This window comes from Cydia splendana, chromosome 11, assembly GCF_910591565.1.
Source record: "Cydia splendana chromosome 11, ilCydSple1.2, whole genome shotgun sequence".
Classification (NCBI taxonomy): domain Eukaryota; kingdom Metazoa; phylum Arthropoda; class Insecta; order Lepidoptera; family Tortricidae; genus Cydia; species Cydia splendana.
Window position 1 is genome coordinate 2190433 of NC_085970.1, and position 72089 is coordinate 2262521.

At 39.5% G+C, this 72089-nt stretch overlaps 3 protein-coding genes and 1 long non-coding RNA gene across 8 annotated transcripts in view; 1 reads left to right on the forward strand and 3 right to left on the reverse strand.

Annotated features, from left to right (window-relative positions):
* The window catches only part of LOC134794692 (uncharacterized), a 4453-nt gene extending 2477 nt beyond the window's left edge, over window positions 1-1976 (reverse strand). Inside the window, exon 1 of the mRNA XM_063766461.1 lies at window positions 422-1976. Within this exon, the coding sequence (XP_063622531.1) occupies window positions 422-1730 (1309 nt within the window). The 5' untranslated portion in view covers window positions 1731-1976. The remainder of the gene's footprint in view (window positions 1-421) is intronic.
* The window catches only part of LOC134794705 (protein Fe65 homolog), a 70278-nt gene extending 57202 nt beyond the window's left edge, over window positions 1-13076 (forward strand). The window contains exons 7-14 of the mRNA XM_063766485.1: window positions 3189-3307; window positions 4476-4671; window positions 5353-5480; window positions 6369-6562; window positions 7171-7373; window positions 7874-8050; window positions 8567-8728; window positions 9233-13076. Of these exons, the coding sequence (XP_063622555.1) occupies window positions 3189-3307; window positions 4476-4671; window positions 5353-5480; window positions 6369-6562; window positions 7171-7373; window positions 7874-8050; window positions 8567-8707 (1158 nt within the window). The 3' untranslated portion in view covers window positions 8708-8728; window positions 9233-13076. The remainder of the gene's footprint in view (window positions 1-3188; window positions 3308-4475; window positions 4672-5352; window positions 5481-6368; window positions 6563-7170; window positions 7374-7873; window positions 8051-8566; window positions 8729-9232) is intronic.
* A 3905-nt stretch (window positions 13077-16981) lies between these two features.
* On the reverse strand, window positions 16982-18490 carry LOC134794997 (uncharacterized). Its single transcript, XR_010144750.1, has 2 exons — window positions 17774-18490; window positions 16982-17730 (listed from the first exon to the last, which is right to left on the reverse strand). It is a non-coding gene; the product is annotated as an uncharacterized LOC134794997 (long non-coding RNA).
* A 1085-nt stretch (window positions 18491-19575) lies between these two features.
* On the reverse strand, window positions 19576-47038 carry LOC134794701 (yemanuclein). 5 transcript variants are annotated; one of them, XM_063766474.1, is made up of 17 exons: window positions 46771-47038; window positions 42272-42373; window positions 37625-37732; window positions 35376-35504; window positions 34723-34848; window positions 33990-34080; window positions 33667-33778; window positions 31881-32030; window positions 31093-31244; window positions 30457-30613; window positions 28832-28916; window positions 28099-28307; window positions 26683-27628; window positions 25087-25141; window positions 24278-24350; window positions 21958-22007; window positions 19576-20015 (listed from the first exon to the last, which is right to left on the reverse strand). In XM_063766474.1, the coding sequence occupies exons 1-17, from the start codon at window positions 46927-46929 to the stop codon at window positions 20011-20013; spliced, it is 2709 nt and encodes a 902-aa protein (XP_063622544.1). In that variant the 5' UTR covers window positions 46930-47038; the 3' UTR covers window positions 19576-20010. The 5 variants fall into 5 exon arrangements, with proteins under 5 accessions (XP_063622544.1, XP_063622546.1, XP_063622545.1 ...); XM_063766476.1 differs by lacking the exon at window positions 24278-24350 and having other exon boundaries at window positions 19578-20015; window positions 21958-22002; window positions 46771-47037; XM_063766475.1 differs by lacking the exon at window positions 21958-22007 and having other exon boundaries at window positions 19578-20015; window positions 46771-47037.
* Between the last annotated feature and the right edge of the window lie 25051 nt (window positions 47039-72089).

Here is a 72089-nt window from a genome sequence, read left to right on the forward strand (position 1 = left end):
CCACCTAGGTTAGCTGTAATTTCGTCCAAAGTAGGCAGTTTAAAATGCTCGCGCTTGATTGCTAAATTTAAATCACGTGGATCCAAACAAATCCTAATGTCCCCGTTGGCCTTTCTAGCGACTGTCATGCTGTTGACCCAGTCTGTCGGGCCCTCAACCTTTGCAATAATTCCGTCTTTAATCATTTCGTCTAATTTACACTTTACCGAATCTTTCAAGGCCACTGGAAGCTTCCTAGGTGCATGCACCACTGGCCTGACGTTTTCGTTGAGCTCAATTTTATAATGGCCTGGCATGCAACCTACCCCCTCAAAAACGTCTCTGTACTCCGTAAAAATACTATGATTTAAATTACTTTTCTCATCACCTTTCACCTCCAATACTAATTTTACTAAATTTAACTCGCGACAAGAGTCACGACCTAAAACAGGTGGCGAATCTACATCGGCTATTATAAAATCTACAATATAGCTACGATCTTTATGCTGCACCTTTAAATGACACTGACCTACAATTTTTATGCCCGTACCAGAATAACCCTTTAATCGGACTAAAGACATTCCTAACTCTCGCTCAGCTATGCCTAAATCTCGCAAACAGGTACGCGGGATGATGTTCACGTCGGCCCCAGTGTCCAATTTAAACTTCAACTTACTATCATTAATCGTCAAATCGACAGACCAATCATTTTGAGAATCAGAAAGATAATATATTACTCGTACCTGATCGGTTGAGTCATCCGCTTGAATCTCGTAAACTGTGCACATCCGGGAAAAGTGATCAAATCTGTTGCAGTTCAAACACCTCTTTCCTGCAGCAGGACATCTAGAGTTCCCATGTTCATACCCACACATTGAACACCATGCACTACGCTCACTACCACGACCATGTTTGTGCGTCAGCTGATTTCGTTGCATCGGTGGACCCCAGCGCTGCACTGGCGCGGGCGCGGGCGGGTGAGCGGGGGGCGCACGAGGACGCGATAGCTGCCTGCTACCGCGGGGCCACGCGCGCGTTGCTCCTCGATGCGCGGACGCTCCTCGCCGAGATACCCACATTACCCGATTTACATCACTAATATCACTATTGTCTTCACAAGCCGTTTCCCGCACTACTCCGTGATGCCCAAAATAATCTCGTTGTACCGCATAGGCGTGATGCTCCACAGATTCTTTTTTTATGGCTCCGGCTTGTACCTTCGAAATTTGCGCAACATTACAAATATCTAATGATTTTTTCAAAGTTAAATCTGGTTCCCGTAGTAGTCTTTCTCGAATCGCTTGGTCCTTTATTCCACAAATAAGTCTGTCCCGAATTAAAGTCTCCATTAGGTCTTTAAATTCACACGAACTTGCCAATTTTTTTAACTCGAACGAGTATTGTTCGATAGACTCGCCTTCCTTTTGATCGCGAGTAAAAAATCTGTGCCGTTCAATAGTTAGATTCTTTTTAGGCAGGAAAAATGAGTCAAACTTAGCCAATAATTCCGTTGATGTCGTTATTGTTGATTTATCAAATTGCTCGTACACTTCTCGGCACTGCTCGCCGATGACATGTAAAAGGATGCTTAATTGCACTTTCTTGTCTTTCTTCGTCAGCTCACACGCTTCATAATAAATGAGAAATGCGTTCTTCCATTTTTCCCACTCTTTTGACAAATTTCCCGTAGTAACATTTTCTAAACTATTGACGAACGAAAATGGCGGCGGCGGTGGCAAAATCGAGTCCATAATGAAAGTTCACACAAGTATGTATTTTCACAAATTGTCACCAAATCGTACCTATCTTCTACAGCACGTATACGTAAAGTTAACTACGTAAACCGTAAAACACAATTACTTTAAACACTTTTCTATTTAGGTTCTTTTATTTCGACTGCGCCATGTTAAAGATGTAAATCAAACACCAAGTTCGGGCTGAGACTGACTCGTACTTTATTTACTCTTACCCACATGCGTATATTACAAATATCAGATCTACCCACACCCCATACATTGCGTGAAAATGAACTATGTTCTAAAATGACAAAATATAATGAACTGATACTAAAATCGAATGAGAAAACTGAATTTTGCGTCTAAAACACGAAAAAAGCACTTTTCCTTTAGAAACAGGTGGAAAAACTGAAAAATCTTAATTAGAACATTTATCGAGTAACCAAAATCCAAGTTTATTACTAATTTTAAAATTTATTTATATGTAGAAGGTTCAGTATCACACTACTCTCCGCTTTGATGGTAGCCGCTTAAACCATTTTCTACCCTCCGATGTAGAGTCGTTGGTTATTTGAAAAATCTTTGTTGATGTTGTGCAACCTCTAAATGTTGACCGATTTTAATTTCTTTTAACGTATAATATTTTTTTATCAGTTAGAACAAGAATTCGAGCAAAGTCAGATGAAAATCGAAAATTCGGAAAAATGAAACACCCTACAGTACAGGAACGTCTTAGCGGCAGCTTAAGGGCTAGGTAATTTCGTCATTAGATATAACGAAATCGTCTAGATCCAGAAAAGTCGGCCAAGTTACTGTTTATTTAATATAACGCACGCATATTCTTGCTCAAATACTAAACGATTCGTTTTTTTTTATAAAAAATACTAAAATTGAATATTTGACGTTTTTTAAGTACCTATTCTTGACATCCGCATCCGCTGATGTGAGCCTTTAAATATCCGCATCCGCATCCGTGGGTGTCAAAAAATCTGCATCCGCAACATCCCTGATTCGTACCCCTTCCCCTTTTCCCTTTTCTCTATATTACTTTACTCATGTTTGACAAATAAATTATCTTTATCTTTATATTTTTTCCCCTTTTTTCGTAGCCCTTTGGACGCCAAACGCCCTTAAAGACGTCTTAAAAAGTCGAGCCCGTGGCGCCAAGAACGTTTATATTTGGTAGCTGCTAGCTTATGCCAGAGATATATTGGCGTATGCATGACGTTTTTGGGTTTGACAGATGGCGTTCAACGGGTTAAATAACACCACATAAATCAAACTATTATGACATACTTTTTAATGTTGCATATTTTATTACATTTCTGACTGAGCTCAAATATAAATTATACAACAACTCAGACAACTATAATATTCATAATGCAATACTTCCTCACTGTACAGAACAAAGGACATCAACGCGTTTCTAACCCAACAGACCCGCACTTCATTAAAACAGTTTTTTAACAACAGGTGAACAAGTACGATGGAGTCATGACCTCCTCCGTGACCAGAAGTACTACCAGTGGGGCGCTGGCGGATCATACGGACCAGGAGGCTGAGAGGAAACGGAAGGAGGAGATGTCATATAAGTAAGTTGGTGTTATTGTCCATACAAAATACATTTACTGTACTAAGCACAGATGGAATGAATAGCCAAAATTTTCCTTTCATTTTTTTGCATTTTTCTTTCTGTTAGATTTTGTTACCATATGATCAAAAACTAGATTAACCCTTTCCCTGGCATAGTATGATTTATCGACCACATACGCGCCAATATAATTTCAACTTTAGCCTTCCGATTTAAGGTCCAAATTAGATTGGAGTTTCGGGAAATGTGTGACTTGTCTTCAAATGAATCATCAAAGCTGGATTAATTAGAATATATATGGATATTTTGGGTAAATCTTGTAGATTGGTGCGGCCTGGAAAAGAGTTAAGATTGAGACTACCATCCAATGAAAATATTCCAATAGTAAGTAAGGTTTACTCGGCTAATTCCGAAATTCGGGATATTCCGAAAATTACTAATATCTACCAAACGCGGCTACATTTAGCGTCCCGAGCCAACTGACGCGGGGAGGGAGATACTTGAACGTCATAAGGGAGTGTTGCCAGAGCAAATAATGTAGCCGCGTTTGGTAGATGTTAGTAATTTTCGGAATATCCCGAATTTCGGAATTAGCCGAGTGGCTTACGGAGTTTACATAATTAGGAGAATTTTTACGATGATATAATGCCGCTCGAATTTGTGAAAATTTTGCGCCGCTCTTCACAGCCATTCAACCCTGGCCCCTTTGGCTTAAGGGGAAATACTTGCTACTTATGTAAATGGCGTTAACGCTTATAACGACCACTAAAATCTGCAAAAAATAAATGACGATCTGTGGCGTCAACATCAACTAAGAGTGATATTGCTCATGACTAGTCATGACGTGTTTCGTCGCCAAATTATAAATCTCTCTCTGTGGTCGCTCCCTCATGACTGAGGATCGTGGTCATATGTGAATGTGGATTCTCCACACCTTGTCTTTATGATCTGCCTCCAACGGTGCCTGTTCATCGCGTCTCTGACAACCGAGCAAAAGTTGGTTGAGGCTGGGGGTGGGCCCCTTTTAATTGATCGCGCCATCTCGTTGAAGATAGTCCTCGGCTTCGTTTGCCCTCCGTGTCTCCAACAATGATCAGCTTTTCAAGGCATTCATCTCCCCTCCTCATTATGTGTAAATTATAAGTAAAGTTCCCGTTTTTCTTCCACAGACGGCGCAGTTTCCCCGCTCGTCCCGAGCCCGACAGCGCGCGTGCCGTGCGCTTCTTCGTACGGTCCCTGGGCTGGGTGGAGATATCCGAGGCAGATCTGACCCCAGAACGTTCCAGTCGCGCCGTCAACAAGTGCATCGTCGATCTCAGCCTGGGCCGGAACGATCTGCTCGACCAAGTCGGTCGCTGGGGTGATGTAAGTAGCCTTATGTCATGTAGTACCTACCTGGGTGAAAATATTCGAGGCAGATCTGACTCCAGAACATTCCAGCTGCACTGTGAATAAGTGCATCGTCGATCTGAGTCTGGACCGGAACGAACTACTCGACCAAGTCGGTCGCTGGGGTGATGTAAGTAGCCTGAAGTCCTAGATTCTTTGTTGGGCTGGATCGAGATTTCTGAGGCAGATCTGACTCCAGAACCATCCAGCCGCGCCGTCAACAAGTGCATCGTCGATCTCAGCCTGGGCCGGAACGATCTGCTCGACCAAGTCGGTCGCTGGGGTGGTGTAAGTAGCCTGAAGTCCTAGATTCTTCGTTGGGCTGGATCGAGATCTCCGAGACAGATCTGACCCCAGAACGTTCCGTAATAGTAACCTACTTCTCCGAGATACGTTAGTCCAGGCCTCCTTTCCCTCAATAATTTTCAAAAAGAAGTCCTGGCTGCAATCCAGCTTCTGTTGAGTACCTATTGTTAATAACAAACATCTTTTCTTTCCTATATATCATATTCAAAATACCTTAATTCCGTATCATTGTTCCGTCATTTCCAAATCTGTTCCATCCTCCGCCAGTACCTTATTGCAAGTTTTAAGTAAGTACGTACCTATTTTCTTTTCCATGGTCAAATAAATACTTTATAACATTTTTCATTTCAGGGTAAAGATCTGTTCATGGACCTGGACGATGGGGCCCTGAAGCTCATCGACCCTGAGAGCCTGAACACTCTGCACACACAACCTATACACACCATACGCGTGTGGGGTGTGGGCAGAGATAACGGACGGTAAGTATTACCTGTACCTACTGAAGGAAAAATATAAAATCTATACTTAATGGGCGCGTTGCGTATTATCCTAATCTCTATCCACTTACTCTTAACCCATTAGATTTCCAGGATTTATCAGTTCATTTAATGGAGGATTCCACTTCCACCAGATTTTAAGGTTACCTTTTGAAGAAGATTATGTATGCGCCTCGAGGCCCATTAATTTGGTTGCAATTAAATTTACTCTTCAAACTAAATGATGTTCCATGTTTTATATTAACAAATCGTGTGTTGAAGGATAATGTTTTATTGTGACTCAATATTTCCTTTTTGTTTTGCTACCCTGGAACAGTGAAAGGTAAATAATTAAACATGACCGTCTTCAGATAGTATTTAAAATTATTGTTAAATTGTATAACACAACTTTATGTTAACGTTTTATTTTAGGATAATAATATTGTACTAGTATGCATTCCAAAGTGCCTTGAAAGTAAAAAAAGAAAGAAGTATCTAGAAGTATCGAGGAAGTAGAAAGTATTTAGTGTTGCAAAGTGCTGTGTAATCTGTTTGAAAAAATACCTAGGTAATTAAAAAAAAATTACAAAGAAATCTACACATATCTTCAAGTTTTCCGACTGGGTATCATTTCTGGGACAGTCCGTAAGTCACGGCGGTACATAGTGGTTAAACCCTGGATGGCGCAAGTGGCCTAATAAAGGTCTGTGCACACCGGTTTGCGTGTGCGTGACGTGCACGTGCGCGTGCGCTAAAACGTTGGAGCCGCACACGCACACGTCACGCAAGCGGTGTGCCGTCTCTCATAAAGATCTGTATACTACAACGCTGCACGCGCACGTCACGCACACGCAGCCGGTGTGCACAGGCCTTAAGAGTATCTCATTACAGGGACTTCGCGTACGTGGCCCGCGACCGCGCGACGCGGCGCCACATGTGCCACGTGTTCCGCTGCGAGGCGCCGGCGCGCAGCATCGCCAACGCGCTGCGCGACATCTGCAAGCGCATCATGATCGAGCGCTCCCTGCAGCCGCCGCCGCGCCCCACCGACCTGCCCGCGGCCAGGCGTCCCCGCCCGCTCTCCGGTACATACTGTTCGCATTCTTCTTTTCAGATCATATAGCACAATGCTTGTCTGAGTCCCAGCCTGAGTTTCACAGACTTATTCCAGAGGTTTCGCTATTCATTAGGTCGGTGCAAGATGTACGGAGTCGTTTCACAAAACAAGGTTAGGAAAGGCTATTCAACCGCATGGGCAGTGGAATTTCAGGAATAAAGTTCAGAAGAAAGGACACAAAAGACTTCATTTCGGCCTATTTCTTTGAGATAACTAATTTTTTTAACCATATCCTAAAAATATAAAGGCTTCTGTAATGTCTTAGAAGCAGACACTGATGAGCGCCCCAAATAACTTTGTAAATGTGAAGCGAATTTCTGCATAACGTGAACTTATTTGTCGTCGGGCTGAGTCTGCCTCTGAAGTGAACTTCTGAAGAAGTGAAATTTTTAGGCCTGTTGAAACAGGCGTAAAAGCACAACCTACAAGTATAGGTACATGTAATCTTCTAGATATTATCATTTCTTGCGTTCTTCCCGGCTTTCTTGCTACAAGGCTTTGTTCGCCAACAGCAACAGTTGAGATACTCTTGACAACGCAAATTTTCAGAAATTAAACAGTTTTATTTTATTCCAGGGGCTTCATTCCCGACGCCCATGGAGGAGCCGCGCAAGACCGTGCGCGCGCGCTACCTCGGCAGCGCGGAGGTGCCCCGCGCCACCGGCATGGACGTGCTCAACGACGCCCTGGAGCGTCTGGCGGCGGCTAGGGCGCCTTCGGCGTGGCGACCGGTCGCTGTGGCTGTCGCGCCGTCTATGATCACTATTACTGAAGAAGGGGTGAGTGTTTTGGGCTTGGATGTGCGATGCATTGGGGTGAGGCAAAGCTTAAATCTGTGATATACCGTAACGGGCATAGGTAACCTAGACGTCTTTAACGACGCACTGAAGCTACCTCGTTACCGCTCGCCACCTGCATGGTCGTGCTGAACGATGCGTTGGAACGTTTAGCGGCTGCTAACGCACCGTCTGTGTGGCGACCGCTATTACTAATAATGTAGCGAGTTCTCATTGATTACACTTCCTATTAAGAACCCTCTGTTGAACAACAACTCGGTAGTTCATTCAACGAAGTAACCAAACGAACGAATGGTATGGAATGGTGGAATGGTAGTGGTACGAAAGAATGGTATTCGCAAACCGCGAAAATAATTTAGATTACAACCTGTGAGACGGCTCTGCCTACCGCGCTTTCTGTCCTTTGGCAACTCCAACCAGATGCGCTAGCCAGTCGGTGAGAACGATAAGAAACCTAACTGACATAATATTTCTGTCCCCAGGAATCGAGCCCCATAGTGGAATGCCGCGTCCGCTACCTGTCGTTCCTCGGCATCGGTCGCGACGTTCGGCGCTGCGCGTTCATCGTGCACACGGCTCAAGACATGTACGTGGCGCACTGCTTCCACGCTGAACCCTCGTCCGGGGCCCTCTGCAAGACTATCGAGGCTGCCTGCAAGGTAATATATCCTACTTGACTGCATTAGGGTCGGTTGCATCTAACCGTCTGTCACCGTTAAAGCGTTCGCCAAATTTTAATGGGAAGTTTCTTAGATCTCTGCTGGGTGACGTTGATCAGTCTGTTAACTGTGGTTGGTGCAACTGGCCCTAACATGATTCGACGATCCTAGATAGATCCCTAAAATGAAACAAAAAGGTAATAGCTGTTAAACATGGGCCGTCGTCTTGTATTTTTTGGTCCAATTTCGTGTTGAAAATCAGATCCCTAAGTAGGTATTAGGATTCAAAATCATTCATACGTAAGTTAAAAATATAAAGTGTTCACCACTATAGGTATTGATAGTATTGTAGCATTTTATAGTTATTCTGTACCGTCACCCAGGCGACAATAGTAACGTGAAACCATAAAACAATGCTTTTAAAAGTGACCCAGGCGACCGTAGGTACCCGCGGCAACGAGTGGCAAGAGAAAGTTGATTTTCCCAACTAATCAGTGACGCTTTTTTTTTTTGCAGCTCCGCTATCAAAAATGTCTGGACGCCCACGGCGGAGCGCCACCACGTTCACCTGGCGCAGGGTCGGGTGACTCCCGAGGGTCGCTCGGCCAGACCCTGAAGTCTATCGTGGGCTCAGTCATTGGCCGTCGGCCTTCTTGAACACAGGAGGAGTCGAAAGAGGTTAGAATCTAGCCTTGCCTTACCTGCTACTTCTAAGAGTCCTTGGCATTTTGCAACACATTTAGGTAGAGAGTCTGAGGTCCGTTCGATCCTACGAATTGACAGAGGAACTAGTTTTCTGGGGTAAACTAGACCTCATTGGGATTTATCAGCGTCTTGATGTCTCCTTTTATTGATCTTTCGTAAAGATAAACTCACTTATGCGGACCGGGCAGAGCAAAAACAAGTTTTGTGTTTTGTATGAAAAACATAAATTCACTGATTTTTTTTTTAACTAATATGCTATCTGAAGCTAAAAACTAATTACAGGACTAGACACTTATACCTTATCTTATTGTAAGTACAAAGTTTTAGAACAATCTAGCTAGTCGTATTAAAATGAGAGCGTAACTACGTTTGTATGGAGAACGGAGCTTGCTTGAGGACTCTTCATACTTAGGTACCTAGTTTAAATATTAAGATCACAATCGTTATAGAAATTGACGTATTTTTCTCTATTTCCAGATAGAGGTCGCTACTCCCCACGAGGCGGACGCAGGCGCAGCGTAGCTTGCGCATTCCGGGTGCAGTTGCTTGGGTTCATTTATTACTTCTAGTCATATTTCTGCCTTCTATTACCCATTTTTTTTCAACCCAGGTGACGAAATATAATTTGCACAGATTCCCCATACAAGCTGCTTGAAAGATAGGTGAAAATTATGTTTCATCAACTTTACCTACCTACACATACATACAATCTACATATACGAAGGCTATGAGCGAACAGGGCCACCGTAAACCACTTCGTACTTCCTTCATCTATTTGCCTCACTATCGCACTTATTCAAGTGACAGGGAGACAAGAAAACGAAACTTCGACCTAACCTTGTACACCACCACCCTTTCGTGCTCGGCGCTTAATGGACTAATGGTAAAAAATTAAAAATGGAATGCATGAAAGTTGACATTGGGCTGTATAGTAGCCGCGCGCGTCAGTTGCCTATTTAAGCCTGACACACAACTTTTGTCGGTGGAGTCCGTTTGCGATTTTATGGAACGTAAGTATATGGAAAATCGCAACGATTACAAAATAATCTAACGTAATACGTTCGACGAAACTGCACAGTAAAACCGTTAAGGTGTGGTGGCGGGATACTATGGAAAAGGCCACTACTTCATCAGAACACAAGACAGACAAGAGACAGAGAGGCTGGTACAGAAGAGATCAAAAACACGAGCAGTTGAAACAGGCCACATTGTAGGTAATAAACTAATCGGTCTTCTTTCTCTTAAGAATAGAAGCAAGGAAGTTTTACCACACGATTTTCTTGAATTCCCTACTTAATCTACGTTTCCCGCCTTTTGTCCTACAACTGTAGGTATTTCTAAAGAGTTTAGCTTCCTAAGCCCAAGCAACTGCAAACCGCACTATAATATCCAGCTTTACATATTTAGGAGGGATTCAATATTGTTTAAAACTTGTTTTTTAAGAAATTGAAACGTATTGTCATCACAGTAAGGTTCAACTGACATTGCAGGCAAGCTTCACATGGCTTTCGTCATGACTGCATCAATATACATATCTATTAGTTTTTGTATACGGTCTGTCATTTAGAGGGTTATTTAATTATGCACATCTGATGTTAAAAGACAAGAACAACGATTTACGAAAATTTACCACCATTTTTCAGTTGCCTAAGTACTTATTCTTTTTAGTGGTATTTAAAGCAATAGTGTTTTTTTCTCCGTTTCGGCTTGGGCAAAAATGCCTTTGTGTGTCCTCTGTTTACTCTATAGGACGCATTTTTCGACCGTCCGATTCCCGTGAAATTTTCTGAGCAGGTTCGAATTTTTTGTCAATTCACTTTTTGAAAATATTTCAAAATGGCGGTGCTATGGTGATTCACGAACTCTATAGCTCACAGAGCGACTAGTTAACTAAGAATTTACTTGACAACATTTTTATCTCTTCACATTAGAGTCCATTTCTGATTGGTTTTCATTGGTTTAGTTAGACTGTTCAGTAATGAAATTGGCCTAGAATTATTCGACAAATTAAGGTATTTTTAACAGAAGGGAGATTAAATTATTTCTTTTTGTTATTTTGTCCCGTTAGCCAGGAGACAACTAACACACTCTGAGATGATGCTTGGTAGATGGCCCAAAATTTTATGAGGGGGGAATTCAAATCCTATAAAACCTTGTATTTAAATAGTGACCCAGGAGACTTATCCTCAACAACCAAAACAGTTAATACACTCGCCAAATGAGTAAGTTCAACGCCCTTAACGCCATCTAGTGTTATTATTTTGTGTCTAAATGATCGATTAACGTCAGATGTGCATTAAAACAGCTTGTAGGTCATTATAACATAGTGCAGTAAACAAATAAGTGTTCATATACCTATATACTTTTTAATTATGTTAAACTACAGTCAGAAGGTCAGAACACAAGTGTTACAATCTTAATAATATACATGTGTTCAAATTGTTGTATAAAGTCAGTCTGACCTAACTCTGTATCGGTTTGGCAAGCGACATAGTGTAGCAGAAACACCACAGATGTCAAATTTCCACGAAAATAAGACGTCTATATAAAATTATATTATTATATTATTGGCTAAAATGCCAATAGGCATTTTAACATTTTGTCACTGCAAAGTGGGTGCAGAGTTAGCTTAGATGGGTTCTAGAACTATTTGAACATATAGGTACGTGTGTTTTTGACTGTGTCGCCGTCAGATATATCGGAACAACCAGTGTGTTCACAATTATCTGATCAAAGCCTTACCAAGACGTTACAGTGCATGTTCAGATATTTTTGACCACCTATGCCGCTCCGATATATCTGATAGCGACTGCACTACCTTAATTTAGTCCTTATTAATTTTAGATATTAAACACTTACATTCACATTGTTTTGAGGCCGGGTATCACAATATTTAATGTTAGTAACAAGGACTATAACAAATTAACGATTTAAGAGGGTATTTAAATGTTTTTCACGTTGATCTCAAGTTGTTTGAATTTTCGTATTTTATTACATATTTTGGGTTCACAATTTTTAAATTTATTAAAGTATATTTTAATTTTTTATTTATTGTTCGCCTATACCTACAGTTAATAGAATATTTTTTGAGCGTTTGCTCAAATTTTACTGGCGTTGATTGTATATAGGTACAGTCGCCATCGGATATGTATTGGAGCGGCCAAGGCGTTCAAAAATATCTGAACAAGCACCCAAGTTCCTTGACAATAGATGCGTTTTCGGATATTTGTGAAGTCTTTGGCCGCACATATGTATCTGATGATGATTGTACATACCTGTTTTTTTTTTATACTTACACTGAGATTTAAGTATCTCTCTTTTTTCATCAAAAAAAAAGAAAAAAATATGCTTACTTCTCTCAGTGTAGTGTTTAACCCAGGTATTTTTGTTAACTACTTTTATAATACCTCAAACTACGTCTACATAACCGCTAAGCTACGCCTCTGCTTAAACTACCAACGATTATTAGACTGGTGGTCACATTTTCAACGCTGAGGTTTGGTACGCAAAAGTAAACCGTACGAGTTACGCTTAAAGCACATTTTTCTTTGAAATTGGACTGCCAGGCTTGATAGGCAAGCGGTTTGAGGTAAGTTTGTATATGCTTTAGCTCCTAATTATTATAAAATCCTAGTCCATAGTTCATTATTGCTTCTGTACATTCGACGCCATTTATAATTTATAAAAAATTCCTCTGTGACAACTGTCACAAGCTTTTTTAGTTAATGTAATTTAAGGTGTAAGAATAAAGTATTAATAATGACCCTGTGGAGTTTGTAAATAATTGTAAACAATGGAATTCGTTTAGTTGTAGGGTAGATAATATTGGAGTGTTAAATGGTGTGAGTTTAATGTGACAGACTTGAGATTTTAGATACACAAAACGGACGGTATGCAATGCAATAAAAATATATTGTTAGTTGCGGACACCTTTACAAAGTCACATCGTTCAGCTCTTAAAGCGCGCTCTCTGTCAATCGCTATGCGATTCTCGCGCGAGACGGAGGGACATAGCGATGTTTTCTCGCGACAGTGACTTTGAGAGGGAGTCGATTGACGATTTCAGTCTGTCGAGCACGGTATGAACTAGTGATAAGATTCGTTTAACTATACTTTGTCCCAACGCTGGACGTAGCATAGTCTAAATTGACCCTATTTGTATAGTAAAAGATATTATTTTTGCTTAGGCTTGTACAAGTTTCTAAATTGAGTGAATTTAATTGCAAAGATAAGTAAATATTTTTGGTATGACACCGCAATGGATGTTTGTAAATTATCGTGTAAGCTTATAAAGGGTCTTTTATGTTGTAAACTTTTAAACTGGGCACTACAAAATACAATCTGTAACCTCATAATAACAAGGGTGTTGAAAACACATTGAGCTTTTTACAATTATATTTCTACACGATATTTAGCGTTCATAATAAAAATTGTAGTAAAAATAAATAGCGAACGCACTCTAATAGTATTCAAATGGAGCTGCCATCTTGATTGAACTTAACTTCAAGATGGCGGCTCGAGCAATGTTAGCTTTGGGCGACTAAAATGACTAGTTTATTTTGTTTTTGATAGTGAATATGGAGATGAATGTTTATCGTATTGAGCGTACTGGGACCCACAAGTTTTCGAATTAACTCCCAAACGAGTTCCAAAGTTAAGGTGACATGAAGGGTAAAATAATAAAGTAATAATAATAATAGTGTTTTTGTGTCTGTAACACTACAACAAATAAGATACTCTATATAACGCAGGGTAGAAAATGGCCTTTAGGTATGCCGCAGTTATAAATAAGTCGATCAACTAGTTTTGTTCTTCTGCACTGTTATCTGTGAGCCAGGAGACACTACAGAGAAAAAAATCTTAAAACATTGACATGTAGATGACTCGCAACGGAATGGGCTTATATGCCTGAACTACAAGTTGCTATGAAACCATGTTTTAGAAGAGTGACCCAGGAGACGCGATCATAATTTATCCATCGAAACAAAAATACAAGTTAATATTTTGTCTCTTCCAAAAATTATTACTGGCAGCTAAAAAGTTAATTCAAATCAATATGCCCTTTCATTTTATAACAGTATACTAGTTTTATGTTTATAATTATATTATAATGACAGATTCCAGGGATTGACTTACTTGCCGAGAGGCTCTGTGACGATAATGTGAACTTTCGTTGTGCAGTCGCCATCATATATATCGTAGCGGCCAAGGTGCTCACAAATATCTGAACACACCTCTTGCCGAGGCGCTACAGAGTGCTTGTTCAGATATTTTTAAGCATTTCGGCCTCACCGAACCGATATATCTGACTGATAGCGACTGTGCCACAGTTTCATAATAATTCCACATTCCATCTTTCGCCTGATAGTTGACTAGTCAATATTTTAATTATGTATGTATGTATGTATGTATTTACTTTATTGTACATAGAAATATAAACACGATAAACACAGTTACAGAGTCAATTAAATACAACAAAGGCGAACTCATCCCTGAATGGGATCTCTTCCAGTTAACCTTTGAGGAAATGAGTAGGACAGAAGTAACGATGAATGACAAACAAAAGCAAAAGTGTACAATCCCTAAAATAAATAAAATGCACGTTTTGAATACACATTACTCCTCTCTGTGGTCGCTCCCTCATGACTGAGGATCGTGGTCATCGGTGGATGTGGATGCTCCACACCTGGTCTTTATGATCTGCCTCCAACGGTGCCTGTTCATCGCGTCTCTGACAACCGAGCAAAAGTTGGTTGAGGATGGAGCCCCTTTTAATTGATCGCTCCATCTTGTTGGAGATCGTCCTCGGCTTCGTTTGCCCTCCTCATTATGTGGCCGAAGTAGGACAGTATGCGCTGCTGGCAGACTGTGGATAGGCGAGTCCGGACACGAAGCTGTGAAAGGATCGATACATTGGTGCGCATGGCGGTCCAAGGTATCCTCAACATACGCCTCCAGCACCACATCTCGAATGCATCGATCCTTTGCCTTTCTCGGGCTCGTATCGTCCACGTTTCCACGCCATACAGAAATATGGGGAATACTAGAGCGCGTACTAGCCGGGTCTTGGTGGTGATGGTTATACCTCTCTTCTTCCAGATGACATTCAGTCTGGTCATCGCGTCCTTAGCTATACCAATACGCCTCTTTATCTCAGGTACGCAGTCGCCATCATCGTAGATCAGTGCGCCCAAATAGACATAGTGGTCCACGATATCAACCCCTGGGATGATGTTATTTATTACACATTACTCCAAATATACATAAATAGAAATATAACAATACAAGAATACATATACATATTTGGTTTTGATTCTTAAGATGTTAAAACATTTTAAGTAACATCTGAAAGGCCATTTTCCACCCCCAAATTAGAATAAGACGTTCGGGTTAGAAATCACAAACTAGCTTCAAAATATATTTCAAATATTAGGATCAGTGTCGCTTTTCACTTTATATAACATACGTCAGTACACACTGAGCTGTTCTTACTATACGTAATATAGTGTTAATCACACTTTAAAATAAGTAATTAAAATTATTTATACAGAATATAAATCGATATTTAAGTCCGAGTCTCTTCGCTCGGTTGTTTAGATGCAATAGATGTGAAAAATGCAAGCTTCGACTGCCTTTTACCAGATGAAGTATATGTCAATATTTTCTATAAATTGTAAACGTTTATATGTAGTTATTTAGATAGCTTCAGAATCCCGTTTAGCTCACCGTTGGATAAGATGGGAATAATGTTATATACTGTCATCGCTTCAACAGCTTAAAAGCCTTCAAACTGTGGCTTTTAATGAATACTTTTGTGAAATTAATAAAAAAATATTAATAAACACATGCCTTGTCTTTTATTACCATAAACCTTTCGTTTGCTTAAAGAAAATTAATTCTCAGTTTTGTAAAAGAAAACAAGAAGTCGTTCATTCTGGGGACCTAATATTAAAATATTAACCCCACCACGCATAATAGCCGACGCTCATTGTAAAAGGTTTGATTGGATCAACTTTTTGTTTTGTTGTTGTTATTCTTTCCCGTCAGCCAGGCGACTACATTCGCAAAGGTATTGTAACTGTCATAAAAAAAGACATTAAATTGTTATAAAATGAATACAAAACTAAAATTAACTACAATTAAGATAACTAAAGCTAAAAAATTAAAAATACCAATACAAATTTTGCGCCCTTGGTAGGGTGCCCATCACGCAGGCAGCGTTCCAGCGCTGGATTGCTATGGCCAATCTTTGCGCGCGAAAGCTGCCTGCGCGAGGGTCACCTAAAAATATATGTTCGGTCATTTTAAATATCATAAAACTTGGTTTTAAGAGTGACCCAGGAGACCTTGATTATGGCAAGTGACAAGAAAATGTTGATTCGCCCAAAAACATTTTTGCACGAGTTTTCTTACGACATTTTACGGCTGTCTTCCGACTGTAAAGCCTGACCATTAATATATGATCATTGTAAAGAGGGGGCGCTGTCATTCTTATTCATATTGTGACAGTTGTATGAAATAATTAGTTCGAATGAAATTCCGCAACATGGCGCGTGTCCGCGTGATCGTATATTACTGGTCAGGCTTTACTTCCTTAGGTCGAATAGAGTATAGAGTGAACTTACTTAATGATGTAGGTACCTACATCATAATTTTTAGGGTTCCGTACCCAAAGGGTAAAACGGGACCCTATTACTAAGACTTCGCTGTCCGTCCGTCCGTCTGTCACCAGGCTGTATCTCACGAACCGTGATAGCTAGACAGTTGAAATTTTCACAGATGATGTATTTCTGTTGCCGCTATAACAAGAAATACTAAAAACAGAATAAAATAAAGATTTAAATGGGGCTCCCATACAACAAACGTGATTTTTGACCAAAGTTAAGCAACGTCGGGAGTGGTCAGTACTTGGATGGGTGACCGTTTTTTTTTTGCTTTTTTTTTGTTTTTTTTTTATATGGTACGGAACCCTTCGTGCGCGAGTCCGACTCGCACTTGCCCGATTTTTATTTTCGAACCCTTCACTTGGCATACATCATTTCCGAGTTGTGGGAATTAAACTTTCTATCAATTAATTAAATTTCATGGACATATCGCGCTGCAGGAATTTGCGACGCAAAGAGTTAAAAGGACTATATGGACCGTAGGTGGACTTTCCTATAAAAATACGAGACAAAAGCTAATACTTTTCCCTACACTGGGGTATTAAAAAAAGCTGAATCTCTATTCATTATAAATATTTATTCATAATTATTACATTTGGGCATGCCGGCCCGATTACACTTGCAACTAAACCAAACTAAAATAACTCAAGTGTAAACGAGGCTTAATTTCAAGTATACAATCATAATTTACAGTAAAAACGAATTTTGTTATTTCTATTGCTATTGTTATTGTGTATACTCAAGAACAAAGAAAATGGACCAATTTGCATATAATCTTTTTACAAAGTGATCTGTTTTAATTACTCTTGAGTGTAGTTACTGCTCCACTTATAGTAAGGTCATAAATGTAAAATAAAGTTTTACTTCGCTTCTTACTGCAACAATGAGACTTGAATATAAATTATGAGTTTTTTTTAAAGAATAATAGTTTTTTTTTGTAAATTGTAGCTATGTTAATTCTGTAAAACGAATTGCATCCAAAATTGCGATCAACGCATGTTTATTATATAAAATAACTTATTGTTCCAAGATGGTTTGCAATTGATGTTTTCATAATATTATATTACTTATATCAAAGAGAATAAAGTCTATAGAGAAGGATTGTCAAAGTAAATTATGTAGCCACTGTAAATTTACTGCCATCTTTCGACAGAACATAAAACTGTTAGAACGCCATTTGACTTTGATCCTTATTCTTTCAGTGATATGTTTTAACTTATTAAATATTAATATTCACGCCATCTACTCGACTATAGGCCAAAGGTATGGTTCCATGTTTTCGAGCGATGGCGCCACAACCTTCAGCCTATGCTCGAGTAGATGGCCTGAATATTAATATTTAAAAAGTTAACACATATCAGTTTAAGAATAAGGATCAAAGTCAAATGGCGTTCAAACAGGTTTAATCTTCTGTCAAAAGATGGCAGTAAATGAGGTAGCTACATAATTTACCATGACAGTAACTCTCTTCTTCAAATCCTCTTTGCTTATATAAAATGTTTTATACACATACACGTTCTTAGTTATAGGTAAACTAGCTATATCTATCTTTAAGTAAAACATTTGGAACGTTATACCCTATGAGTATGTAACTACACATTTTTTGGAGGTTGGTTGGTGGTGGGACGGTTGAACACAGGACACAAAATACCAACCGCACAAACATACTGCTGCTGCAACTGCTGTTAAAATCATTGTTTGTTTCTAAAAATTTCGTTAGTTATTGCTTCCCGGGATGTAACTCGTAAAGTAGTTAATGTCTAAGAATGTTTGTACGTCTTTCAACCTCAACGGCTACCAACGGAGTGGCAGCTGACATTCACGAGGCTTAATTATATACAACTCCCTTAACTTTAAGAGTTATCGCCCGGTAAAGACTTAAGGCTCATTTAGACGGTGCGAGAACTCGCATGCGAGTTTCATTAAATTGCGGTATTTGGTATCGTCCTTGGGTCGTCCCATTCGTTTTTCGTCAAGTTCTTAAATAAGTCCTATTCTGCTTTCGTCACGCATTCTACATTAAAAGCCACCGACGATTGTGACGAATTAAGAATGGGTGACGAATTCAGAATAGTACTAATTTAAGAACTTGACGAAAAACGAATGGGACGACCCAAGACGATACCCGGTATCTGATTGGTCGGCTGAATTGGATGTAACCAATCTCAATGTAACTAAAATCGCATACGAGTTCACGCGCCGTCTAAATCAGCCCTCAGTTATAAAAATCTGTAACGGACCAATAGTGGAGCAGTAACTATAGGGGGTCCAAGAGTGTAAAACTAAATGATATCGTTTATACAAATACGTGGGCCATACTGAAAGTTTCTGGATTCTGACATAAGTGGCCAGTTCCAGGAATTTTCAGTATGCCCTAAGCAAGAGCGCTATATACAAACCTATATGTTACGTAGAAAGGAACAGATCTTACGTGGCCCTTTGTTTCCCGTAAAGTTTTAAGTCATAATGTATTGTTTGTCATATCATTAGTCCTAAAACTGAGACCGTTAGCTTTTCAGGATTTTCGTAAGAATATCCTAGTTGTTAGGTTAGGTTTGTTTTATGGCAATCTTGAAAAGTTACGCGTTTCTGAATCAAACTAATTATGACTAACGAAAATGCGGACAAATAATACATTATGACTTAAAACTTTTTGGGAAATAATAGAGCCCTTACGTGATGTGTCGTGCGCGCCCGGACATTTTGAAACTTTTCAAAAGAAATATAACTATGGGTTCAAAATAATAAAAATATAACGCAGTCCCGTTTCTTCAGCATTCAAAAGAAATCCTCAAGCACGAAGTTTTTTCGGACACTTTATGCAGTGTAAGAGTTAATAACCTCAACAAAAACGATTATTTCTTTGACTGGGATAAAATATACAGTATGACCATAGAAAAAACGCTAAAGACGCGTAAAGAAGTAGACACTTTAGCTGCAGTTTTGACAGGTGGCGCTGTACGGCAACATACGATTTGTGTAACTGTCAAACGTTAGTGCTTTACAATTTACTTACCTACATGTCAATCTTTGAGTATTTTTCTTAGCAGTTAAGTAAATATAAGAGCGTTTCTCGTCCCCTTATTTCTTTGGGCACTTAGTGACCTAGGGATCTAGAAATTTCAATGATATTTTTGCTTATCTGACAGAGGATAGATATAGGATGGTAGGCTACCAAACAACCAGAAATATTAACTGAAATAGATGTCATATATGAAGGGAAAAATGACCAAAGCCTCCAGTGTCTAGAGCTGGAATCGAACCAGCGTCCCCCGTTTACCGAACAGGTGCCTAAACCACTCGGCTATCGGTGAAATAGTAGTGTGTCTACCAGAAAGAACACCAATTAAAATATTTTCACAGAAAGTAATTTAATTTCATCAGATATATTATCAAAAATTTTGACTCCTAATGTAGACTGCGGTAAAGTCAAAAGAAATTAGGCGTTCGAACGCCCGTGATCTTGAACGCAGTTTCAAAATGTAAATTTCATAATGTCCGGGGCCTACCTTGCATGGAATAAATAGTTTACAGTGTATATATTAGTACCGCCTGCGCTACGTCTTCATTGGAGGTTCCGGTAGTACTGCATTAACCTGAAATTGATAATTATCTGTTAAAACTATATACGAGTCACAACCTAGGGGCTATTCATAAATTACGTCATTTCAAATTAGGGGGGGGGGGGGGGGGGTCTGGACATCGGATGACGGTAGCATGAAGTAGGAGGAAATGGGGTCATTTGAAGCATGATTTTGGGATGATTATAGGGGGGGGGGGGTCAAAAATTGTCAAAAATCGATGACGTAATTTATGGACAGCCCCCTATCTACTTAATCTTATAAATTAAAGTATCGAGTAAGTATTAAACGTATAAAAATGAGATCTAAAGGGGCCCACAGATTACCCGTTCGCCGGACGATATCAGCCTGTCAGTTGTTCGGAGCTGTCAAATTTTGCGTTTAACTGACAGGTCGATATCGTCCGGCGGACTGGACCATAAGGACCCTTCTGTACTGGAAAGCCACATATGTGTAACACAAACCATTTGAACTGTTAAGTACAAGAACAAACAGGAACACTGAACTGACCATTAGTACCTAGTATATCTTTGGGCTTGTGCACAACTCACGTTAGGTTCGATGGGGAGAGGGGGGTCACGAAAAAATCACGATAGATCACGGGGAGGGGGGTATAAGGAAACCTCACGTGTATTTTTCTACAGTAAACGAAACTAAGAAAAAAAAACCTAACACATGAGTAGATACTTTTTCTCAGTTTCGTTAAACATAAATCTTCACTCTGCACTTCAAAATAGCGAGTCTATTTAACGAAACTAGAAAAATAAACAAGATTTTCTATGTACAATACTATTTATCTTAAAATTAGATCGAATGAAAAAAAAAAAATACACGTGAGGTTCTGTGGGGGAAGGGGGGTAGACAAAAACCTCACCAAATATCACCAAGGGAGATATTTGGTGGGGTTAGGGGGGTCAAAAAGTAGCCGAAAACACCTCGCGTGATTTGTGCACAACCCCTCTGTAACAAGACACAAATTGTGGCAAAATGGTAAGGACAGTCACGTCTGAATATAGATACGGACGACAAAGTGCCAAAAATATCTATCCTCCTAAGACCCAAGGTCCTACCTATAGTGCTCATTCAGTACGATGAAATTTAAATCATATTCCATTGGAATAGAGTCGCATTTGTTTTGTTTCGTTCAATTTTCAAACAAATCCAAAATCAACTCTATTCCCTGCACTATAGGTTCAAATTTCAGTGACAAATTCTGGATTTTTCATTTGTATGGCCTTAGGAGGACATACCTACACTTTAATATATGGGCAATAAGGTCGTTTACGTTCGGTCGTTAATATTCGTGACTACTGTACCAAATTATATTAATTAAAAAAGAGGAAGGAGGGAAGATTTGCGTTAAATGTTAGTGCTTTGCTGAAGCTTAGCCTGGCAGTGAAAGCAGATGATACATAATTATGTTAAATGAGTAAATGTATGATTTGTACAGGAATGGCAATGGCTATGACAATTTTTACAAATATTCATTTAATTTTTAACCGTCGCTGTTTTCAAAAACATATATAAAAATTAAAATATAAAAAATTTAACGCAATTTTTCACTAAAAATTGGCCAAAATTTAGAATTTAGATCAGCATTCCACCACATTGCCATTTACGAATGTTACCTACTTTAGATTTTTTCGGAATACTAGCCGCGAAGTCTTTTTTCATGCGACGAGTAGCGAGGCGAATGACCCGAGCCAATTTGACACTTGGTTGACGGTTTAACCGGTTAACCCCGGGTGGTAGTTAGTGGGACGGTGCAAGTGGCGCTAAGTGTCATAATCATAACACTAAAGCAGAGATTTGGTATGGCACAATATTTTAGCTACGCCATTGGATTATCAAACAAAAAATCGGCTTGCTAAGATGCTCAGAAATATTAAAAAGAGTAGTTTCCGTAAGCGACACAGGTGGAATGCTTCTGGAACGGATTTTTATGTAAAATCCTTACCTGTGACGGCACTACATCCATCCATTTTGCTCAAAGAAGTTGGCTCTGCGCTGAAACAAACCCTTTCCTATAGATATCCAATCAAAAATACATTTTGGTATATTTTTAACGGGATCCCTTTGTGTCCCATAAAGTTTTAAGTCATAATGTATTGTTTGTCATATTATCATTAGTCATAAAACTGAAACCGTTAACTTTTCAGGATTTTCGTAAGGTTATCCTATAGATAGGTTGGGTTAGGTTTGTTTTCTGGCAATCCTGAAAAGTGACGCGTTTCTGAACCAAATAAATTATGACTTAACGAAAATGCGGGCAAACAATACATTATGACTTAAAACTTTTTGGGAAACAATAGAGACCCATTTTTAACCCCCGACACAAAAAGAAGGGTTTATATATGTTTGACGCCAACGTCTGTCTGTGGCGTCGTAGCTCTCCAACGAATGGGCCGATTTCGATGCGGTTATTTTCTACGTGAAAACGAGTTTTCGTGCGGTGGTTCTTAGCTATGTTTCATGGAAATCGATCCAGCAGTTTGAAGAGTATCAGCTCTTTTCCAAAATGATGTAAGGCATATTTAGCATATAATTGATTTAGTTGGCATAGCGTATTTTTAAATAATAAATTTAATAGTTATTCCGTACTCAATTTGATTTTGGTTACAGTTAAATTACATTCGAATTTTTTTTTAATTAAAATGACGATTTTTACTAGTTTCAGTAACGGTATTGTTTTTTAGTGGTACATTTTGTTTTTCAAAATGTTTATGGATGGTTTAGGTATTCAAAAAATAAGATGGTGTTCATGATACGACATAGGCATAAAAATGTGAGTTAAAGAGATTTATTCGATGAAAATATACAAGGAGTTAATACGAATCTTTAGTTAGTTACTGATAGTTGATAGTTCAACTATTATTCTAAATTAGGGCACAACTAGGAATATCAGAAAATATGACTTCTAAATGAACGCATGGGTGATATACACTGAAAAGCAATTATAAAACGGCTCACTTTGCTATTTCCATAAAAAGTGACCCGTCTTTATCACTCTAGAGGGTACAGTCAGCAAAACTATTCGCTTGGCAGCTTGCATGACCCCAGTAGGCGTGCTAAGCGAAGTTCTGCTAACGGCTCGGCCACGACATTACACGACTGGCGACGGAGGCAGCGACAACTATAGGTGGGAACGAAAGGTCCGATCGCTGTCTCGCTAAAAACCTATGGTTATCGCTGCCGCCGTCGCAACTCGCAAGTCACTCAATGTCGTGGCCGCGCCGTAACTGTAAAATGAAATGCTAGCAGTGCCGCATGGAGACAGAAAAATATGAGACATGTGTGCTCTTGGCTGTATGATTCATCACACCAAAAGCCGCAAGGAAATGCAGTCAATTGAAATACCTTCGTAAGATAAGACAGTGGTAGGACACTATTATCAGAAAGCATCCTATAGCATTATATACAGGCACAGTTAATGCTAGCAGTGGTTCCTAACCTCTTTGGTTTCCTATCGCCTACAAACACAATCCACCCGAATGTTTGAAAATGGCAGTAAGATTTATAAGCACTAAAGTTAAATGCTATTCAAGCCCGCGTCCGCGTATCGTAATAGTAGTATCGAGACGATTCTAACAAAGCCTCATTGGGTCTTTGTATTAATTACCGCAGCGTTTCTACGGGCATCTTCGGTCTCCATTATCAGATCGGTTCAATGTCATCTTAATATTGCAGCACGGTCTCCAGTTTTCAGTAACCCAAATTTCAGCTCAATTGGATACCAACAGTGGTCAAAAAATGGTTGCATATTATTTATGTACAATGTACATAGTTACATAGGTACCATCACGCTCCGCGATTATTGCGCGATTTAGGGTCCTAGCTAAATTGGTTATTGTATACTTACGATATAGAATTTCCAATTTAGCAAGAACCCTAAATGACATAACAATCACGGAGCATGACCGTATGTACATGTATACGGACATGCAAAGGTTTAAAAATAAACGAAATTAAGGATTTTACATTTTCCTATTTTTTTTTGTAATAAAAAAAACGAAAAGTCGGGCTTTTTCTGGCATAACATAAGACCAATCAAATCAACTATTCTTTATGAAACGTGAAAACTATAAGCTTTTTGCATATTTTACAATAATTGAAAGCAGAAATACATTTCATCAGGACCATCAGGTAATTCCGCAATTCATAATCAATATTGCTGTAAAACAATTTAATTTATCAATGATAACCCTATGGCTAGGAACCATTGCACAGTGCCTTCGACAAGCAACACCGACTACGCCAAGCGAAAGCCAAACACTTACAGCTTGTCTTTGTCACTACGGTCCCCGAATACATTCCGCGGGCTGTAGGTTTTGGAAGACCTCTCGTGCTTGGCTGGACACCAACAGAAACCAAGGTTAAGAAGCGAATTCTGGTGACGCCACTGTAAGACTGTTATATGTACTAAAATCGATGACATGGTTCCTAAGAAGAGATCGTCGTATGTCTTATAGTTTCAGATTTTCCCATACTGACCGATCTAAATGGGCCACCCTGTATATTGGACTGTAGCTGCGCGCGTCAGTTGGCGTCTTTGTTAACCACATTACGAGTTATAACTAACTAGATTTTGACTGGTTTAGGTTTATTATCAGAATCATACAGTGGCTACACCATTTAAATTAGCTTTGCGAGATTTCCCGCATTCGTATACCCCATACACGTTCTACGTCTAGAACTTACTATAAACTTAAAAAACTAAAATTAAGTGCCATCATAACACGTTTACGATTTGTCTACCTAGTAAAGTCTATTTCAAGTAACATGCTTTTTGTAAGTATATTTTAATTTCCGTACACGGTGGGAAGAAGTTGATAAATGGCGAGAAAAAATTGAAGAAGTTTGAACTTTATGTAATTTTATAAAGTTCAAATTTCTTCAATAAAATATCTCGAGTTATTAACTTCTTACCGCCGTGTACGGATTTGTTTCATGTCTTCACCGTATACATAGAATTGATCTACAAATTTTCATAAAGAACCTTTGCTTGAAAGTATACGTAAACGTGCCATGTACAAGAATTAAGTTTTATGAGCTAATTAGATAAAATGTAATAGAAACGAACACTTACCACTGGTTATAACTCCTCCGAAAGAATTATTGAACTTTGGGGTTTCTTGTGAATGCTGAAATATTAAATGAAATAAAATTAATTCACGTTACAGTCGAGTATTCAAAGTGACAGGATATCACTGAATCAATTACATAATTAAAATATACTAAAATGAATGACCTAGGTCTATAAACAAAAATCAGTCAAATACATATTGACCATAATGTTTAGATAAGAATTTTATGGTAATTTATACATATTATATTTAATTGTATGAGTTTTAAAATGATGAGGTTGATGAGTATTAAAACAAACTACATCAATAAATATAAACGGGGTATGTATAAACACGCCCAAATATGAACTATACTGGGATTTTTTTAATATTTAGCCAAACTCGGCTAGGGGAGTACTTATACTGCCCTACTCAGCTCAATAGCGCTATAACTAATTATTTTGAAAATGGAACTATCAAATAATTTTATTAAGCTACATTCTTAAATTTTCATTTAGATACTGCTAATATTGGCTTAGCAGAAAAGAGTAGTTCATATTAAACAACTTTTACTATAAAGTCTTGCTGTATGACCTACATAATCAGTATAATCACCCTGCATAGTATGGGTTTGAAACGTTGAAAAAACGCCCTTATTTATTTAGAACTTAAATGTTTACTAACGTAACAGAACGGAAGGATGCCTGTCTTGAGTCCTGGAAAGAAAGATGGAAATAATGTGGAGGAAAGACTGAACAGCTCCACTGGTTTAGCCATATGAGAAGGTTGGTAAGGATAGTAAATTTAGTATACTTCCAAAATGATTTATAACTATTTTTCGTGGCGTTTCTGTGGTTAGTTATAAGAACAGTAAGCTTTAACACATTCAATACCACTAAGTGCTACGGGTTACGCTCGTAGGGCGTAGCCACGGTTTCGTCGTATGTAGCGCGTAGTCGCTACGAACAGTGTACCCGACAGTCGGGTTCTTGGTGTTGAATGTGTTAATAAATTACCTACACCATGCAAAAAATAAATGATACACAAAGTAATACCATTGAATAGTCAGTTCTGACATTTGAAGTAGCCTCATATCTACAGACGCTATCTATAGTATCTATACTATTCGCTTAGCACCTTTGCATACAAACTTTTATACAGGGGGGGCACTTTTTCTTTGCAGTTGACTGTATAATTTTATTATAAGGTAACAACTTAACAAGATTCTCAAGTGCTAAGGTTCGACAATCTAGTTAGAACAAAAGCAACGTGAAGCCATCTACCGCCTTTGCATACTTGTAAATTTTTTGCACACCTTTCCAAGTGTATTCCTTCATCTATTTCAACTCTAGGTCCATGTGGTCCCAGCGCGCACAAGTTGTTCGCAGAAATTGCGAAGCGTCTGGTTGACGTAACTGGTGACCGAAGAGCTAGCGGCTTCCTCGCACAACGTATCAGCATTGCGATACAGCGAGGAAGTGCCGCCAGCATCCTTTGTACTATGCCTCAAGGGCCTATTTTAGATTTAAGCTAGTTATTAATTTCGTTTAGTAGTACCACTGTATATCTTGTATGTAAATAAATCGAGAAAAAAATTGATTTCAATAAACAAGACTAACCTCCATTTCTCTCAAATTCCTCATAACCGTGTGAATATCATCCTCGAGCGCATCATCCTTCCGATGATTATCTTTCTTGCTCACCTTCTTATCACTCACTTTGTCTTTCGAAGGCACTTCACACTTATTAGGTTCACTTTTGTTTTCCTCTATCACTTCAACGTCACTGCTACTATCGTCCACAGCCACCACTGATTCTTGCTGAACGTCACCTAACGGATCTAAATCTGATATAATCACTATTTCTTTCTTCTTTTTGACTTCCGGAGGCCTCTTATCAGGTTTAGCGAAGGTCGGGGAATGGTGAACGGGAACTAGAGCGGGCCGGGGTATGTTGTTCTCCGATATTCTCATACTTTCTATGTGTTTTTTAGTCAGTTCCTCTTTAGTTAACGTCGGACTAGATGTTTCTTTTTTGTTCGGGAAGCTAGTATCTACATGTAATGGGGAGTCGACCCGCTTGTCTTTGACTTGAGGTTTGTCTTTTGGTTTATGTTTGTCCTTTTTAGCCATTTCATTGAGGACCGCTGGGGACTTAACTCTGATTAGAGGTTCCTTGGAAGGCGGATTGGTCGGTTTCTTCTCTTTCTGGACTACTGGGGTGATGGTTATGCTGCCTATGTTATTGGGGACGACTTCCTTTTTGGGTTCGGGGTCTTTTTTCTCCGTTTCGACTATCAAGTCTTTGCTCAGGGAGAAGGAGTTTATTATGTTTCCGAAAATGGATGTGGTCTTTTTGTCTTCCTCAGTCTTTTCTATTGGTTTGACGCTGGTGGTGACAGTTAGTGAGCTCGGGAACTGTATGGGTTCGGTCATGGCGGGCGGCGGTGCGGCCGGCGCAGGCGCGGGCAGCGTGGCGGGCTGCGGTGCGGGTGCGGGTGCAGGTGCGGATACAGAGGAGGAGCGTTGTCGCTTCACGTCTGACACTTTCAGTTCTTTACTGAGACTGGAAAAAGAAAATAAACAGATGTTATTAAATTTATCAATGATTCTGAAGTGTGATTCTAAATTGCAATTAAATCGCAATTATTTTACAACATACTATAAGGGGCTATTCATAAATTACGTCATTTCAAATTAGGGGGGGGGGTCTGGACATCGGATGACGGTAGCATGAAGTAGGAGGAAATGGGGTCATTTGAAGCATGATTTTTGGATGATTATAGGGGGGGGGGGGTCAAAAATCGATGACGTAATTTATGGACAGCCCCTAACTACTTATTAAGTAGTTTGAAACAAAATATTGTTGCTCAGAATCTAGATATGTTTCTTTTTCTCTAGCTTGAGGCACGCCAGCAGGGAGCGACTGAGCAGACACCACGGGAAGCGTCGCTTGGGGAGGCGCTTCTCGATCGGTCGGTCGTCCGACGCTATTTGGAGTTTGATTATACACAGTACACTTGGTCAGCCACTTACTCAGCCTGTCTCAACAGTGTAGGCATCCTGACGAAGCCACTAGGGAAGAGCGGCAGTGCCCGTCGCACCAGCAGGTTGGCGGCTGCATCCTGGTCTCCGGCGAGCCGCTTGAGGCGCGCTAGTAGGGAGCGGCTGCGCGGACACCAAGGGAAGCGTCGCTTGGGGAGGCGCTTCTCGATAGGTCTGCCGTCGGACGCTATTTGGAGTTTCTTTCTGGAATTTTAAAGCACAAATGAGATTAAAGGCGCGAAGATGGCGCTACAATCGTTTCGATTTCAAGTAATAAGCGAAACACCGAGTCGATATCGACTCATCATACCATGAACTTTAAAAATTCAACTCGAAAACAATCATATGTACGAGTATAATAAAGAACTAGAAGCTCACAACAAAATTCTTAAACCATTCAATGTTATTTTCACTAAATATAGTTTTAAAATTTAACTAATATATTTATAACTAGCTTCTAATCACGACTTCGTCCGCGTAGAAATAGTTAGAAACTTTCAACTCCATTTTCACCCATATTCAAATAAAAATTACCTGAAGCCAACTTTGTGTTTATGGAGGCAATTTTGATCACCTCACTAAATTACTTCTGCTGTTCACTATTATAGAGTTGTGCCGTTCTCGAGAACGTTCTCCGTTTACTATGGAAAATATTCTCGAGCTAGAACGTTCTCCATACAAAACAGATCACGGCACAACTATAGCTATTATGTATAGATGACACTTGCCTCTCTTCCATAACTCTGTCACATTCGGCCTGATAACTGGCCATCATGGCGGGTGTGCGGTCTTCTATCAAGGCTTTTAGTCTGAAAATTAAACAAACACATTAACATTACCTAATTATTGGTCACAATAACCACTGCTATTGCTGAACTGAGACGAAATAATCCCCACAGGTTACCACAAGAGATAACTGGAAAAAAATTATCTCGTAAGGCCCACCATACAAAATTTCCCTATTTTCAATTTGAACTGTATTGTATAGTAGATTAGGGTGACTTTCGTTTGTTTCAGAAAACAAATGCAAATGCTACCTTATGTAGTTTTTGAAAGGTTCTAATTAGATTGTAACGGAGTGTACATTGTAATGCACACTGGGCCTTACGAGGATAACATCCATTTGTCCTCGTAGTTTAACATCATAGTTGTCACCATTGGTAACAATTGACAATCAGTCCCTTCCAGTTATCCCCAGTCGTACAGACGTAGTGCATAATTATTATCCATCGTATTTTCTCGGAAACGTTCGCATTTGTCATGCTAGTTTAGTTAATGTCAGTATTTTTTGTACCAAGACTGACTGAAATAGCAAGACACGTTCGTAAGTTACCGTGAAAATACGATAGACAATAATAGGGATGATGACACATGTTGAATTTTATAACAAAATCTAGTAAAATAGATAGCAAATGAGCAATTTATCACAATAATGTGGATATTAAAATAATATATGGAAATAATACAAAAATACAGCACCCGAAAGTTTCAAAAATTAAGTTTTTTTTTAACTTCCAAAAACGAAATAAGTAAGGATACCATTCGATTCCTCACATTTTATCCAAAAAAAGAATGTATAGCAACTATATACATAAACGCAATATTTCACCGATAAAAACCCAATTTTTCTTATTTTGTTCATACTTCAAGATGGACTCTCACTACTCTCAGTGACCATGACGTCACGGCTACGTCAAGTACGACTGTCGGACTTTGACTATCATTTCTGACTTTTGTATTGCTTTAATGCAATGGGTCCCATATAGACATTTGATCCTAAAAACAAACCTGATTGATTGATACCATAAATGAAAATTTGTCATCTAGCCTAGGGGCTTTTTCCTACTTGTTTTTAATTGGTGACTTTTGAATTAAGTTTCTTACCTTTGTAATGTATCAACTATCTTAGCTTCCCGTTCCTCGGCAGTGAGCTTGCTAATATCTTCGTCGGTGTCATCAGAGTATTTCTGCTTATCATTCGTGGTGGCAGTTGTTAGTTTAGGAATTAGAGAAATATTAGTCAAAAGAACTGATTTTACCTTTGTAATGTATCAACTATCTTAACTTCCCGTTCCTTGGCAGTGAGTTTTCTAATATCTTCGTCGGTGTCATCAGAGTATTTCCACTTGTTGTTCGTGGTAGCAGTTGTTAGTTTAGGAATTAGAGAAATATTAGCTAAAAGAACTGGTTTTACCTTTGTAATGTATCAACTATCTTAACTTCCCGTTCCTTGGCAGTGAGTTTTCTAATATCTTCGTCGGTGTCATCAGAGTATTTCCGCTTGTTGTTCGTGGTGGCAGTTGTTAGTTTAGGAATTAGAGAAATATTAGTCAAAAGAACTGGTTTTACCTTTGTAATGTATCAACTATCTTAGCTTCCCGTTCCTCGGCAGTGAGTTTGCTAATATCTTCGTCGGTCTCATCAGAGTACTTCCGCTTGTTGTTCGTGGTGGCAGTTGGTGTGGCAGTTGTTGTTGTTGGTTGAGCAATTGTTGAGGCAGGAACTTCTGAACGAACACAATAGATTTTTGTTGGAAAGTATAGGTAAGAAGTTTAACAGGAAAACTTTGGGTATGTTCCGCTTATTTTCTATTACGGTATTGTTATTTGGGGCAACTCAGCAAATGTTTACAAGTTAAATTTAAAGAGAGTTATCATTGCCGGTTGTTTAATTTTTACTTTTTAGCAAATAAAACTGCATTGCAACTGTCGATATGATTGTCTGTTGAGTTCCGTAACTAGCCGGGTCCACACAGAGCGAGCATATGCACTAGGTAATTTACTCGCACGTATGCTCGCTCTGTGTGAACCCGGTTATTGGCATCAGAAAGGCTCCATGGATCTTATTCTTTTTTTTAGGAAGGTACCTGTACGAAAGTGACAATAAAACCTTTTGATTTTCACGATCAGAATTTTGTGCAAAACTGTAGCGTTTACACTGTGTTCCTTCTGGTTCTGGCAAAGATAAACGGGGTAGTATACTCACTAGTGTCGTTAGCTTCGCTCATGGCCTTAAGCCTTGCTTGCACGCGGTGTATGAGCTTAGCACGCGAGGAGCGCAGACAGACGGCGGCGCGGCCCCACGCCGCGCGTCTCGCTCGAGCCGTGGCTGAACTACTTGCAAGGGCCGCATCCAAACTGTCAACACACATGACATGTCTATTAACACGTCCAATATAAATTCAACTTGTTTACACCAAGAAAGAGACACAACAGTTGTCGGCTTGCGAAAAATGTCTAGGAAACTAACTAAGAGCAAACGCCTTCCAACTTTTTTCACGTTTTTAATCCCGATTGTTTGAATATTGACTCCTTTTCTCAAGCCAGACTGAAACGCTGTAGTTTGGAGCAAAAAAAAACCCAAACCCTTATTAAGACAACATACTCATAACCTTTGCTTTGACCCTCTTCCTTACTTAATCGTGTCGAAAATTAATTACATGTCTATATGTCAAATCGAGTCTATATAGTTTTTGGCGAAATGGGAGTTCTCGGTTTGGGGCGAACTACTAGTAACATGACATACTAACGACATAATATATATATATATAGTTTGTATTTATTATTGTATTTGCATGGCTTTTGTCTATATTAGCAAATAAAGAACTGAATACTGAATACTGAATACTATGTTACTTCAACAAATGCTTTTCATAATTAGTAGTGTTGAGCTACAAGAATGTCCGGGTGTTTTGATGCTTGCTAACCCCTGCTTCTAACTGCTCCAAAACTTGTATAACCCTTGTTGCTGTAGTGTTAGAAAGAGCACCTCACCTCAACAGATGCTTTTCATTATTAGTTGTAAGTAGAGCTACAGGAGTATCTGGATGTTCTGACTGATGCTTGCTGACCGCTGCTTCTAACTGCTCCAAAACTTGAATCACTGGTTGGGGTAATTTCACTTCAGACTTCGCTTCTACATCCCTGGAAATAATACAATAAAATATATGTCGCGTCACTATGTGCACTTCAGTTCATTTGTGGTGCGCGTGCCGCGGCCGCTGTAGGACAGCAACGCAAGCGCGGACTCCTGGCCGAAGGGTGTGGTGTAGCGGCGGCGGTTCCGGGGCAACCTGCCGAACCCTACGCCGAGTCAGACGACGCTACGGAGCCACGCCGTTATGTGGTCGCTCAAATCCAATGTTTCATTTGTATTTCATTTTTATGTGTATTAGGGTGGTTCACGTTTGTATGGGAAAAATTCAAACTCTAGCTAGAAGAAGCGGCACCCTCTCATTTTGTTACACTTGTTCTGTTGATTAAATATGCCAAGTTTTGTAATCTTATCTCAACTACAAGGGGGTGCTCAAACACTTTGAAATTTTTCAAAGTTGTATGAAATCCAAAAAAATCAAGGTATTATTTTTTTGAGTTTTATGTAAGTAGTAGTTTTCACATTATTTGAAAGTGTGATTTATTAAAAAGTTATTTGGTGAAAAACCATTTTTATTTCAATTTTTTATGATTTTTTTTAGGTGAAATTCTAAAAATCTTACTTTTGAAAAATTATAAAAAATAGAAATAAAAATGTTTTTCTACTTAAAAACTTATAAATCACATGTGGAAACAGATACTTAAATAAAATTCTGAATAATAAATACTTGTTTTTTTTGGTTATACAACATACAAAATTTTCAAAGTGGTTGAGCACCCCCTTGTAGTTGAGATAAAATTACGAAACTTGGTGTATTTTATCAGCATAATAAGTGTAACAAAATAAGGGGGTGCCCCGTCGGAAAATAAACAAAAATGTTTTTTGAAACACCCTAATGTGTATTGTTTATCTTTGTCTCCGTGTATTTTTTTTATTTTGTTGTTTCACAGTGCCTTGGTTTTACTGTAATGTACTGTTACTTATTTGATAAATAAAATAAAAATAAATAAATAAATATGCATATAACTACTATAATACCTACCTATATAAGGGCAAAAGAAATATGTAAATTCTGAAAGTTTCTACTGTTTTTTTATTCAGGAGAAACAGCCTGTTGACGGTCATGTGGGCAGCGAAGGTTTATTAATAAGATCCTGATGCCTTTAAGAACGAATTTCTATGTAAAAAGTTTAGCAACTGCCTTCAAAATATTTGTAATTGTTTCTTTATGGCAGTAAAAGCTTGTTACTAACCAGAAGCATTCCATGGGCTGCTCCGTACAAACACATTTCAGTGGTTTATGCGATGTTTATTTTTCTAAGCAGTTTTTTTATCTTAAATCACAGAAAAAGGAACTCGTATACCAGTAAATTTTCAATTCGTAAAATGCTCCACCACGTGGCAACATTGAATGATTTTTTTTATTAAAAATTTTACAAAGTAAATACAATATTTAGTACCTATCTTAATCTAATGTTTCGCCAAACTGTGAGACAGTTTGTTGGCGGTGCGCTCTAAAATAATCTTAAGCTAAATAGGTACACTAATAATTAAGTAACAAGTTAGGTTAGCATTAGAAACATATAAATTTACTTACCTATATGTATTTATCTTAAATCTATCTTGCGAGACAGCATCACACTCAACTGACGAATGCCACATGCTGAGCTCACAAATGAGTAATACCTGGAGCTGTCGGAGGTGACGGCGTTCTCGGAGCTGGGCGCGGGTTTGGAAGTGAGCGAGTCGGACTGCGACGTGCGCGAGTCCGCGCTCTCGGCATCGCCGTGCCCGTTATCTGCAACAAGTTGGCTGTGTTTTAGCAACAAATGAAAGACACTAAAAAGATAGAAATTATAAACTGAAATAAATGTCATGTACTAAGAAAAAGTGACCAAGGCCTCCAGTGCCCCAGGCTGGAATCGAACCAGCGTCCTCCGCTATCGCGGCAGGTGCCTGAGCCATTTTGATTGATAATTATAATTGTTATCATATTTTATAATGCTTACCATCAGAAGTCTGTTTCCCAGAGGTAGCGGCGGAAGAATCGGTCCTTCTGATTTTCTTCGCTTTCTTTTTCTTATCAATATCTTTGACTTTCTGTAAAAATAAAATAAAAACAAATTAGTAGTAAAATATTACAAAAATAACTAAGTGTTTATAAAATTATAAAAGAAACCGACCTGATTTAAAAAAATCTCAGTTCTCATCTACTAAACATATATCACAACACATTATAAAACAAAGTACCCCGCCGTGTCTGTCTGTGTGTTTGTATAATTTGTTAATTCGTGTGAAGCCAGGGCGGGTCCTTAGTACATTTATAAAACAAAGTCCCCCGCCGCGTCTGTCTATCTGTATGTTCGCGATAAACTCGAAAACTACTGAACGGATTTTCATGCGGTTTTCACCTATCAATAGAGCGATCCTTGAGGAAGATTTAGGTATATAATTTATTAAGGTTTATCCACGCGAAGCCGGGGCGTGTCGCTAGTGTTAAATATAATGTGATGAAACATTTATTAAAAAAAAAAACTGTAACATTATGGTCGCCTGGATAAATATGAATAATATGATAAATCGTCCCCTAAAACAAAATATGTACGTCCTACAAATAATTCTGACTTTTACAACAGAATGCCGTTTTTCTGTGCAGTTACTTTTTAGGTTTATAGTAGCCGAATAAAAACAATAAAATAATTGATCCGCCCAAAAACACAGCTTTAAGTTTTGTATTCTTACCTTTTTCCTGTGTTCATTATGCACTGCTCCGTTGGGTATGGTCTTAGTCTCCTTCTCATCAGCACTCTCTGACTCCGATGAGCTCTCCGAAGACTCCTCTTCGCTGCTGCTTGACGAAATCCTCCTCTGTTCAACAAGATATAAGGGTTAAATTAGCAATATGGCAAGGCAGATTGTGAGGTTATAATAGTTGTTTGTATTACAAGGGGGCAAAGATCAACTTTGGAATCTTTTTAGACTTTCAATAATTATTAAATTAAAAAATTCAAAAACCCCTACTCATTATGCCAAAAAATAAACTATTTTATACCAAAAATACCTTACATCATTTTGAGAAACAGCTGATACTGGTAGATTTTTTTTATTAACCCCTGGAGCGCCCCAGTATGGAACTCCTATACTAGTTACCAGCACACGTGTCTGTTTAGGGCGCTCCACGGGTTAAACATAACTAAGAACCACCGCAACTAGTACCTCAAGGAAACTAGGAAGGACGGAGTTCGGTCCATCCGTTTGAGAGCGTGCCACAGACAGACTTTGGCGTCAAACACATAACACCCCTCTTTTTTACGACGGGGGTTATTGACTTTCAAACGTTTCTGATTTTTCGTACCTTTTCTATGAAAAGGTGGTAAATGATAGTTAGAAAGTACCTTATTCCTTCTGCCATTCTCCACATCCGAGATCCGGTTCTCAGGCACACTCTTGAACTCTAGCGACCCGCTGTTGATGTAGAAACCGCCGTAGAACGTGTCAGTCTCTGGTGGCATCATCTCATCGTACTGAAACAACGTACAATATTATACACGGTGGCCAAAATATAAGTGCATTCCTGTTGCCAGGGAGGTTTTGGGATTATACTGAGCAACTTTTACTATGGGACCAACCCAGAAATCGAAATACCCTCCCATAGAAAATGGAGCAGCCAAAATGTATGAAACAACCAAATTTTTTTTGCGATTTCGGGGTTGGTCCCTTAGTAAAAATTGCTCAGTATAATCCCAAAACCTCCCTGGCAACGGGAATGCACTTATTTTTTGGTCACACTGTATATAATGTTAATAAAAGAAACTACAAACGCGTCAGAAACCAGAGATTTCAATAAAGACACCCATAAAGTTCAAATTCTACTTAAAAATTTCAAAAAAATATATTCTAAGTAGGTAGGGAGGATGAACTGAAGTTGATCTTAAGACCCAAATGGATAAGAGTCGGGGCAGACAGAAAGCAGCAGAAGGAGTTGGAGGAGGCCTTTGTCATAAGGCACCCCGAATTAAGATACATTTTGTAAATATTTCTAAATGTACATTTATTTTTATTTCTCGTGCTTGAGGAGACCTGTGCCCAGCAGTGGGACGTATATAGGCTAAATATATTTTTTAATACATTTTATAGGTTTCTGGAAGATCTGAAGATTCTGTAAAATATGGAAGGCTTATTAATCTTATTATAAGGCCTACTTATCAAAGGCTCTTTCACAAGTCAAAACATCATTTACACTATTTATAAGCTAAATATATACATATACATTTTTTAGATTTTAAAGATTCTGTAAAATTTCGGTAAATAAAGGCTTATTATAAGTAGGTCTCTAGGGCTCTTTAACAAGTCAAAACATCATTTACACTATTTATAGTGACTATTCATAAAACTTTACAAGCCTTTCTTACAAATACAAAAGTCAAAATGAAAAGACAAAAACTATAGCAAATTGAGCCTTGTAGTGGGTTTATGAATGATGCCATAATAATATAAATAATCTACAGTGAAAAAGTAATACATAATCCTTGTAATTATTGTAGTATGTACACTTGTTAGCACATTTGCCTGTTCAATATTTGTTGAAACGTAGCATACATGAACAGATTTTAACACGGTTTTGTATATTTAAATAATTTACATTGGTAATGGACTGCTTGCATCTTTGAGACACTTAAGTAAAACGGCATGCATCTTATGAATACTTCATATATTTGCTTGTTATTTATCGTTTAGGTCTCGTTGTTATGTTCACTGGGTGCAAGGAACCCAAAGGATTATAGCCACGCATTCCTGAGGCTAAAAAGTAAAAAAATCTTAAATATAATTTAGCGGATAGCGTATTTTGTGTTATCTTGCCTTTTTTTTACAAAAACCGTCTTATTAAGACATCCTTGGCACTCCAGGGATTAACAATTTGTCACCTGCCGCGATAGCAGAGGACGCTGGTTCGATTCCAGCCTGGGGCACTGGAGGCCTTGGTCACTTTTTCTTAGTATATGACATTTATTTCAGTTTATAATTTGTGGTGTGTTTTCATTTGTCCCCGCCCCACTTGTGGAAACAAATGGGGATGATTTATATGAAAACACCTATTCTCATCTGTGCCCGGCGGGAACGATTGGGAATAAATCCAGTTATTGGATACATTCTAGTTATGTATTCTGTAGCATTATTTTGAAAGACTGTTAGCTTAACCTGACGCGATTTATTCCATACAATTTCATTTTGATGCTTGGAGACCTTTTACATCTCCAAATTCATTGTATTATATTAATCATAGATAATATACATCCCGATTAAATTGTAATAATTGTTTACCCAGGTATCGGCTGTTGTATTTATAAATGTTTTATTATATTTTTCACTATATGATGATTGATGTCACTGTAAATGTTGTATTGACTTGAGAAAGAGCCCTTGAGGCCTATTTACAGTAGGTATATTCTTTTGAATTGGTACTCCAGCACTCTGCCCACTGAGCCACCAACTCATCCATAGCCAAGCCAAAGTTCAAGTCTCACCCAAGGCAGTAATTTTTCCACTTTTAAATTTATTCTAAGCTTAATAGCAGCGTTCGTAGACGTTTCTGTTTGTTAAAAATTAAATTATTCTTTTGTATTTTGAATTTAGTAGTGCTTACATTGTCTGTGTTATCGATGAAGGGGTCATTCTCATCGTAACCCATGCCGATGTCCGCGAAGTCATCATGCTTGGAACGACCCTTTCTGCCATATGTGCTCTTGCCACCCTGGAAAAGACGAATAACATATTACTTCAAATGAATAAAAGATAAAAATTATTCGTGACCATTCACAAAACATGTACGAATATGTACAGACAACAACAGCAAAAAGAAATCATTAAGTGGGCGTCACGAAATGGACCCAACTCAGCATTATGCTAGTATGGATTGCAAATATTCGAAACTTTCAGGTATTCGAGTATTCGACTTTTTCTGACGACATATTCGAATATTATAAAAAATAAGAAAAAGAACGAGAAATCGGTTTATTATCGTTTTATTCAAAAGCTTTTTTCACATATTGCTAAAACTAATGATATTTTGCAGAAATCCACTTAATTAACTAGATTTTATCATCCTACTATGAGATGCCCACATTTATAAAAACAAGTAAAACGACAAAATATGACGTACTTATTCAATATTTCTAGATAAAACTTTTATTATAAATGCGTCGTTGCGTGAAATAATATAACTTTAACCATCCAAACACCTAGGTATTTAAGATATATTTTTAGTAGGTAATTATTTTCTGATTTAAATTAACTTGTAGTCACTCAGAGGCCTGTAAAAAGGCCTTTAATTCCATTGTATTTGGAATCTTTATTGACTTTATTTGTTTTGGCAAGTTTTTATTCCTAATAGTCGACTTAATTATATAATATTGGAATATTTAAGGGAAAAAGTTAGTTGACTACTGGGTGGATTATTCGTCAGCTAAAGGGGCATAGTTAGATTATCTAGTTGGGCAGGTTTGGTATGATAATTTGAGAATTGCGATAAGTGCGGGCAAGGTTTTGTCTTCAAAAAATCGCTTAACGTACGCTTGCACTGAATAAACAGAATGACCCTTTAACTTAAACTTACGCACCGTAAAAATAACATACTTTTTGATTTCGTTTTCTTTCAAATTGAGTTAAGGTTAAGTTTCACTGTATTCACGAAGTCTATCGAGAGGAATACAGTAAAAATATTATTTCCTTCGTATTTGGGTACCTACCGTTCCGCATTCACTGTAAATACCCGGAAAACACACAAAAACTGTAACTACAGCGGATGAATTAAATTTTTTATAGTAATTAAAAATATTCGAATATTCGAAAACTGAGCGGCCGAATATTCGAATACCAAAACAGGTCGAATATTCGACAAATTCGAATATTCGAATTGCAAGCCCTATATGCTAGCTATAAAGCCAGCGCTGGTCTTCTGCTGGGCCCATTCGGTGATGCAATGACAGAAATGGAACAGTTTCACCTGACCGTTGTCTGTCTGTAATCAAATCTTGCAAGTTAAATTTGATCCACTTCTCGGTTTCCGATTGAGCTGAAATTTTGCATGCATGTATAAATCGGATGACAATGCAATATTATGGCACCATCGAGCTGATCTGATGATGGAGACAGGAGGTGGCCATAGGAACTCTGTGATGAAACAGCGCAACCTAATTATGTTAGGGGTTTTGAGAATTGTCTCGATGAGTATTAGTTGTCTGTCGTAAAAAAAGTACAGTCAGCGATAAAAGCTTGTACCAAAAATGAAATTTTTGCCAAAAACTTATTTCAACACTTATTCTCTGCAGGGATTTTGGTTCCCATGTCCTTTAGTTTATTTAAACAAATGCAGGTGTACAAGTATATTACATCACAGGGAAAATACAAATATTACTGACAGAAATTATCAGCACTGATTCACTCATTCTTGGAAATACTTTCCTCAAATCAATAAAAAATAAATATTGTAGGACATTATTACACAGATTGACTAAGTCCCACAGTAAGCTCAAGGAGGCTTGTGTTTTGAGTACTCAGACAACAATTTATGTAATATATAATATAAATACATAGAAAACACCCATGACCCTAGAGAAATAGAGTAAGACAAGAGAGCTCACTCCATACATCAGTTTTGGTACCAAAAAGATTAGTATTTTCATAGTGCTGATAATTCCGCTACTCGATGCTAGATGTCGACTATGAAAATACTAATCTTTTTGGTACCCAAACTGATTTATGGAGTGAGCTCTCTTGTCTTACTATATTTCTCTATACCATGACTCACTCAGGAGCAAATATCTGTGTTCATCACAAATAAATATCCTTACCCAAACAAATACATGTGACATTCTCAATCAAAAGGTATCACTTTGTTGCTTACCATAAACACGAAATTTGCTTGTATCTTTATACAAATAACCTGTCAGAGCGTCCTTATGGTAAGCAACAACCTTTTGATTGAGAACGTCACAAATAACCCATGACCATCGGCTTTGTAGGCAGGGTCACTAGTCACTACCCATTAGGCCTTTTTTTTTTGACGCAGGGGAAATGCTTTTATGCATTCACCCTCGGGCTGGGGAGGCCCATCGGAGGGTGATATGTGGGACTCGCTCCTCCCGTAACTTCCTCTGCTAGTCAGAGGGAGGGGTGAAGAATACCCACTAAAACCCCTGCGGCGTTTCCGTCTATGCCGTGAGGGGGGTGCAATGGGGTCGCGAGCACGTCACCACGACACCCCCCCGGCAGTCCTGGTCCGGTTAACGAACCGGGACTACACACCAGGTTTGGGAAGAGTCAGCAAACGCATAACTAACTCTCCCCCCTCCCGTGCAGGGCAGTGTTATGTGGGTCCCCTACCCGCTGCCCTACTGGGGTATGGCACGGTTCCTAATGGCAAACCGCCTGCGCCTCCTTCCCAATCGTCTGCGCCGGATCGGAAGTGCATTCGGATCTTCCTCCCGTTCCCTCTCCTCGGTCTCCTTTTGCGAGACAACAGTGTCGCAAAAGGAGACCACCGCCTCCCAGGATCTCTCGCTGTTCAACATGGCCGCCACAACGCTGTGCAGCGAGAGATCATCCGTCCCAATTGCTACCGCCAGCGCGCCACGCTCTACGACCCAGCGATTGCACACCTCCAGGGTGTGCTGGGCCGTGTCATCCGTCTCACCACACTGATGGCAGGCTGGGGTAGGCTCGCGACCAATCATGTGCAGGTAGTGACCGAAGCATCCGTGTCCGGTCAGTACCTGCACCAATCTATACCCCACCCTGCCGTGCGTCCTATCCAGCCATCTGTCTAGCGACTATGGTGCGGGTTCCATAGGGGGAGTCCTCCAGGTCTATCTTCCATCTTTCGCGCAGCCTTCTCAACGCCATTCTGCGCTCATTCCTTACTTCTTCAGGAGCAGGGAAATTACCTGTCTCTCTGCTCCTGATTCTCCGCCTATGCGCATCTGCGAGCACTTCAGCATCCAGTTCCCAAGGTGAGGTGCCCGCCAATACGCACGCTGCCGCCCAACCTACTGTCACATAAGCCCTACAAACGCGTATGGCAATAACTCGTTGGGGCCTCCGCAGTAGGGCTTTATTCTCTTGATTTAGTTTGTCGGCCCAAATCGGGGCCCCATAGAGGGCCATTGATCGGGCCACTCCAGCATAAAGCCGCCGGCAAGCGTGGGAGGGTCCTCCCACAGTAGGCAGCAGCCTACCCATCTCCGAAGCTGCCGTCACTAGTCGGGGAGCAATTTGACGGAAGTGCTCCTCGAAATTCCACCTCGTGTCTAGTTCGTTCGTTCGTTAAGCCGAGGTATTTTATATGGGGCTCCACCTTAACCTCCTCGCCTGAAATTCTAAGGGAGGCACCTTCGGGCACCTTCCATCCTCTCTTCCCGAAAACTATCGCATCTGTCTTCGGGAGGGAGACCATTAGTCCTAAGAGGCGGATTCTTAGTATTATTAGGTCTGCCACCACTTCCGCCCTCCGCAATGCCTCCCTCAGCTCCTTGCCCCGAATGGCCACCATTGTGTCATCAGCGTAACACATGAGGGCCATTCGGGGGAGTAGCTCTGCACGGTTGGCCCAGTCGAAACCAATGTTCCATAACAGGGGTCCAAGCACCGACCCCTATGGAACACCGCAGGCCATCCGTCTCTCCAACCGTCCATTAGGAGTGTCGCAGACCACCACCCTATCTGACAGGTAGTGGTCAACGAGCCGCCTCAAATATAAGGGCACCTCATGGTATTTAAGGGCCTCCTGAATCACCGAGTACGGGAGGGTACCAAATGCATTGGCGATGTCCAAGGACACCGCAATGGCTCCCTCCCCTCTCTTTTGGGCATCCTCACAAAAGGCCCGAAGTGCCCCCAATGCCTCCATAGTGGACCTGCCATAACGGAACCCATATTGGCGGTCCGAAAGATTTGGACCCGTCTGATTTAAGTGCTTATTGATCCGGGAAGCTACTATGCGTTCGAGCATCTTCCCGGTTTCATCTAATAGCACTATGGGCCTCCATCCGGATGGGGAATCCGCCGGTCTAGTCTCCTTCCGGAGGAGACACACTATTCCCTCCTTCCAGCACCTTGGAAATTGCCCATCTTTTAGGCATTGGTCAAAAATGGATTTGAGGCAGTCTCCAAAGTACTCCATCACTATGACTACCCATTAGGCCTAGGGCCAGACTGCTTATTGTGTATGGATTAAAATGATAAAACATAGAAATATGTAAACCTACTTAAAATTCAGTTTTTTAATGAAACTTACATATTTTTGTTCAAATTTTTTGGCAACCCGTTCTAGCTCCTCATCATTGTCGGAGAATGGATCCAGCTTATTTGTCTTCCCATTTTCTACTCTCTTCTTTTTCTGAAAAATGCAATAAAAATATCAGTTATCATCTTTCTTGCATTGTCACACCTTTTTACTCATGGGAGCCTGGTAACTAGCAGTGGGGAGACACTCCTGACTTCAGTCGAACTCGGCTCCATTCGGCTCAGCATTGCTCCAAGCAATTATTAAGGTTGGCACCACTTGACTTCCTTTTGAGTGCACACAGATAAGATAATCACTTGAATTTTGACAACCCTAAATAGCCGAAAGGGATAGTGCCATATATTAGAAAGGGATAGCATGATTCGAGCCTGAACCGCTGTCTAACTTTGGGTTTGTAGGAAGTGTCCTTTCTGTACTGTAGTACTATTATTTATTCTGTGCTAGTACCTACTAAATTTGTATGGTGAGAACTGATAATTCCCGGTTTCAGCACATAATTTGGTAGAGAATGCCTTCAGGCATTAAGTTCGCCTTTTGTACAATTTTTACTGTGCAATAAAGTTTAAATAAATAATTTGTACAGGTAACTAGTACAGGGAGCATAAGTTAGATTACAGAGATCACCATTTTAATATAAAATGACCTTTGCAGTCAGTTTCTGCTCGAGTTTATTATTTATTTATTTATTATACTTTATTGCACAAAAGAAAACTTATCGTAAAAAAGGGGGGCTTAATGCCAAAAGCATTCTCTACCAGTCAACCTTAAGGCTTAAGGGGCCCACTGATTAACAGTATACAAAATTTTAACAGTTCCGAACAACTGGAATGCCAATACCGTCCGGCAGACTGTTAATCAGTGGGCCCTTTTAAGGTTTATTAAATAAGCAAATGTTATGTAGGTATAGGTCGGCAGTCCGGATCCAGACTGCAATCCGCCATTTGGTGACCCTTGCCTTAAGAGCCTGGCTAGAACACAAATTCCAAAATTGGCATAGCGCTCAATCAATGAAAAATATTAGTAATAAATTGATAATACCCAGGTAATTCCACATATTTGATGTCAGGCAATGCCAAAAATGAAGTCTAATATGATGGAGTTTTCATGGTTTGTAAATGCTATGATTGTCATGCATCTTAGCTTTATCTTTCGAACCTCAAAAATTAAAAAGAAAAAAAATTTTTTTTAAAGGTGTAAAAAGTCAGGCTTGACTGTGACTCATCTTTTTATCTCTTAGTGGATTGTTATGCAAAAAATGAAAGATTCAAGATAGATGCTAAAATACCTACCTATAGACAAGCACAAGATACAAATGACAGATAATGTGCTTTAGAACTTCAATAAATAAAGCACTAATACCTAATATGTAATAGTAGTAGTTGTAGTAAAAGTAAACTTTAACAGACCTAAATAAAAAAGGCTGCTATTTAACTGATCACCAGATTTAGTAAAATTTAATACCAAAAAAATCTATTTTACCACCCTAAAATCATGAATGATCACCAAAATTATAACACCATTTTAATGTGAAATGATTACCAATTTTATTACATTTTACTATCCTTTTAAAGGAAATGACACCAAACTAATCATTATTAACCCAAAAATAGTCAATGATTACCAAATTTCAAACCCCATTTTAATGTGAAATGATAACCAAATTTTTACATCTTGCTATCCTATTAAAGAAAATGACACCAAAATAATCATTGTAAACCCAAAAATAGTAAATGACCACCAAAATTAGAACTCCATTTTAATGTAAAATGATAACCAAATTTTTAAATCTTGCTATCCTATTAAAGCAAATGGCTCCAAAATAATCATTGTAAACGCAAAAATAGTAAATGATCACAAAAATTGTAACCACATTTTAATTAAAAATGTGCAAACATTTAATATATCGTTATCCTATTAAATTAATTAATCCACTTCGTCAACTTTTTCTAGTAGCATTTTGTTTCTGTAACAGTCGCAGTTCTAACCTAACCTAACCCACTTTTCTAGTAGCATTTTGTTTCTGTAAGGGTCGCAATTCTACCTACCTAACCTACTTTTACCTAACCTACTTTTCTAGTAGCATTTCTTTTCTTTTTTTCAAGGGGGCTGTGCATAAAATCCGCGTAGCACAGAGAGCCATGGAGCGCGCCATGCTCGGTATCAAGCTTCAAGATCGAGTAAGGAATGTCGAGATCCATCGCCGCACCAAGGTGCACGACGTGGGTTTCGTCATTACCAATCTAAAATGGAATTGGGCGGGACATGTTGCTAGGCAGGTGGACTAAAATGTTAACAGAATGGTGGCCGCTTTCAAATGAAAGAAGCGCCTGGCGTCCGTTGGCTCGTTGGATGGACGACATCCGGAAAATTGCGGGTCACTTCTGGATGAGATTAGCTCAGGACCGGGACAAGTGGCGTACTAGAAGAGAGGCCTATGCTCAGCAGTGGGCGATAAAGGGCTGATATGATGATGATGATGATTTCTTTTCTGCAAGGGTCGCAGTTCAAACCTAACCTAACCCACTTTTCTAGTAGCATTTCGTTTCTGTATGGGTCGCAGTTCAAACCTAACCTAACCCACTTTTCTAGTAGCATTTCTTTTCTGTAAGGGTCGCAGTTCAAACCTAACCTAACCCACTTTTCTAGTAGCGTTTCGTATCTGTATGGGTAGCAGTTGAAACTTAACCTAACCTACTTTTCTAGTACCATTTCGTTTCTGTAAGGGTCGCAGTGCTAACCTAACCCACTTAACTGATAGCAGTTTAACTTACTTTTCTAGTAGCATAACGAAATGCGAAGGTTAGGTAGGTATGCGGTGCGGGCTACGAGGGGTTGAGCGGGAGGAGCTAGTAATTTTGGCATCAGTTTACTTTATTTGGTAATATGTATACATTTTTTGGTAATCATAGTGGTTTATTTAGGTGAAAATATCGCATTAATTTGGTCTTCAAGATTTGGTGATCATTAATGATTTTTGGTGATCATTCAATATATTTGGTATTTGAATACAATTTGAAGTGCAGTCGTAATTAAAGTGGTGGTACTTTTGTATTTTTAGGCCTTATTTTTTTGGTGTTCAGTAATTTTTTTTGGTAAGCATGATTTTTTTATTTAGGGTACCAAAGTATTTTTTGGTGGTCATTATATTTGTAGCCAATAAAAAACTTACGTACTTACAGTAAACAGTTACCTATAATCATGGCTAAGTACTTATAATATTCCCCCTAGCCAATTATCAAACTTATAAACAGCAAGCATAAAGATAAAAACGTATTGAATGAACATAAGAACATAACACACAACAACGAAAATAAAACAAAAAGAAAAAGTAAGTTTACACTTAACAAAGCTGAAAAACAAACTTTAAAGCGCCATCTGTTATCAGAAACTATAAAAAGCGCGCGCGGCTCGCGCAAAATAAAAAATAACCTATGCTCCGATTCCAAAACTACAATAACTCCATACGAGTTCACACAAACACACCGAGAAGGCATTGTCCTTCATTCACGCACACATTCGTGTAAAAGTAAATGACACTTAACCTCCTTATATACTTAGCGCCATGATACATAACAGCAATCGATATAAATGCCTAAAAACAGCTCTAGTATACATAGCTACAAATCTAAAGTAAAACCTTGCAAAACAAGACATACAACTTTCAATCCAGACCACAATGTTGCATGTTTGCAAACAAAGTACATAACCAACATAGCTATTGAGTAAATATCTTTAAAATCCCAAATACATAAGCAATATGCTGTTTAAAATTGGCAAAGTGAGCGAATCTACTTTATAGAATAGCGGGCGCGAGCAGTACGGCGATACCAAACACGCTATACCTATACATATGCAACCGCTATCTTATCATTATATACATCGATATCAGTATATATTATATACCTAAAGTTTATAGCAAACAGCTGTTAACACTTTCATTATAAAATCAATTTTGACTTATTGAAAAAATAACCTAACATTCGCCCGACTGGCTCAAAACAACATCAAAGTTAGGCGGGCTAACCTAGGTCACAAAGGTAGGACTTTCGCTCACTAATTGCTTTCGTACGTGCATACGAACTCGTCAGCAGTCATGCGATGTGTTACTAATAATAATACTATAAGAAAATAGCGAAAATTCCAAAGAAAACAATCCCAACAAGACTATCTACACAATCAAAACATTGCCCTCGGTAAATGTCCTAGGTTGACAACGATCATTCTAAGATTGTTGCAAACATGGCGACCGCTATCTGAGCTTCTCGTGCAGCTCGTGGACGCGAATTCATGTAACAAACCTAATACAAAGCTGTGTAACGTAAGCAAAAAATATCCTAAAAATGATCGCGAGTTCCCTCCTTTCGAGCAGCTGTACTCGTCAACCCTTTAAGTTATACACTTCTAGAATTTTATACAGAATCCCCAGTCTATAAAGAGCTGGAAAACGAGCATGGTTGCGTAAATTGCTATGATTTTCTGTTATAACTTACGTCTTCTGCTATGACTAGTTCCTTGTAATTCAGCTCTGGATATTTACTTTCGTTGCTTTCATCCAGATTTATAGTTAATCTCACTGTTTTACACACACTATTCTTTCCACTTTTTGAAGCACCCACTGTTATAAGAGTAGCACGTTTAGGGTCCGACATTTTTTACCAAATTCTAGCATAAAATGATTTTTTTCAAGGCATGACACGGCCTGCATTTTCAAACAGTGTAGCACATTTCCACCATGTTGGAATTCATTGTTTGGGTTGTGAGCGCCACGGCCGGAATTTGAACTAAAGGCGAGTTACCTATGTAAGAACATAGATGGCTACATTTTTTGCACGAGATTAGCAACAGATGACGCTGCACCGGTGACTGTATATACAGTAAATAGACTCCTTTTAAAAGTAAGAACTTGGTTATAAAATAGCACATAGAACGTAAAATTGAAATTTAAAAAAATATATTTTTTTTCTGATCCATAACTCAAAAATATCATCAAAGTAGTATGATTTGATAGCTGTCAAAGTCAGCTTTGCCAGATGTTACGTTTCGATTCAAGCTAAGGAAAATAAGCGGTTTGATGTTTATCCGCAAGATGTCACTTTTATCAAAATTTCTTAATAGAATCTGCTTTACCGACAGAGAAGTTTAAAACTCGTGCACTCTGCCTCTGGCGGTTATCACACTGGGTGAGATTGATGCGATTCACGCGAGGAGGATGTCGCTATAGTACGCGCACAGCGTTGTCCAAGTTGAGTCGGTACGTGAATGTAAATTGTTAGGGACATGTTAACAATTTACGGGAGGGATAGGGTGGTTTTTAGGGGGCTATGAGTCCAGCCTTGCCTTCCTTAGATCACAAACATAGCAACATACCCCTGTCTGCCGGCGGCAATTTTGGTTCGACGTTAAATAGCGCGGGGGTAAATAAAACTTGCTTTCTTAGTCGATGTCGATAAAATTAAAACACAAAAATTTGTTATTATGATTTAGAAATCGCTTCGTATCATTATTGATAATACTTGAGTAGATATTTAATTATACACAAGCGCTGGTTCATTTTTGCCCCGTCAGACCGGACTACGGATCCTTCTAATAATAAATCGACTCGCACTCGCTAAACGCAGTCGCTAGGGAATATGTCAGTGCAAAGAGAATTAAATCACTACGTTGTCAGTGTCAAACTCGTGGTAAAAGGATATAGGTATCTACGTATAGGTTGCGTATAGGTAGATTTATCTAGATAAGTAGTAAGAAGCAGGGGCGTATTTTGAAATTTGGCGCCCCGGGCCGGGCCAGTAAGTTTTGCCGCCCCTGAAGTCAAGGAAGAAAAACAAAATGCAATCCGTCAGGGGCGGCATACACCGCCCTTAGCGGATTGGCGCCCCGGGCCCGGATGGCCCTATGGTAAATACTGACGCCCCTGGTAGGAAGAAAAACTCGAATGTTTAACTTCAGAATCTTAAACGATAGTAGGTAATTAAAATTTATCGTCCTCCCCGGTCCCGAGTAAGCGTTTTACTCACACAATCCGAATAAATTGGAGTTATTAAAAAATTTCACTATCTGCAAAAACTGGGAAGATAAGGTGATTTTTTTTAAAGTTAGATACGGGACAGTGATGTTATAATATCATGAGTAATATCAGTGGTATTTCGTTCCAAGCAAGAGCGCTAACGCAACGTAGTGAATGAATGAAATGAATTTTAATTTTTTTACTCATTTCAATCAAGGGCAACTCAAGGGAATGCCATGAAAAAAAGAAACAGAGAAAATATAACAAGATTTTAATAAATGGTATACCTATATGTGGGATATTATTACACTAAACAACTATTTTCTCTCTCCACTACCGAAAAACCCAAAAGTCCACCTCTACATCCCCGCCCATCTACTGCTACCGCTGTCCTTAAGAAGGGCATTTCGGAAAACGCTGATGACTCGGACATTATGAAACCGAGATTCCTATTAAGATACGGGACATTACTCTCACTTAAGACCCGTTTAGATGACTGGACTAGAGATGCCAGTTATTTTTTATCACGCCTGCTATGCTGCGATAGTAGTATGTGCTATTATAGTTAGTTTAATTGGCATACGAATATTCTCAGTAACAAGAGAACAAAAAACTAAAAGTCCAGGCTAACTTGACTAACTTGAACAGGGTCATTATAAATTAGTGTCCGACCGAAGATTCGGTTTCGGTTTCGGTTTCGGTTTCGGTTTCGGCCAGGTTCGGCCAAAAAATCATGTTTCGGCCGTAGTTTCGGTTACGGCCAAAAAACGGCCGAACCTTTCGGCCGGGCCGAAACTTACGAAATGCTACTTCGTACTATGAAACTAAACATGTGACAAATATCAAAAGTTGGGGAACAAGTAGGGGAGCGTTCAAGTATTACGTAACGAATTTGGGGGGGAGGGGGGTCTTGTAAAACGTTACGATGCGTTACAGGGGCGGGAGGGGGTTGTTTGAACTACGCGTTACGTAATATTGTTTTTTAACCCTTCAGAACAGTCGCGTAGAGAGATTCTCTCACGCATTTTTTAAAACGTGATTTTTCTCAAAACTTTAGACATTTCAAATGCTAATTAATAATATTAACGCGATTAAAACAATAATAAAGTTATTTTAGCGACTTTCCGATACTTTACGCCATATAATTGTGGCCTTTAGGTAAAAAAATGGTCACTTGGTGGTTACCTAACGTTTTACTAGGGGGAGGGGGAGGGGTACAGAAAAACGTTACGGCGCGTTACATGGGGGGAAGGGGGGTCAAAAATGTCCAAAAATTGCGTTACGTAATACTTGAACGCTCCCTAGGACGACAACTTAGAAAACACAATTTCCCTAATCAAGGTGCCACTGGACGGTCGACGCAGTCTTAATGTGTATAAATGGTGGAGTGGAACTCATTCCACCACTTTAAGAAACGACAACATGCATTTTGATAATCAGTAGACCGTGCTGATTCCAACAATACCACTTGTCGGTATAAACCTTCTCGGTCCTACGAAAATCGTAAATATGGTAGTTATTCTACGAATTGGCCTCTCCTCTAAAAAGCGGTTTTATAACATAATATTTTCAACGATTTTAACAAGTCTACAAAAGGTTCGGTTTCGGTTTCGGTTTCGGTTTCGGCCGAAACTGGGGTCAAAGCCGAACCTTCGGTTTCGGTTTCGGCTAAAAAACATGTTTCGGTCGAACACTATTATAAATGTCATATTTTTCCATAGATATTTGATATTAATGATGTCATTGCCAATTTGGCACATTTTGTCAGTGCAAATGCCATGCCACGACTCTAATTGCTATTTTTTATAAGGAGGCAAAGTTGTTAGTGAATTTAGTACGTTTCGAGGCTTTCAAGGCACAATAATAGCTATTAAGTACTTATTACATATCGCCAACAAACTGCCTCGCAGTTTGGCGAATCTTTGTATTGTGGACTGTGGTACGCATATTTTATATTTCCATGGTATTTTCAACAAAAAAAAATAAAAAAAATGTATTTGTAGTAGTGTCCGACCGAAGGTTCGGTTTCGGTTTCGGTTTCGGCCAGTTTCGGCCAAAAAATCATGTTTCGGCTGTAGTTTCGGTTTCGGCCAAAAAACGGCCGAACCTTTCGGCCGGGCCGAAACTTACGAAATGGTACTTCGTACTATGAAACTAAACTATGAGACAAAGACCAAAAGTTGGGGAATAAGTAGGACAACAATATTAATATGTACCTACATAATTATACTGATTACTGTATAGGTACAGAAATTAATTGGTTTATTATAAAACACAATTCCACTAATGAGGGCGCTACTAGACGGTCGACGCAGTCTTAAGAGGCTGTTAATACCTATAACGCGCACACTGTATAATTGTATCGGAGTAAATGAAATAGACCCGGGACCCGGGTATGTCCTTAAACTACGTCCAAGACCACCGGTGGACGGGCAGCAGCGTCCCTCAAATTCGGTGTACTCGACTGCGATCGCCAACCCGCCTGCCAAGCGTGGCGATTATGGCATTCACCCCCCATCATGATGAGCACAATAGAACCACGGCCCCGAGGTTCCGGCGACCCCCGGTGCTCTGGCTATGGTAGCGGTCAGGGCATTAGCGGGGTCAGGGGTGCTAAGAATCTCCGGCAAAGATCCGGCTACCCGCCCCGACGACGACTGGCCCTGGTAACACACAACATACGCACTATGAGGACTGACGAAAAGATCTGCGAGCTGGAAGAGGAACTGAGCAGGTTACACTGGGACATTGTAGGGTTATGCGAAGTCCGTAGAGAGGGGGAGGACACGACAACCCTGAAGTCTGGTAACTTGCTCTACCACCGGGAGGGCGACCAACAGTCCCAAGGTGGTGTCGGGTTTCTCGTTCACAAGTCCCTCGTAAACAACATAATAACCATCGACAGTGTGTCGAGCAGGGTGGTATACCTAATACTCAGAATATCCAAAAGATATTCGCTGAAGGTCATTCAGGTATACGCACCGACCTCGTCACACTCCGATGATGAAGTAGAAGCTATGTATGAGGACGTAAGTAGGGCCATACATACTTCTAAAACCTACTTTACTGTTGTTATGGGGGACTTCAACGCAAAGTTGGGCAAGAGAAGCGGGGATGAGTTGAGAGTGGGGCAATTTGGGTATGGGCAACGGAACCCTAGGGGTCAGAGGCTGGCCGACTTTCTGGAGAGAGAGGAACTCTTCATGATGAACTCTTTCTTCCAGAAGCCGCCTCACAGGAAATGGACCTGGATGAGTCCTGACGGTTCCACGAGAAACGAGATAGACTTCATCATGACCGACAAGAAACGGATATTCAGTGATGTCTCTGTGATCAACAGGGTAAAGACCGGTAGTGATCACCGAATCGTAAGAGGCACACTGAATATCAATATTAAACTTGAAAGGTCCAGCCTGATGAAGTCTACGCTCCGACCTACTCGAGCCTATGTTCAAAACCCCGAAAGCTTTCAACTCGAGCTCTCTAACCGCTTTGCTTGCCTAGAGAACTTGGCTTCAGTGGACGAAATCAACGACGGGCTAGTGGAAACTGTCCACACAGTAGGGTCTAAGTTTTTTAGATCCCGCCGTAAAGATAGACCTCAGAAATTGACCGAGCAAACCTTAAACCTCATGGCTGAACGACGCTCGCTACAGTTGCAGTCTCCCGATGACGCGGAGTCATATAGGCAGCTCAATAGACGTATATCTAAGTCCTTGCGACATGATCTGCGTCTCTTTAATACTAACCGTATTAAAGAGACTATTGAGCGAAACCAAGGCTCCAAAGTGTTCGCAAAGGACAAGTCTATTGGGCAAAGCCAGCTGACAAAGCTGAAACGGGAAGATGGCAGCATAGCGTCGAGCAAAGCGGAGGTTTTAGGTGAGATCGAGAGGTTCTATGGACAGTTATACACTTCGATCGCAAAGCCCGTTGACAGCTTGGTAGGAGATCCAAGAGCCAAGCTGTCCCGACATTATACCGAAGATATCCCGGACATCAGTCTGTACGAGATTAGGATGGCCCTGAAGCAGCTTAAGAACAACAAGGCGCCGGGCAAAGACGGAATCACTTCAGAGCTTCTGAGAGCGGGTGGAACACCGGTACTTAAAGTCCTCCAGAAGCTCTTTAATTCCGTCTTGTCCGAGGGCATAACGCCTGAAACATGGAATAGAGGCGAGGTGGTGCTGTTCTTCAAAAAAGGTGATAACAACCTATTGAAGAACTACAGACCCATCACGCTTCTGAGCCATGTCTATAAGCTGTTTTCAAGGGTCATCACGAACCGTCTCGAACACAGACTTGATGACTTCCAGCCTCCCGAACAAGCCGGTTTCCGAAAAGGCTATAGTACCATAGACCACATCCATACGCTGCGGCAAGTTATACAGAAGACCGAAGAGTATAACTTGCCATTATGCTTAGCGTTTGTGGACTATGAGAAAGCCTTCGATTCGGTGGAAACATGGGCGGTGCTTGAGTCTCTTCAGCGATGCCATATTGACTATCGGTACATCGAAGTGTTGAAGTGTTTGTATAGTAACGCCACCATGTCGGTCCGAGTACAGGAGCAGAGCACGAGGGCGATTCCATTGCGAAGAGGCGTAAGGCAGGGAGACGTTATCTCTCCGAAACTGTTTACTGCCGTAATGGAAGACGCCTTCAAGCTCCTGGAATGGGAAGGACTTGGCATCAACATCAATGGCGAATACATCACTCACCTTCGGTTTGCCGACGATATCGTAGTCATGGCAAAGTCGATGGAGGAACTCAGCATGATGCTCGATGACCTCAACCGAGTTTCACAACGGGTGGGCTTGAAAATGAACATGGACAAGACGAAACTTATGTCAAATGCCAATGTTGTGCCCATCCCAGTCTCTGTTGGGAACTCGGTACTCGAAGTTGTTGACTCGTACATCTACCTAGGACAAGTAGTCCAATTAGGTAGGTCCAACTTCGAGAAAGAGGTCAACCGCCGAATCCAACTCGGTTGGGCAGCGTTCGGGAAACTACGTAATGTCTTTTCGTCCGACATACCTCAGTGCCTCAAGACGAAAGTCTTTAATCAATGTGTGTTACCAGTGATGACTTACGGCTCCGAAACGTGGTCTTTCACTATCGGCCTCATCTCAAAACTTAAAGTCGCTCAACGAGCTATGGAGAGGGCTATGCTCGGAGTTTCTCTACGTGATCGAATCAGAAATGAGGAGATCCGTAGACGAACTAAAGTCACCGACATAGCCCACCGGATTAGCAAGCTGAAGTGGCAATGGGCAGGCCACATTGCACGCAGAGAAGATGGCCGATGGGGTCGAAAAGTGCTCGAGTGGAGACCACGGACTAGCAAGCGCAGCGTAGGACGTCCACCCACAAGATGGACAGACGATCTTGTTAAGGTCGCCGGAAGACGCTGGATGCGGGTCGCTTCCAACCGGCACGTATGGAGGTCCAAGGGGGAGGCCTATGTTCAGCAGTGGACGTCTTATGGCTGAGATGATGATGATGATGATGATGGAAATGAAATAGCACTGCCGCATGGTACTGGGCCTGGGTAAAGAAATAAGAAAACTCATCATCTTCCTCGCGTAATCCCGGAATATTTGCCACGGCTCATGGGAGCCTGGGGTCCAATTGACAACTAATCCCATGAATTGGCGTAGGTACTAGTTTTTACGAAAGCGACTGCCATCAGACTGACCTTCGAAGCCAGAGAGTAAACTAGGCCTTATCGGGACTAGTCCGGCTTCCTCACTATGTTTTTCCTTCACCGAAAAGCAAATAGTAAATATCAAATGATATTACGTATATAAGTAAGTTCCGAAAAAGTCATTCCTACGAGCCGGGGTTTGTACCTTGCGATGCGACCTTCGGATTGAAAGTCGCACGCTCTTACCGCTAGGCCACCAGCGCTCAAGGAAATATCTCGCTTTTTAATACAATGGACATTGGTTGGAGTCTCTGTGCTCAACTACTTATCCTGAAGCCTGAAGCACGGCTTTGACTTCGCATGAAAGTTCGCCTCACTCGCGTTTTTGGTTGACCCTGTATCTACGTGTTGGCTGAGTGAATGAATAGAGTTAGACCAAGAAATTACTGCTATTATTTTGATAGCATATGCAGTGCAACTAGTGCAAATGTTATTTATACGTCATAATTTCATAGAAGTTTTGACGTTTAAAATAACACATGCACTGCGTGTGTCATCAAATCGTTGCAGAATTATCTTGGTCTAACTCTAGTAACTTTCTTAAAAAACTGCTTAAGTAACATCAATTTCAAGGACATTGGGTATTGACAGCCCCATAATATGTGTGTAAAAGCGGTTTTATAACATTTTTTCAACGATTTTAACAAGTCTACAAAAGGTTCGGTTTCGGTTTCGGTTTCGGCCGAAACTAGAGCCAAAGCCGAACATTCGGTTTCGGTTTCGGTTTCGGCAAAAAAACATGTTTCGGTCGGACACTAATTTGTAGGTATGTGATGAAATAGAACATGAACCAAGCGCTAACTGACATTTAAGTTTAACAAACCAATACCACACACAAAGCCAGCTACTTTAGTTTATTGCAGCTACAATATTAAATTTATGCGTCTTAATTCTCTTTTGTCTGTTATTAATGTTATATAGGTATATTATAAAACACTTAATAGATTTTCACAACAGTAAAGTGAGAAAAATAGATCATGAAATACGTATATACCACTACTTACTAAATTTAAAATCTACTTAGGTATACTTACCTATTATTTTTAATTTTAACCAAGAGTGTCCTTCAAAACAATGGAATCAGCTCCATAATTTAAGGTGGAAGCAAAACAGACTTAACTCTATTTGCGGGTCGCCAAAATCTAGTTTGCCTTAAATTTGCTACTGCGTTTGGCTGGCTTGCCAAAAAGCCAGTGTGTGGTTACGCAATTAAACAAGTCCAACTAACTTAATTCTCTACTCGCCTAAAATTCCCCGCTCAAACGCAGCACGAAGTATTATTCGAGAATCCTGAGATATGGAGTTACTTTCTGAATATTATTCATTAGAAGAAAATTTTACCTATCCAGTGACCCAATTTAATAAGGCCTATTTTAGCTTTTTACTGTAATTTGTTCCACCCTTTAAAACGTTATCGCGTTATTGATCTGAATTATGGTGGAATTAACGTCTGTTTTGGTAGATAAGAGCCATTACAAGCTTTAGTCATATAGTCTGGCAAACGAATTTGTCAATAGACAATTACAAAAAATTGTGAGAGTTCGATTGATGTCGAGGCACTTATATAATATTTTACCAGCGTATTTCATCTCTTAGCAATTACAATAGCTCAAACCAATTCTAAGAAAAATAAATCTTCAAATGATTTCCAGTACGGATATGATGGTCGTTCTTAATTGTCTACGTGACAGCGTGATAAAACGGTGTCCGTAACTTTCTATCCCACGGTGTTAAAAAGTGACAGTTATTTTATCACGTGGAAAAAGATGGATAAAGCTATCCATAATACGCCGGCTGAAATCGGAAAAATATAAACATGATCCCAAGGAATTCAGAACCTCCTGCTTATTGAAGAAGGGAACAGAAAAATGTAGGATCATTAATTATAGTATGGAACAAATCGAATGATTAAACTTTCTTTGTGTCAGACCAAGAAAAGTCTGCAGCGGATTTGATAGCCCACGCAGTGCACGTGTTATTTTAAACGTCAAACTTCTATGAAATTATCTCATCAATAACACTGACACTGCGTGGGCGATCAAATCCGCTGCAGACTTTTCTTGGTCCGACTCTAGTTAAGAATTCCATCCGCCTTAAGAAACACAATAAAGCGTAAGCACACGAGGTGTATAAAGGCTAATGATATGTAAAACCGGGCCGGAGGCTGCAATCGCGTGCGATATGCACCTGGGCTGGCACAGACTATCTTTTGACAGAGAATATTTCTAATAAAATACCTACATATAAGTATAACGTAAAGAACTTATTTCTAGTAAAGCGTGTTTGTTGACACCTCTAAGTGATCGAATCAGAAATGAGGAGATCCGTAGACGACCTAAAGTCACCGACGTAGCCCACCGGATTAGCAAGCTGAAGTGGCAATGGGCAGGCCACATTGCACGCAGAGAAGATGGCCGATGGATCTGTCGCAGTCGGATCGTATAATCCGCCGTATTACATTACGGCTAGCCGTTTTCAAAAACAGGGGCGTTTTGAAATGCGGCGGTTTAACGATTAGCCGGATTGAATGCGGCTGAATGCATGAGAATCCGCCGGAATGTATTCGGCGCCATACGTTCTTCAACACGGCTAGCCGTAATGTAATACAGCGAGTCATTAGCCGCCGCTTTGACAGTTTTTAGTTCCCATTTTTAACACTCGTGGGCAGGGTGATTCACTTTTGTATGGAGAAAAAAAAGTTGTAATATTTTTCCTGACTTTGCTCACCAATGGAGTCTCCCCACACTAAAAACTACCTATTTCAATTTTCAAAAGAATCGAATAACGTTTAGAGGTTGCACAAGTTGAAAAGGTAGAGTGAGAACCCCATACATTCCGTGAAAATGAACTATGTTCTAAAATGACAAAATATAATGAACTGATACTAAAATCGAATGAGAAAACTGAATTTTGCGTCTAAAACACTATAAAAGCACTTTTCCTTTGGAAACAGGTGGAAAAACTGAAAAATCTTAATTAGAACATTTATCGAGTAACCAAAATCCAAGTTTACTACTAATTTTAAAATTTATTTATATGTAGAAGGTTCAGTATCACACTACTCTCCGCTTTGATGGTAGCCGCTTAAACCATTTTCTACCCTCCGATGTAGAGTCGTTGGTTATTTGAAAAATCTTTGTTGATGTTGTGCAACCTCTAAATGTTGACCGATTTGATTTTTTTTTAACGTATAATATTTTTTTATCAGTTAGAACAAGAATTCGAGCAAAGTCAGATGAAAATCGAAAATTCGGAAAAATGAAACACCCTACTCGTGGCGCTGCCTGACATAACAACAACAAACTATGAAAAACGCTGGGGTGTCCATCAATCTGGAGTTCGTCGGACTGTTTCTTTTCAAAAAACATTTCCTCCGCAACTTAACTAGACGGAGCCCCGCTCCGCGGGGCTCCTATTTCTGAGCGGTTTGCCCTTCGGGCATCTGAAGATACCTAATGAACCTAACCTACCTAATACCTATTGATTTAGTGAGACGTCCGTGAAAACACTGAAAACATTACACTTGGGGAAATAAGCGTACATAGGTAGGTAAGTAGGTTAGGTTCGTTAGGTAGGTTAGGTTCGTTAGGTAGCTTCAGATGGCCGAAGGGCAAACCGCGTCTATTTAAGTTGTGAAGGAAATGTTTTGGAAAAGAAACACATGTAGTGCGGTGGGACCATGGTAAAAATAAATTAAATTGCAAACATTGTCAAACTCCGGTTACGTAGGCGACCGAAAGAACTGGTCACTCTACAATCTAAATAGTAGTACGATGCGGCTAAACGTAGGCCACCTTATTGAAGAAGGTATCGCAATGACAATCCGGCTAATCGTCGAACCACCGCATTTCAAAACGCCCCTGTTTTTGAAAACGGCTAGCCGTAATGTAATACGGCGGATTATACGATCTGACTACGACAGATCCACCGGTACGTATGGAGGTCCAAGGGGGAGGCCTATGTTCAGCAGGCACGTCTTATGGCTGTGATGATGATGACGATGATGATGATGATGATGATGATGATGATGATGTGTTGACACCTCACTTAGCTTCTGACCTGGAGGAGGAGTTTGTTAAGGAAGATTCTGGGGCCCGTCAAAAGAGACGAAGGCAGTTGGAGGATCCGAAAGAATGCCGAAATAGAACATCCGATAGCTGAGCCGAATATATTAGGTGAGACCGAAGCGCATCGTCTCCACTGGCTTGGCCACCTCGAAAGGATAGGTGAAGATCGGGCAGCCAGAGCCTACTTGGGTCGACCAACTGGACGCCGTCCTTTTCCTAAATATCGTTGGGCAAATGTCGAGGCAGATCTCCGTGAGTTCGGCGTGGGCAAAAGCTGGCGTGATACCGCTCTGGACCACAGACCAACCCCTATAGACCGAGCTTATAGGACGACTCGCGGTCACCACCCGTATGGTGTATAGGTCAAATATAAGATTGTTCGCGCGCCGCTCCGATCAGTTGCGCCCAACGTAACGACCTGTTAGCAGTGTGCACGAGTCTAAGAAAATAAATCGTAAACTATTGAATTCATTGGGAAATCATGGGATATTGCAGCGTAAAATGGTGTGGCAAGTCATCTAAGACATCTACTTACGAAACAGATGGAATAACATCCCACAGGAAAGTCAAATTCATTATTTCATTGAATAATGTTTCTTGTCCGCGGGGTTCATTTTATACTGGTCAGTAAGCAGAGGCGAAGTATGTCCGTCCCTTTTCGTCAACTTGAAAATGCAATGCGCTATCCCTTTCCCTTTCGACTAGTGATGTGACGATGATGGTTTTTCAGTTGCGGAAACTTCGTGCTTCGTCATACCGTATTGTACCATTTTAGACATAATATATAGGAAATATGTTGTGTAAGTTTTTTAGAATCCTCTAGGCCAGCGGAGCAGTTAGGCCGCATGTCACGAGATGGACCTGATGATGAACTTCAAAGAAGTGCGAGGGCACTCGGTGTTGGTTTGTGATAGACATATGTTGTATGAGTTTTTTAGAATCCTCTAGGTGAGCAGTTAGGTCTCATGTCACGAGATAGACCTGATGATGAACTTCAAAGAAGTGCGAGGGAACTCGGTGTTGGTTTGTGATAGACATATGTTGTATGGGTTTTTTAGAATCCTGTAGGTGAGCAGTTAGGTCTCATGTCTCGAGATGGACCTGATGATGAACTTCAAATAAGTGCGAGAGAACTCGGAGTTGATTTGTAATAGGCATATGTTATTAGTCCATTTGAATATGTTTTCAATACAACCTTCTATGACCTTAATAAAACGGACAAAAGAAAATAATTGTATGAGATTTCGGCGACACTTTTTTCTCGTATCAAAAGAGATTGCGATTCTGAGTGGAAATAATATAAAAATTCTAAACTTTAAAATTCATGTTCTGGGTACTTTAAGCAGAAATGCCCTAATATGTTAAGTAAAAATTTCAGGTACATTGTTAAATTACTTAATGAAATATTAAATTAATCAATATAATTATTAAGTAAGTTTACTCTAAGTATACTAAATTGGTAACAATTTTACCACAATACATTTCGGTATCACTGGTAGCAGTACCCACTACCTGTAATGAACATGTCCCATCCCTACGCTTGCACGTGTCAGCGCGCCATGTTTGAAACGACCAATCGCAACGCCGTGAGCACCCCTCCCGCACCTCACAGTTTGGTGATTTGCGTCGGGAACAAAATGGCCAATATTAGGTTTCTAGAGGCGGTGTTCTGTGGCTCTGGACTAAGCAAAGTGGCGTACTCTTGTATTGGAGGCCAAGACTCATGTTGGGTTATCGTGCCAGCCAAGTAATAAGTACCTAAGTAAAATCTTGATTATTTTCCTACTCTGTACCGATACGTGGATATAGGGAATACGCGACTTTATCTCCGAGTATTTTCAGCGAAAATATTACAGGGATTTGGACCGTATAGACCATCTAACGAGTATTTATTCTGCCTTACTTTGAATGCATGGAAAGTATTTCAGAATAGCCTGCAATGGAATTGCTGTTTATTAATTTCTGAGTGAACAATAATGCAGTTGCAGTTGACATACCTACTTAGATTAAGATGACTAAATTCACGTCATTCTAAATCAGTGACTAAATACTTAAAGTTATCGAAAATTGTATTTGAAAGAGGTTAATAACTGTCAAAGGTGGATCCATAGATGGCTCCAGCATAGGTTTTACCTGTCTAGTTTTGTTTCATGGAATTTGGCTTAAAAAAGGCTTTGATATAGCAACAATAACTTCAGAAGATTATGTAGGTAAGTAGTAAAATTAGGAAACAATTTATAAGTTCAGGTGGTACAAGGGGTGTCACAGTCCGCAAAGACAAGAAAGTTTTTTGAACATTTCTAAGCCCGTTTGAAGCTTATTGATATACATACTACCATTTTTTATTCGTAGTTTAGTAACTTTTAAGTATTTTACAATCTATTTGTCTCTTTACACTGTAATCCATTTTTACAAAGAAAAAAAACAAAGTTGTAAACACACGAAATCATTCCCGCACCCAAAAAGCCGGGGTATAGCGATGTATCATGAGTCCCCATGAACGTCAGCTGGTTTACGGACAAACGGTACCCACCCAAACAGATAGCCGATTTTTTTTTCTAGTCATTTCCTTTCAACTATACAAACTTGCTGGATACCTTGGAAAAGCTTTGAATGGAAATATGTTTTTTGTAATAGGTAGGTACTTATACCTATTAGGTAGGTAGGTCGGCAAAGTGGATGGGAAAAGGCCTGGACGTGGACGCAGTCCAATACGTTGGTCTGACCAGATCCGCACCGTTCTTGACTCCACAGTTCACATGGCTCTCGGCTGGAGAAAGATCATAAGAGAGAAAATGATGCAAAAGGGATGTCACGACTCTCAATATTGAGGAATACGACGCACGGAGGAGGAATAGGTAGGTACTTATTTCATTATACACCTATCGCTATCTGAGTATTTGATTTATCCCGTCCAAAACAGACCAATACGGCCGTAATGCGCCATAAAGCAATGGTCTAGGAAGCCATTACGGGTTTAATGTTGTAGAAGCAATATGGGTTTTTATTGCTGTTCTATTGCGGCACAGGGGCGTGGACAGATGAAGCAATTTGATAGCCCACATGTGGTTCTGTCAAGGTCTGGTTTTTAGTATGAGTATAGTTAAGCGACTTTCCCGTGCAAAAACGTTTCGTACAGCCTGGCAAAAAAGAGTAGAAATTAAAAAGTGGCAACACTGTAGTGTCTCCCGTTCTCTTATATATATATATTGATTTGAAAGGCACGACACTACAGTGTTGTCACTTTTTAATTTCTACTCTTTTTTGCCAGGCTGTACTTTGTCCTTAATCGGCATGTTAAAAAACTCTACATACTTCTTTAAATTTGTATGATAGTCTTAGAAAAATGTACATACAAATCGTTAGCTTTTGTAATGTCAACAGAAAAGATGCCGGTTTTGCCGAACATATTTGACTTAAGTATCTGAAACGGTTGGTATTTTTGGAGTGGTTTTTTATTAGGGTTCCGTAACTTCCGTACCCAAAGGGTAACGGGACCCTATTACTAAGACTCCATTGTCCGTCTGTCTCTCACCAGGCTGTATCTCATGAACCGTGACAGCTAGACAGTTGAAATTTTCATACATGATGTATTTCTGTTGCCGCTATAACAAAAAATATTTAAAAGTACAGAACCCTCGGTGGGCGAGTCCGACTCGCACTTGTCCGGTATACTTCGTTCTTTAGGATAATGTAAATAATTTTCACTCAGAAACAACGAAGTTATTGGCATCATCATCATCATTTGGAGCTCGCTGTGTCCCACTGCTGGGCAAAGGCCTCTCCCTAATTAATCCACATGATCTTGATACTTGATACAAAAATAAGGTAGGTATCTATTTTATTTTAATTTCGTAAGCGCCACTTGCACCATCCCAGTGTCAAATTGTACTGGTAACCATGGTAACTCCAGGTTTAACCGGTTAACCCCGGGTTAGTGAATGGTGCAAGTGGCCCTAAGAACACTAAGCTAGCTGTCCTCTTCTACGGTCATGTTATGATATGACACAACATACCGCAGACCACTTTAATGTGATTGTTTGTGTGTCTAAGTGTAGACAGTGGCCGTCAATTGTAAAATAGAAACAGGATAAAGGATGACTCACGCTAGACCGGGGCGAGCCCGGGCCGAGGCGCCCGACATGCCATTTTCTATGACGGCTGTGTGATCACGTGGTGCTTCCATAGAAAACGAAGCACCGGAAGCTCCGGCCCGGTCTAGCGTGAGTGAAAACCGTCAATCATCATGTTCTATATCTGCTGATAACTTCAGCGGCGATATTCCGTGACAGTCGGCATGGTAGTCGATTTCGAGGTTTCCAGGAGCAGGCCAGGAGCCGGGCCGGAGCTTCCGGCGCTTCGTTTTCTATGGAAAGCGCCACGTGATCACCGATCAACCGTCATAGAAATGACATGTTGAACGCCTCGGTCCGGACCCGGCGCGGTCTAACGTGAGTCACGTAGATTTTGTTTACTTTTATTTAAATACCTAAAGATACATACTATACGTTCGACGTGTTGTCTCTCTGTCGCACTTGTAAATTCGTACGCAAGTGTGACAGGGAGGCAACACGTCGAATGTTCGCGGTAGGCCCTGAGGGCAAAGTTGGACGTAGCAGAAGATTAATTGAGAAGTAATATCCTGGGACAATAAACACTGGAATTAATATGGGAAGTTCCCGCAAAGTTTTCCAATCGCCGCGGCTCTTTGTACTGCCCGCAATTTTTGGTGACACTACCACATGGAGTTGGGGTTATTTCCGATTCGACAGTTCCGTTTTGCCACAAAATAAATAACAAATAACTAGAACGCAGCAAGGGATAGATTTTGACATGGCAAGCAAATCGTGATATTGTCACATGGAGTTGGGATTGTTTCCGATTCGACAGTTCCGTTTTGCCACAAAATAAATAACTAGAACACAGCAGATTGTGACATCGCAAGCAAATGGTGATATTAATTGTCACATGGAGTTGGAATTGTTTCCGATTCCACAGTTCCGTTTTGCCACAAAATGAATAACTACTATACTCTGTATCTTTAGGTATTTAAATAAAAGTAAACAAAATCTACCCTCAAATGTCTCCTTAAGCCAGTTGAGGGTAAATGAAAACATTACATGATCAAATAATGTAGGTTAAAGTCAGGTCGTTCAATGACTGGTCCAGGCGGTTTTGTATTTGGTCGGTTAACCAATAAATGTTATAACTACCCGAAAACTTACAAATTGTTTGTTTACTTTTATTTAAATACTACTATAGATTCGGACCAAGCCGACTCTGCATTACATATGAGTACAACGTTTACAAAGACACTCCCACACTTTGTTCTGTTCAAGTTGGTGAACATTTCACTTAGACGGACTTTAGAAAATGTAAGGGATAGCTTTTGACATGTCAAGCTATTTGTGGTGACACTGACACTGCCACATGGAGTTGGGGTTGTTTCCAGTGCGTGACAGTTCCGTTTTACCACAAAATTAATACTTGGTAGGACGTTTATTTTTCAATCGGTACTTCGGTAGCTAACACATAACATAGGTAACATGGGGCATACAAAATATCAGATAAGATGGTAAATCAGCATCAATACAAAAAAGTATATACATGTAAGTATCTTTAATATATAGAAAAATTAGATTGTGTCAAATATTTTTGAACGCGAACTGTAGAAATATGTCTCTATTTGGCAGAAAACTCTAGGATGGCAGATACTTTCATCCGCTGCTATTGATGCTTGATGCACTATTAGTTTGTCAGACCATTGAATGCGGATGCATTCTACATTCCGATGTCCTGTCAGCAAGTTTATCCGACAACAAGTAGACTGAAATGAATTGATGCAGGCGCATAATACTCGTAGCCTCTACAATTTTAAGAAATTTTATTTGATGTCTCTGTGACTTTTAATTTTATAGACATTACCCTTTGTTTTTATCATGAATCAAGAAGGAGAATGTTTTATCTCGTTATTTGCAAATGGGCAAATGGCGACATGTAAACTTTTTCATAGACTCATTTTGTCCAATCGGAATGCCGTAACGGAACCGCCCGGAACTTAGTTTCATTTCTGCAGCGATAGAGATATAATCGTGTTTGCGAGCTCTTCCGTGTTTAATATAGGAAACGGCATTGTTTCGTAATAATATAAGTTTTAACGGCTTGTAGGCGGACGCTCATCAACACTAATGGCTTGATGGTTATATCCTAGATACAGTCACCTGCAGTAATATGTTACACAACGAAGCCCGCAAAAATATCTGACACGATCTTATTTGTAGAGCCATAAAAGCGTGTCACAGATTTTTGGGGTCTTCGAGTAACATAATTATACTTACCTAATATTGCAGATGTATACTAAAGTGACTTTTATTAAGCCAAGTCTTTAAAAATATTAAAACGGGCCACTCATATTTTTAAGTGAAAATAGCATGACACGTTTTGCTCCGTAACGAGAAACTTCAACAGGAGCACGTTTTGGCGGACCTTGAACCTGTTACCAAAAGATTACCTACTTCCACTTTATCTGTATATTTGTTATAAATATTGTAACCTAAATTGCCAATCATATTACTTTACGAACTTTATGAAGTTTTTTAAAATCAAGCTCATTAATCTGAAATGACTAATTAATACGGCCGGGAACTACGGATTATTGCCTGCAAGGTTTGATCTACGAGCGAAGACTTTAACAACACGAGGCAGGCAACCTCCGACGGAGCCGAGCGTTCAAATCAGGCATTAGGCATGTTTGTTTGCGTAGCAGCTTATTGTAAACAGGGACAGGTGGCAAGCGTGCTCGAGGGTAGGGTTGCCATGTGGAAGAATTAACTGTCCTGATAAAAATCCTGACATCACCCTAAACATCCTTACATTTCTTGTAACAGAGATTTGGCATAGCTTGAACGACGCCCTGGCGGCGCGCTGCGCTCTGCTGCGGTGTACTGTATCGTGGATCTACCTTTCCCTTACCCTCCGCCCGACCCCGTAGCCCCCTCTCCGCGCTTTTTTATGAGGACACTTGCCAAGTCCGGCCGCAATCCGGACAAACGGTCAAAAATCCTGACACGTCCGGACAAATCCTGACGTATAGCAACCCTACTCGAGGGCGACTCGTAGCTCGAATAACCAGCAAGATTAGCAAGAATTTAATACAGTACGGTTACCATCAGTTTGTCACTGATATAAACGCCGTCGAGAACGTAATTTACTTTCTATACGTCCCGTTTGCACTAATATAAGAGTGCGAGCGAGATGTATAGAAAGTAAATTACGTTCTCGACGGCGTTTATGTCAGTGACAAACTGATGGTAACCACAGGTTGCTAAGCTTTGTTCTTAGCATCGAGAGATATGACTGTACTGTGTTAAAGGAATTTTATCATTCTTCACATTTGACCGGGTAACGGACTTGGTTGAAGATATAATTACATATGTGTAGGTATAGGTAAAAGAACTGGAGGCCCATTGGAAGTTACATTTTGTTATTGGGTACATTTCGCTCATTCGTAGGTAAGTATTAGCAAAGACATCATATTGACATCAAAATGGCAAAAGATAGCTTAGAATTGGCTTCCCGGAAGTCTAAAGAGCATATCAATGTCACGCTAGACCTCATTCGGTTCGCTTTAGTTCGTTTTCATGAAAAAATAAACTTGTTTTAATTTATTAATATTTTTAATGTATATTTTATCTCTAAAATTGGCCTTCGCGCCTTAGCCACTATTTCTTTATATTTTTTTTATTTAATCCTATAAATCAAATTTAATTCTTGTAGTTTCAGATTATCCCTTACAGCCTTATTTAGATTAACTTCCCTGTATACAGTACCGTCTTTACCATAAGGGCACACGCCCGTGCCCAGGGCCCCCATCCTCAGGGGGCCCCGAAGGACAGACAACAGTATATTTGATTACTTACTCATAATAAATAGAAGACCATAGTAGAAAAATGTTAGTTTAATTCGCGTTCTTTACTTTCCAAAAGGGCCCCAAATTCTTATGTGCCCAAGGGCCCCAGCATAGTTTAAGACGGCCCTGCCTGTATGCAGACACATTTTCATTTGTAGGTACATGTACATAATAACCTCCTCCTCCTCCTCCTCCTCCATTTCCTGGTATCATATCCAACAGGAAACCAACAATAATTCTAGGTATTCAGCGTAGAAAAGACGTAAATTTCAATAGCCGGTTGTAGGCCCGTAAGCTTCGGTGTAAATCTCTCTAGGCGCATAATATCGCACCATTATGGATGCTGCTAGGGGTGCCACAAAATATATTTTTCATATCTCATGCTCTGAAAGTGGGTCGTTGTTGTTCTAAAAGGTGCGCAGAAAGTGATACGTTTATGCTCTAGCGCAGAAAAGTGGTGTACTCCTCTGCGTCCCCGTCCCACGAACAACTGGGTGGAAACAAAATGGAAAAATAGTGTCTTTATTTCCTCGCCTGGAACAATTGGTAATTGTTTAATTTTACTAACCCCACGTTGATCCTTTTTTTTATAAAAAATGATGTAATTAAATTGTTAAAAACAAATTATTCTTGATTTCTTTCGTTGAATTCTATTTACTCGATTTCATAAGGCGGGAACTAAAAGGAATACACCAAAAATATTTTTTTAAACTTTACACTTGCGTAAATGAGCAAAGGCAGAATCTTATACAGCCACAGTTAAGCGTTTGTACGATATTAAATTGGTTTTTAAAGTTATTTAGCACTATATTCATGAAAATAAAATAAAATACAAGATAAAAAATTCTTATATTATTAATTAAATTGTTATTTAATATTTAAAATACTTTTATTATGTTATTACGTGGTGCGGCGCACCAAGGTCGCGGTGCGGTCCGGTAGTCTGTTGCGCCTTTTAGAACGAAAAAGTATAAAATTAAAAAGTAAGAGGCAATCCCGCTGATTTTCATACTTTAATGAACAAATAAATTTAAAATTACTGCAGTTTGTTAAAAAATGTGTGTTTCCGTAAATATTGCAATCTAAATGATTTTCGCTAGGGGTTATTAATCTTCATACATGTAAAGTCTCCGATTGCAAGTAGGTCCTAAGGAAAAAAATCATGGCCGTAGGTCTATTACGTACTTCAATTACTGATTTTGCGAAATTGCCTTGTCTTGTTTGGTTTCCTCGCATTCGATATGAAAAGTAGAGTGTTTAACTCGGGTGAAAGGCACCATTTCCGTCTCGAACTATTGGCGCTCTCACTGCGTTCGAGCGCCAAACTACCTCGACAGAAATGGGTGCCTTTCAACCCTTGGTTAACAATCTACTATTTCATCACACTCGCTCAGTTCATGTGGAATTGCACGCAGGTTTAGCGGGAGTTATAGAAAAAGCGTTTTCCCTACGGAGTTATGAAGTTCCTAGTGCCATAACTAACAGTTTTTTGTCTTCAAACTTAATTTTTGTATCGCAAGTGTGATGAAATATATTTTTAATTTCTCATGCTCTGAAAGAGGGTCATTGTTGCTCTTAACAGTCTGGAGTAAATGATTCATTTCTGCACTACAGCATTTTCCTGACCACGTACTATACGATTTTGTTATTCTTTTACGACAAGCATTGAAAAGTTTTAAATGGATTTCCCTTCTGATATTTAATTCCCCATTTCATAAAAACGATATTTACCTAAATTGTAAATTAAAAATACCCTCAAGAAATACTAAAAAATATATACTTAGTCGTGTTTTTAAAAATACAAATGCATTTTACGTTCCTCGTAATCGAAATGAAAAGTAGAATGTTTAATTCGAGTGAAAGGCATAATTTCAGCCTCGGCAAATTTGAGAAGCTCTTCCGTTTTGAAATCGATAATAATTGAAAATATAATATTTATTAAGCTCTCATATATTAATAGTTATTTGTACAACAAGAGATCAAAGTTTGATATTTCTTCGAGTGCTTATTTTGAGTCCCGTGCAAGCGAAAGATTCTATAATAGATTCACGAGCGTAGCGAGTGAATCTAATTTAGAATCTTGAGCGTAGTAAGGGATTCAAAAGCGCACGAGATGTAAATAACTTTGATCTCGTGTAGTACACAAAATTTTTCACCCTAAGCAGTGAGAACATACCTAGAGGGACAGAGATAATAGAACCCAAGTATATCGAACTTGTATTAGACCCCGCATGTTGAAATGACATTTGACTATGGTACTAGAATGTCATTTTGTCTCACTCAGTGAGCAAAATCGCATTTTGCTCACTGACTAAGACACACTCAGTGCGTAATTTAGAATCTTGAGCGTAGTAAGGGATTCAAAAGCGCACGAGATGTAAATAACTTTGATCTCGTGTAGTACACAAAATTTTTCACCCTAAGCAGTGAGAACATACCTAGAGGGACAGAGATAATAGAACCCAAGTATATCGAACTTGTATTAGACCCCGCATGTTGAAATGACATTTGACTATGGTACTAGAATGTCATTTTGTCTCACTCAGTGAGCAAAATCGCATTTTGCTCACTGTTTTTAAGAAGCAAAGTACCCTTGTTCGAGCTGCTGAGGTGAAAATAATATTGTTATATATTCATGTCACAACCCTAAGGTGTAATAGCTCGCTAGCTTCCGCCTCAGGGCACCGCCTGCATTGGGATCTACAAATAGATCCGGATATACTCGGGATTGATAATAAGCTCGCTGCCTCACACTGTACATAGTGCTCTTAATATGCACTTCAGACTGAAGTAGTACTGATACTACTAGTCTGACTTGATATACCACTTTCGTTTGTTCGCGTTGTTTAAAAATATTTATGTCAATCAGTCACAATAGATGGCGTTGGATTGTAATCACCGACACGGCCAACCTGACATATATACACGTCATTACGTTATTTTTCTGCTTTCTTCGTCAGCTTACATACTTACTACTAGACCTACCTATCTTCCTACTAGAGTAGTATAGATATTATCGATCAGATTCGCGGTATCTAAACTAACGAAAAACATTTACTGAAACCCGTTAATGTGTAGGTCACACTGAGCAACTTTTACTATAATAATAATAAAATAAATAAATAATAAATTCATTTATTCGCGACCAACTTGGATCAATAGTGTTAGTGACAGTTAGTGACAGACACTATGGCACCTATACATAAATGTTTTTCGTTAGTACGCGGCACGCAGCTATCGTGAACGACTACTCATGCACAGCTAGTGATTGAAAATGGAGACCTAGGTTCTCCGAATCATGTTGTCTATTCACTCTATCACACTTTTAGTCTTATTACAAATCTGCTTGGCTTTATATTTCACAATAAAACTAGAAACTTCCTGTTTACAATTAAGTAACAAAAGTTTTCAGCTAAATAATTTTTACGAGAAAAGAATTCCAAACTTGACTTCCGGAAATGAAAATATAAGATTCCATTTGCATTTTACACGGTACGAATTAACTAGGGAGTTCAAGTTATTACTAGACCTGTACCGAGTATTTGTCTTAAGAAAAACCGGTAGATAATATACCTATAGGGTATCCGCTAGCTGGCGCAGTTCCATGGAGTGGGTGAGCGGGTTTACGAAAAATAGTAAGTATGAGGCTACGGTGACTGCTTACTATCAGGCGGGCAATAAGCTTGTTTGCCACCGATGTGGTATAAAAAAAAGTATGAGCAAAGCAAGTACGTTATATAACTGGCACGGACGCGTGCGACGGATTTTACCTACAATCAAATGGCAGCCGCGTGCGTGCAGCCCGCGATATTCTTTCAACTAAAAAGCTGAAAGAAGTGCGCCCAAATCACGTCGAGAGAACGTCGTCGGATCCTTCTTTCGACCTTTTACGGATCTATGTCTCGACCAAATAGCTAAAAGAGAAACGTAATGCTGCCTTTCTTACGACATAATTTGCTAGTTGGGACGGTCGCCCACTCCGTGTACCCGCGCCAGCTAGCGGACACTCATAGGTGCCTAGTTATTAAAGTGACATTCGCAAAAAGAAAACACCGAACGAAACGTAAATAATGATTAATAATTACGAAACTTTTCGTATGCACCTGTTATCATGATACTTTTCTACTATTGGCGTTTGGTTTTTGCGGAGAAATGTAACGTCCTTCTGCGAAATCGTGATTTGGTTCCCAATGACCCTGCGAAATCGTAATTTGGTTCCCTTGAGACTAATTCTCTCTAAGAAACAAGAATACAGAGATGGAAAATTTAGCTAAAATGACTTAACTAACTATAATTTTAATTGGCACTTAAGCTCTTTTTAAGAAGAGTTCAAAGAAGTCACGGTTTTCCTGCTAAAAGTTTATGGAATCATTGTTTTAAACTTAATTATTTTTTAATTTACTTGAAAGGCAGTTGGTTGTGTTTTTACAAGGTGAAAGTATTATACTGAGACTTATTAGATATAAAATAAAAATTTTAGTTAATATTGAATAAATCCTCCGTCTCAAAATATACCTACATAATAAGTTTGATATTTGAATGATTGTCAAAATAAAATAAAATAAAAATTAAAATAGAATAGAACATGTTTATTGCTCAATAACAATATTAATGAAATAAAATTATAGCTCCAATAAGGATTTTATTTAATCAATAGGTTTTTATAAACCGTAGATGGGTGAATCCTCGGGCTGTTGCCAAAAACCCTGATTTAAGAGTGTTTTTTGACAAAGCTTGCATTTTCTGGTAGTAATGAGACTAATGAGCCCTTTCCATATTAGACCATCTACTAAGCATGTTAGAGTTAGACCAAGAAAAGTCTGCAGAGATTTTGATAGCCCACTCAGTGCAAGTGTTATTTTAAACGTCAAACTTATATGAAATTATGACGTATAAATAACACTTGCACTGCGTGGGCTATCAAAATCGCTGCAAACTTTTCTTGGTCTAACTCTAGTAGAAGTGACACAGTATCTTTGACAAACTTTTCCACTATTGTCTCGGTAAGTATAACAAAACAGAATAACAATACAAAAAGTTGAGGTACACAATTAAACCAAGAGGGGCTTTAGTTTTATTTATTTTTACCTAGGTATTTAACTTATTCAGTGTCTATACTTAGCATATTCCAGGCGAGTAAGACGTCGCAAACTGGAATAAATCGCCGGTTAAGCCGCCTTAAGCCCGGCTCAACCCGGATACGGTCGCAATGTGTCTAACTGATTTTACAAATAAAAAGGAATGGGGGTTTTTTGTTGCCCCTTTTTTTCTCATGTCTTAATTTTAATGAAGTCGTACTGAAAAATATATTTTTATGGTAGGTATTAGAAAAAAAGCAAAAATTAAACTAAAGAACATCATCCTAGTTTCATAGTCGATGTAGTCTAAGTCGCGTGCGCGTTGTGAAATCGAATAGATTGACACCTCATTTACCAAAATTGGCTCAGTCATTTTGACGCAACAGCGAAACATACGACACATACATCAGTGTCAAACTCGCGGTAAGGCTACTGTTTTTCTGATTGCAAGAGCTGTCAAAACTAAGACACCATACAATCCACAGGAGATCACTAAACCTCAAATAATCTGGTAGATTTTCTATTCCTTTTCCTCCTAGTCGGTTCGTGCGCGGAAAGAATAAGACACCAAAACTTTATACGACTTCCGTTCGCACTGCAAAGAAACCCAGAAATTATGGAGCGGGCGTAGTGATGTACCTTTTCGGGAATATTTTCCGTGCGGGAATATTGAAGAATTTTTATTATTTATAGGTTAAAATGCTACCGTAGAAGTTGAATAAAGTACCTACATACTACATAATAAATTTCAACATTACTGCTGGTGGCTGTTCGGTATTGTTCTATATTTAAATTACATCTACATCTGTAATAACATAGATGAGGTCTTGGTGGCTCAGATGGCAGAGCGCTGGAGTATCGATGCAAAGGCCGTGAGTTCAAGTCTCACCCAAGACATTAATTTTCCCACTTTTAAATTTATTCTAAGCTTTAGCTTTAGTAGGTAGGTACATTTTATAGTATTTTTAAACATATTTTAAAATTTACTTTTAACATATTTTAAATCTGTACGAGACATAGGTATTAAGCAAAACAAAA

Coding starts and splice junctions, on each gene's coding strand:
- LOC134794701 (XM_063766474.1), bottom strand. CDS start 46,929: ATGTCGGACCCTAAACGTGCTACTCTTATAACAGTGGGTGCTTCAAAA. Junction 35,505..37,624: donor TCATCGATAACACAGACAAT/GTAAGCACTACT, acceptor ACGTTGTTTCAG/TACGATGAGATGATGCCACC. Junction 30,614..31,092: donor GAGCGAAGCTAACGACACTA/GTGAGTATACTA, acceptor GTGTTCGTTCAG/AAGTTCCTGCCTCAACAATT.